The sequence below is a fragment of the Oreochromis aureus genome, linkage group 10 (genome assembly GCF_013358895.1).
Source record: "Oreochromis aureus strain Israel breed Guangdong linkage group 10, ZZ_aureus, whole genome shotgun sequence".
Classification (NCBI taxonomy): domain Eukaryota; kingdom Metazoa; phylum Chordata; class Actinopteri; order Cichliformes; family Cichlidae; genus Oreochromis; species Oreochromis aureus.
In genome coordinates, this window is record NC_052951.1 from 30518108 (window position 1) to 30590196 (window position 72089).

A 72089-nucleotide genomic window follows, 5' to 3' on the forward strand; every position below is an offset into this window, starting at 1 on the left:
AGGGGTCCTAGCTGACCCCTCCATGGCTGCCAGTTTCGAATTAATTTCTGCATCTCTGTTGTCTGACCCCTGTGTTATATATCCTTCACTCACTCCTCTCACTGTTCTCTTTCAAAAGTGTTGGACTGCAAAGTTGTGGTTAATTTTGCTGATTAGGGATTAGAGGCTTGGGTAGGAAGTTAAAACCATCCATGAATATTAGAAAACAATAATTTTCAAAATAAAAGCATGCCGATAACAAAAGTCATGCAAAACATAAAAACACCAAGAAATAAAACTCATGGATAATTCCAGTGGGTGACAGCCACGCTATAGATTTTGTCATCCCTCGTCTAGATTTTCTGTGTGTGTCAGATAAATAGTAACCTCTAAGGTTGCAGTTTATGGCACTTTAACAAACTGCAGAGCCAGTTGCGGCTGGCTCTCAAAAGCAAGTGAGTCACTATAGACTCAGTGATAAAATTTGTCCAACTTTACGGGTTAAACTGTACACCCTATGTGAGATTTGGGGATTTGATGTGAAGAAGGATATCGATCAGCTTCAAGAGTTCAGCTGAGCTTGACTTTGTTGCCTGCCTGAACTAATGCTATGCTCCGTTTGTCTGTGAAGGTTCTCAGTCATCCAGGTCATGGTACTCTAAGGAGCTTGGAAAGAAAAGCGACTGGACTTTTTTCAGTTTCTTGAAGATGTTTTAACTCTCATCCCAGAAGCTTCTTCAGTTCTAAGAGCAAATGGTGGAGAGTCACAGATTTATAAACCCTATTGGGAGTGTCTCTAACAGGGTCTTTGACCCACTATTGATCATCTGCCTAATCATGGGTGTGGGTCACAATAAGCCAACTGTTTATTTGAATCGCTCATCCAAATTTGAAAATGAAGAATCAAAAGAAATCAGTATATCTTATATAGTTTATTAAGGGATTTTACGCTGCTTCTTGTTAGACTGCAATGTACAGTTAGTATATTTTTGACATGATCACATTGTGAACATGTGGCTCATCATCATGCAGGATGCTGTAATAACTATCTCATTCCTTCAAATTAACCCTGTCTGAGTTGTGAACCTCTTGGCTTAGACCAGCAGTAATTTAATTTGTGGTCAGTTGAGAGACCTATTTAATTCAGTGCAATTTTATTTAAACAGTGCAAAAACACAAAAACAATCCTCAAAGTGCTTTATATTATCCAATAACACAACAGAGAAAAACACCAACAATGATATGACCCCCTATGAGCAAGCACTTTGGCATCGTGGGAAGGAAAAACTCCCTGTTAACAGGAAGAAACCTCCAGCAGAACCAGGCTCAGGGAGGGGCGGCCATCTGTCTCGACCTGTTGGGTGAGGGGAGGAAGATAGGACAAAAACATCCCGTGGGAGAGCCAGAGATTAAAAATAATAATAACTAATGATTAAATGCAGAGAGGTGTATACAGACACAGTGAGTGGAAACGGTGGCCTAGCAAACAAGTTGTGAACACAACAGTGACAATGACACTACTATCATGTTTAAAAGTGAAACGATGAACTGTTAGCCAGTAGTTACCCTGAGGGAACATCTGGTTCTTTAAATACTCCATTATACTCCAGTATGGAACAATATTTGTGTCAAAAGTGTCATGTGAGAGGAAATGTAATCATGAGCAAAAAATGTTATTTCACAGGCACAGTTTTATTATACTGCAGTAACATTCCTCCTGTGTAAACAAACCAGGTGTGTAAAAGAGAGTGTCTGCATGTGGAGATCTGCAGTGAATCTGCAACAGTCACACTGAAGGAGGCCAGAGTTCTAATGTGACTGGTCATTTTCAAAGTGGTGATGCCAAACATCTGTCACTGATGAGTTCAATTTACTGTGATTACAACTTGGAATATGAAGTTTGATGAATTAACAACAGTTCTTTGTTGCTGTGTATTAGAGGAAGTAGTGGCAACAATTTGTGGAATATTTTAATGTTGGAGAAATCTTAAAAACCAGAGGATTCAAAAGCAAATTCTGAAATTTCTGCATTTAAATTGTAAATAAATATGGTATAAAACATGTTGCTGATGTAGCCTGAACCCAACAATCACAGATGTTGTAGCGTCGCTGCATTGAAAGTGTCACATTAGGGGTCTTCTTCCTTTCGGCTTCTGCTTTCATAATATCAAAAGTCAGATTAATTTGAGCGAACAGAAATCGGCTTTGAGAGCAGACCTGCATGTGAGAGCTACTTGAATCTGCTGCAGCCTTCATCAAGTGGACGCTCTTGTCTGGGCGATGGCTTCTTTGTACTTTCTGCTTCTTTGGCTGATGAGTTCTACACATGCAGGTTGTTGAATTCATGCACAAAGATTTTAATTGCATGAATGGGAATGAATACCTGCACCTGTGAAGTGAAATTGTTCGCTCGTAATTATGTTTTAGCTTGCACGCTATTCATAACACAAATATAATTCCATACAACAGCTTCTTATGAAGAAAAGGGGGAAATGTTTCATTAATGCAGTCAAGACAAGAGTGTTTCTTATGCTAATGATAAAGCCTCGCACTTACTAATGCAACTTAATGCACATTTACTTACACACAGGTGACACTAATTAAGTGTAAACAAGCACTTCATGACAAGTGCATTCACCTGCAAAGGTCTGACTCACCAATAGTGGTGAAGCTCAAGATAGCATCACCGGATCAGGATGAGTAAAGGCGGAAGGTCTGGAAACAATAGCGCATGTAGCTGACTGTGTTTGTATCACACGCCACTGACTCAGATTTTCATTAAATGGTTACAACTATTGTTGATGAACATACATTTGGAGTGGACTCTGAAAAGCTCTCATAAGGCCAGGGCCGTTGCTAGCCATTTGGGTGCCCTAAGCACAAATGCTTTATGGTGCCCCCCGCCACTTAAAAAAAAAAAAAAAAAAATTAATACTTTTGAATTTCTCAGTGGAATTTGTTTAATTAAATAACAACAAACATGACAGTTAAACAAATAAATAAGGTTAAAGGAGGTTAAAAATACTGTTACAAATAAATACTCAGGCCCCTTTGGAAAATTAAAATCAGAGCTGACATTAAAAGGACCTCTCGCACAATTTCAACACGATCAGCATCTACAATGTGAGCTGGCCAAAGAGCAGGATCGGTTGAAGGGGGCACACATGTCTCCACAGTGTCACTTTCTGATAGTCTCTCAGTGACAGGACTCTCAGTGGTACTTGTGTATGGAACTGTACCTGAACTGGTGGTTGATGGTTCTTGTTCTTCTTGGCTAGGGATTGTTGCAGGGTCTACAATGGCTGGTGGTTGATGTCCAGGGATGGCACTACTACTGGATGGTTCATCCTGTCCTTGAGATCCTCCTTGAACATATTTAAGCATTGACCCTGCATACAAGAGAAAATATTCAGGATTTTACAGAAATACAATTTTGAATCTACAGTAGGCCTACGAAAAATTGCATTATAAGACTAATAAATTAAGTAAGTCACTGGTACATTTAAAAATTACTAACTATATTTTACATGTATAGATTTTCATAATGGCAAATGGCAATATAAACATGCTGTACATAATTTGATATAAATGCGCAAGTAGGAAATCTATATTACTGGAAGATATAGGTTTCATATTACACTGTAATATGAAACCTATATCTTATTTATGCCGCATAAATAAGATATGCGTCTTTATAGATATCCTGAAATGCAGCAACATACAAAGTAATCTTGTCTAATCTGATAATAATACTTGACTGCATCACTGACCTATCCCAAAGTTAAGGTTAATCAGTAGCATGCATGACGTTAGCCAGCTAGCAACCTGAGGAGGGAAATGCTAGTCTCACGATTGCTAACGTTATCTGAAAACCGTCAATTGAGTGACCATGATGAGTTGCTTTTAGTAGTCCATTCTATATTCATATCCACAACGTAAACAAACTACCCAACATCAATCATTTGCAACATTTGTTAACACAGTATGAACACTGCTAACAGGAGCTATCACAGAGTTGACGGACATGAGCGTGCAAGCAAGGGCTACAATAATGAACTTTTTCTTATTGTTATTATTTAAACATTGCCTTACCGGCAAGCGACGCCTGAGTTTCATCACGCTTCCTCTTCTTCTTTCTTTTCTCCGCTCCCGACTCCTGTTGCCGTTTCGAGGCCATGTTCAAACAGGTGTTTACCAATACCGAATTGAGGCATTATAGAACAGACCACTGGGAGTGGGGGGGGCACCAGGAGGAGACTGGAGACAGGGCACAAAGCAGATTCACCCTTTTCTCGGGAAAATTGTTTTATGTTGCTTTTGTATTGTTTAACCATATTAATGCATATGATATTTATAGTATTAATATGGTTACCTTTTTTTTTTTTTACGACCCTGATTTTTTTGGTGCCCTACCGGCCATTTGGTGCCCTACGCAGTGTGCGTTATGTGCGTTTGCGGAGCTACGGCGCTGCATAAGGCACAGAAAGAAAAATCACTCAGTGCGGCCAATTCACCTGTGACTCTGTGATATGTGGACACTGATACTGTCATTGTGTTCCTCTCTGTTTTTTATCACTGGACTTGGCTCAGGCCAGTCTGTCAGCCTTCTTGGAGAATCAGGTGAAATGTTAACCGTTCTGTGTTTTTCCACCATGGTTTTTAGTCTTTGTCCCTCACAGTCACTTGTCAGGTCAGAACACAGCAGGCTGGGTGAGCTCAATTCTCCATTATCCCTCATTATTGTCATACCACAGCAGTGGTTATTGTCAGAGGGGTCCTCTCCCTTTCATTGCTGTAATACTCATTTCATCATGTGTCAAATCTGACAATGGGACTTGAACACAATGGGTGCCGATGCTCGACTAGAAAGGACGCATCTACACAATTGTGCGTGGTGAGTAGTTCACAGTGAAAATGTGTGTATGAGCGAGAGCTATTAGAAATTCTAATAACCAAATTAAATGCCTCAAAGTGCTATCTGTGTCAAACCTGCAATTTTCCCTGTGAAATTAGTTCAATCATTTCCATCAATAACACTGTATTCTCTGTGAGCTTCATAAAAGAATGTTATTCCTGTGATTAAATGGGATTAATGTGCTTCTGTAGGTGTTTCGCTGTCTGTTTTCATATAGTCTAAAGACTGTTGTAAAATTTTCAGAATGCATTAGTGGAGTAATGCGTATATTCAGGCCAAGCAGTGTATCAATCACTCACCTACAGGTTGTTGAGTTTATTCGAGCTGTAGAAAATGTAATTAGAATGAGTCATTTTCTGGCTTGTCAGCCACATCATCTCCAGTACTCGCTTGTGCCTTTTTGGCAGTTTTACAATTCTGAGTAATACAAAATGAAACTGTCCTTATTTCTTTATAGTCAAATATGACTGTTGTCTGCCAGGAAGCTTATTTAAACTGTGACACTGTACTTGTGGGTTCGCGCTATCGCCTCACAGCAAGACGGTTCCTGGTTTGCTGATGCCTTTCTTTGTGGAGTTTGCAAGTTTGCCCTGTAGCTGTTTGGGTCTTCTCCCAGCCCAGGATGTGCAGGGTAGGACATGTAAGGCTATAAAAATAGGGCACTGGTGTTGTGACGGCTCCGGCCTTGTTATTGTTTGTGGGCCTGTTTTTGTTTCCTGTTGTCCAGGTCCTCATGAACACCTCCCCCCATCCTTCCTCACAGAAGACTGGCACCCACTTAGGTTGTCTTTCTGCTTTGGTTCTTGTAGTTATTTCTAATTTCAGTTGCATGTTGGTTATAGGTTGGCAGATAATTTTTTATTTATTTTTTTGTTATTCTCCTTTGTTTAGTAATTGATACTTTAGTATTTTAGAAAGTTCCATTAAGAGGGGATCCAAGTTCTTTTATATATTTAAACACAATAGTATATTTAAAGTAACACAATAGTTTCTTTTCCTGGTAATTACTTACTTTAGTAACATTGTAACTCAGTTACTAACTCAGTTACTTTGAAGAAGTAACTAGTAACTATAACTAACTTCTTCAAAGTAACCTGCCCAACACCGTTTATGTCCTGAATGAGCCAGATATAACAGTGTGAGGTAGATAAAAACATGTTGTTTAATGTAGACTGTAGTTCAAAGTGCTTTGAATGGTCAGTAAGACTGGAAACATCCAATTCTGTCAGGCTCTTTCTCCAAAAGTTGAATCTGTTCATCTGGACGTAGCGTTTCGTCACTCATCCAAGTGACTTCTTCAGTCTCAGCTGACTGCAGGTTTCCCCAAACCTTATAAACAGTACATTTGCATAATGACTGAAACCAGCCCACTGAAGGAACAATGGGCTGTGAGGTCAGTTCCTTAATCATAATTATGCAAATTCCCATGACCATTGATCAACAATCACTGACCAAAACCCACTGATCAAAGAACACTGATCAATGGCCATGAGTACCATTCACAGAGAGTTGGGGAATGGCTGCAATCACAGCGTTGTAAGATGGCGAAAGATGTACCCTTACGTCGTACGACGTTACATCTCTCTTCACTTGCATCCCAGTCACGGAAGCGTTGGAGGTAGTCCGTAAGAGATTACAGGATGACACCAACCTCAGCAACAGGACCACTCTCAGCATCGACCAAGTGTGTTTGCTTTTGGAACTGTGTCTTCATTCCACCTACTTCACATACAAGGGTCAGTTCTACAGGCAGAAACATGGGTGTGCCATGGGCTCCCCAGTTTCACCCATCGTGGCCAATTTGTACATGGAAGAAGTGGAAAACAGGGCTTTGCTATCCTACCCTGGAACACCACCAAGCCATTGGTTCAGATATGTGGATGACACCTGGGTGAAAATCAAATCTCAGGACGTACTACATTTCACGGATCACATTAACTCGGTGGACCGACACATCAAATTCACCAGGGAGGATATGAAAAGTGGCAGGTTAGCCTTCTTATTGGGGGACATCTAAAGGCTGACGTGTACCGTAAACCTACGCATACGGATCAGTATCTAAGGTTTGACTCTCATCATCCACTGGAGCACAAACTGGGTGTCATCAGGACGCTACAACACAGAGCGAACACCATCCCCACTGACACAGCGGCCAGGGAGGCAGAAGAACAGCACATCAAGAAGGCCCTGAGTAAATGTGGTTATCCCAGCTGGACTTTTGTCAAAGCTGGGAAGGCACCTAAAGAAAGCTCCAGCCGATCCAGGAGAGAAGGACAACCGCTGCCCAGGCGAAAACCTGTAGTGATCCCATATGTGTCAGGAGTATCGGAACAGTTGAGACGCATTTTTCTAAACACCGGGTCTCTGTGGCTTTTAAACCCCAAAACACGCTGCGCCAAAAACTGGTCCACCCCAAGGATCGGGTCCCCGACACAAACAGAGTAACATAGTGTACGCTGTTAAGTGCCAGGAGGATTGCCAGGATTTATACATCGGGAAACCAAACAACCTCTAGCGAAGCGGATGGCACAACACAGAAGAGCTACCTCATCAGGCCAGAACTCTGCAGTTTATTTACACCTACAGGCCAGTGGACACTCTTTCAATGATGAGGATGTACACATCCTGGACAGGGAGGAACGCTGGTTTGAGCGCGGAGTCAAGGAGGCCATTTACGTGAAAAGGGAAAGACCATCTCTGAATCGAGGAGGGGGCCTAAGAGTACATCTTTCGCCATCTTACAATGCTGTGATTGCAGCCATTCCCCAACTCTCTGTGAATGGTACTCATGGCCATTGATCAGTGTTCTTTGATCAGTGGGTTTTGGTCAGTGATTGTTGATCAATGGTCATGGGAATTTGCATAATTATGATTAAGGAACTGACCTCACAGCCCATTGTTCCTTCAGTGGGCTGGTTTCAGTCATTATGCAAATGTACTGTTTATAAGGTTTGGGGAAACCTGCAGTCAGCTGAGACTGAAGAAGTGACTTGGATGCGTGACGAAACGTTTCTCCCACAAAACGCTACGTCCAGATGAACAGATTCAACTTTTGGAGATTTACTTTCCTGGATGATTGAGAATGCATCAAGATGTCAGGCTCTTTGTTTATATAGTTTTTGTCCTTTCACAGATTTTTACAAAATGTCAACTTGCTCTAAATGTTCAACACAAAATTCTAACGAACATTTATATTTTCTAATAGCACCAGTCCAAATAACACATTATTTAAAAGTAGCCTACATGATTTTTTATTGTTTTTTTAGAGAACAGTCAATGACGTTAATTTAATTAAAGGTAAAAAAATTCAACAAGAACTAAACCTGCAAAAAAACCCTCAAAGTGGATCTGGTATATGTTTATATCCATTACCTATGTAAAAATAGGTGAGTTAGGTGAATGAAGAGGACTGGACTTAAGTTTTTTCTCTTTCGTTACATCAAACACTTGAACAGTTTTGTGTAAACAGATATTAACATGTCTCGCTGTTTGTTCACCCTCATGTTGATTTTTCAGTGGTGTGTAACCTGGCTGGGTTCTGTGCTGTGATAAAGGGCGAGCTGCCACCATTTGGAGCCAGACCAGGGCTGCTCCTGGACGCAGCGATTAGAACACAAATGACTGATAACTCGGGGGCAGAGGGGCGCAGGAGCCGAGATCTGCATCACAAAACTGCAGAGACACACGGAGAGAAAGGATGAAAAGTTGGGAAGAGATGTGAAGAGTACATTTAGAAGTCAGACTCAAATCTGATCTCCAGATCTCCAGGGATTCGTAGAGTAGGATTTGTTTTTGTTGCTTTTGGTCCGTAGTGAAAACGCACTCCATTACTGAACTAATCATAAACCTTGTAAAATCAACTCTTTGGAAATATGGGCTTCATCGAACGGCTCTCTTTCCCCTGTAAGTTAATTATGTTGTTGTGCAGGTGATTGTACTGCTGTGCCTAATTTCTTATAGAAACCCAGAGGGGGGGGGGGAAAGAGAAACAGGAACTTTATTTCTCTTAAATTGTCTTGCTATTGATTTTTGAAAGAAACTCTACTCCCTCTCGTTTAATCTCATACTTTCTGAGACTTAATAAAAACAAAAGCTTTACAGTGATGAAGCACACTGGCCACAGCCATATGATCTATCTAGATTTTTTTTTCAGGCAACTTCTTGACCTCTTTCTTGTAATGTTCAAGATATTGGATGGATCAGGAATTTCAGATTCCAACAAGGCGACAGAAGAAGTCATGTTATGAAACATGTATTTCGCGCTCTCCTCATTGCAATAAATGACTGCAAGAGAGAAGCAAGTCAAAATCACTCTCGTGATTCTTTTCCCCCTGTTTTCAGGTAAAAGTGTTTAAAAGTTGATATATTTGCAATCTGTACATTGCTAAGATATTTAATAGGTAGCCCTTATTGTTTTGTAGGCTTTAGAAACATTATATTACAGTTGTTTTGTGCATATAGACACGGTGGTTTTGAGCCTCAGTTTTATACTGTATAATGTCCATTAAGCTAACGGCAGGAGCTAGAAATGGTGCTATTGTCAACCATTTTGTCAGGAAACCTGTTCAGGTATATGCATAGTAAGCACTTTAGTATTTTGGTTTATTATTTAGCTTTTCCTTCCACCATGTGACATTAAGCAGTACAGAATGTGAAACATTTATGTTCATTTTGATGGCAATAAACGACTGTATGAGAGAAGCAAGTCAAAATCACTCTTGTGATTCTTTTCCCCGTTTTCAGGGGTGTAACAATAGCATGTCTCAGTTTTATTTTTATCTGAACAAAGATGCATAAAAAGATTCTCTTAGCTGATCAAGTCTGTAAAAACTGTTTACAGCACCCGGACTGCACTAAAGGTTTTGTTTTAAAGGTTTCCCTCATTTAACGATGTATGGATCAGTTCCCCTCCCAGTTAAAATAAAACGAACCTTTAAGTCACCAGAACTGACAGAGCACTATTTTTTGAGTGACGTTAACTGGTGTATAAAAATGTGCATTTAGGTGATGGACGCATAAAAAGGAAAGCGCAGCTGACCTTCATATCCCTGACAGCTACAACTCAACTGCTGTTTACTTGCTGTCCACAACTCCCGTAGGAGCTGCAGACACCTCGCCGCGGCATGCTGTGTTTCATTGTGAGACAGTGCCGGCTTTAAAAAGCAGTTCAATCTTCTCCCAGATTACATTTGTCACAATTCCCTCTCTTTGTGGAGCTTTCTGTTTAGAGGAGAAGAACTGCAGAGACACAACTTTAACTAAAGCAGGAGACGCTTCCTTTTCATTGTTCTGCCCTTTGTCCATCTGGAAAGCAGGTACTGGGAGTTTCACTGGGTGTGCGATCGCAGCTTCGAATCGCTTCATCACATCAGATGTTGTGAGGCTCTAAAAGTTTCAGTCTGTTACTTCTCAGCTCTCCCTCACCTTTTTGTCTTCACACCATGAAACTATCATCCCGATAACCCCCATTTGACCCACATCCATAAAGCACCACAATGAAACAAGTGGAACTAATTCATTAAAATTTCAATTTTCTCTCACCTTGAACGTCACCATAAAGCAGCAGTGCCACAGGTAAAATTATTTACACTGAGCTTGATAACCTTCTCTCCCGGTCCGAAGATAAACGTGTATTTTGGTAAGTAGAGCGGACAGACAGTGTAATGAGTGAGACTAATCCATTAAAGTTTGAGCGTGTATCAGTTTAAAACCACTGTACACACTGATAAACCTTGAGCCGCTTTTCTAAATAAAAATATCACTCTCATGAAGCCACGCGAGCACCTCTGCGGCCCAAGAGTCGCCGTGACTCTCCTAAATATGTAATTGCTTGCCTGTCCTCACTTTGATGGAGGGTTTCACATTTGATTCAAATTACTGATAACAGTCAGCCTGATCTGTTTGATTTGTTTCAGCATCCACATTTTTTATTTACGAGCCACATCTCACAGTCATGGCTTTGGCCCAGCAATAAAATCAAATAGAATAAGATAAAGTTTGTGTCAGACTGAGAGTTTATGGAGGCTGAGCCATCTGAGAGTCCAGCAGAATTTTGAGGTCAAGGGCCGTACTAACTATAAATAATATAAGTTCAGCTCAGACTGAACTCTGAAATTTTTAAAAAGAGGCCATCTATTAGTGTTGATCATTTTTCACCATTTTACTTTCTAACATGAAATGCATGATATTGTAAGAGTATAAAATATTTGACCTAAAAGTTTGCGTACACAGGTCAAATCTTCGGCTTCTTTCAGCTGATTTTAGTTCACAGTCAAACCAAACTTGCCCTCCTCCCTCCCACTTAACATTAAAACTCACTAGCTTAAACATATGTCAAGTCTTATAGTCTTGGTTAAGTTTAAGAAACGATACTAGTAATGACATAATAAACAAAAGTCTGCTATATATCTATTATTAGCCCCAGTGGCCTAATGGATAAGGCGTTTGCCTCCTAAGCCAGTGTTCAAGTCCCATCTGGGTGTCTCAGATGATGGCTTCGTGTGTGTCCATTCCTACAAAACTGCTCAAAGAAGTCCTGCCATTAATTAATTCTTCAATCTTAAATATGATCAACCTATCTCTAATAATCGGCTATGTACCACAGGCCTTCAAGCTGGCTGTAGTTAAACCTTTACTTAAAAAGCCATCTCTAGACCCAGCTGTCTTAGCTAATTATAGGCCAATCTCCAACCTTCCTTTCATATCAAAAATCCTTGAAAGAGTAGTTGTCAAACAGCTAACAGATCATCTGCAGAGGAATGGCTTATTTGAAGAGTTTCAGTCAGGTTTCAGAGCTCATCACAGCACAGAAACAGCTTTAGTGAAGGTTACAAATGATCTTCTTATGGCCTCTGACAGTGGACTCATCTCTGTGCTTGTCCTGCTAGACCTCAGTGCTGCGTTTGATACTGTTGACCATAATATCCTATTAGAGCGATTAGAACATGCTGTAGGTATTACAGGTACTGCACTGCAGTGGTTTGTATCATATCTATCTAATAGACTCCAATTTGTACATGTAAATGGAGAGTCCTCTTCACACACTAACATCAATTATGGAGTTCCACAGGGTTCAGTGCTAGGACCAATTCTATTTACATTATACACGCTTCCCTTAGGCAGCATCATTAGAAGACAGAGCATAAATTTTCACTGCTATGCAGATGACACGCAACTCTATCTAGCCATGAAGCCAGGTAACACACACCAATTAGTTAAACTGCAGGAATGTCTTAAAGACATAAAGACCTGGATGGCCGCTAACTTTCTGCTTCTTCATTCAGATAAAACTGAGGTTATTTTACTCGGCCCTGAAAATCTTAGAAATATGGTATCTAACCAGATTCTTACTCTGGATGGCATTACCTTGGCCTCCAGTAATGCTGTGAGGAACCTTGGAGTCATTTTTGACCAGGACATGTCCTTCAATGCACATATTAAACAAATATGTAAGACTGCTTTCTTCCATTTGCGCAACATCTCTAAAATTAGAAATATCCTGTCTCAGAGTGATGCTGAAAAACTAGTTCATGCATTCATTACTTCCAGGCTGGACTACTGTAATTCATTATTATCAGGATGTCCTAAAAACTCCCCGAAAAGCCTTCAGCTGATCCAAAATGCTGCAGCAAGAGTCCTGACAGGGACTAGAAAGAGAGAGCATATTTCTCCTGTTTTGGCTTCCCTTCATTGGCTTCCTGTTAAATCCAGAATTGAATTCAAAATCCTGCTCCTCACATACAAGGTCTTAAATAATCAGACCCCATCTTATCTTAATGACCTTGTAGTACCATATCACCCTATTAGAGCACTTCGCTCTCGCTCTGCAGGCCTACTTGTTGTCCCTAGAGTATTTAAAAGTAGAATGGGAGGGAGAGCCTTCAGTTTTCAGGCCCCTCTTCTGTGGAATCAGCTTCCAGTTTGGATTCGGGAGACAGACACTATCTCTACTTTTAAGATTAGGCTTCAAACTTTCCTTTTTGCTAAAGCATATAGGGCTGGATTTAACAGGAACCTGGACCCTGAATCCTCTCTTAGTTATGCTGCAATAGACGTAGGCTGCCGGGGATTCCCATGATGCATTGAGTTTTTCCTTTCCAGTCACCTTTCTCACTCACTATGTGTTAATAGACCTCTCTGCATTGAATCATATGTGTTATTAACCTCTGTCTCTCTTCCACAGCATGTCTTTCATCCTGTCTTCCTTCTCTCACCCCAACCGGTCACAGCAGATGGCCCCGCCCCTCCCTGAGCCTGGTTCTGCCGGAGGTTTCTTCCTGTTAAAAGGGAGTTTTTCCTTCCCACTGTCGCCAGAGTGCTTGATTGTTGGGTTTTTCTCTGTACCTATGAAGTGCCTTGAGGTGACTTTTGTTATGATTTGGCGCTATATAAATAAAATTGAATTGAATTGAATTGTCCTCACTGGCATCTGATTTTAAGACAGAAAAATCCAGTGAATTTTCAGGCCAGCTAAATCCAAAAAGCACTGGTCTACTCTGCAGTAAGAGACAAATGGAGCGTCTTTGACAGTTTCTCTGCTGTTTTTTTTAATGCTTCCAAATAGCTCATGTGGTGGGTGCAGAGGATAGTGCTGGGAAAGCAGTCGGTCTGTGGATTACACTGAAGATTAAGTTGGGCAGAGATGAGGTTTGCTGCATTCCAGCAGCACCAGGGCAGATTAAAGTCACCCAGAGCAGTGGACATTTTAACCTTAGAAGATGATCCACCAGCTGCAGTGACATTATGGCAGCCCCTCCCACCCACAGAGCCTTATCTAATACAAATGTGACTGTGTGGGCTATTTATGTTGGCCATGTCTGGCTGTGTATACTTGTACTGTGACTTTGAATGCTCTGTGCTGTTATATAACTGACAAACTTGGTTAATGCATAAAAATGATTGTTTTCATAACAAGTAACTTAAGAGGATTAAATATTAAGAAAAGTACATTTAAAAATTATATCAGTCATTATTCACTACTTTTGCAAAGAATATTTATTACCTGCTGACATGTTCTGAGATACACTGTCACATAATTACAAGTTCACAACAAACAAACCTTAGGCTACAATCCAACACATGGACACAATTCCTCATAGGGAAACACACAGGAACTGTGAAAAGCTGAAAATGAGAATGTGTAGGAATTGAGGCTATAATGCTACAAGCTGAGCTGCTCACCACTGTCTTCGTTACCTTAAGATGGAGCTTGGATAACTCAGGATGAACAGTACTTTGCACTTAAAGCTCTTAGCTTTGTATGGCTAAGGACACAGTGGAAAGATCCACTCTTATCGGGGTGGATCGAAACTCTTAAAGTCATTTTTTGTACTGAAAGAATGAATGCGCAGCATAATTAAAGACATTATGTAATGCATGTAATGACATAACTGGTTAGTAATGCTAATGTGATTATTTAGCATACAGATTTTGCATAGTGACGCATTACTTTGTTATAGAAAAATTTAATCACACAGCACTTTGGAGCATGATGCTTGGTCTCCAGATGGTTTTTCAAAATGTGAAGTACAGATCTCGTACAGCTGACAGACACTTATCATCACCTGACAAAATACTGGGAATACTTCCACAAAGTAATGACACGGCTGTGCAAGGAAGACTAAAAAACAATGTTTTTCCCACAATCAAAGGTGCACTGACATGGAGTGTTTTTTTTTAAAGTAATAATATGCTTATCAGAAAAAAGCAATTCTGATTATTACAGTTTTTTTCTTCATGTATAAATCAGTTGGAAAAAAAATGAAACAATAGCTGCAACAATTAATTTTAATAAACAGCTGGCTATTGTACAACTATAATAGGTTCCCATTAGCCATTCCACATTTTAACTATATTCTTCACCTAAGATTATATAAATCACTTGAGGTGCAACTGGCTGAAAGTCGTTTTGAGTTTTGAGAGACAAAGACGCAGGACCTTAAATGCTTTCCCTTCATTTCAAAGCAGCTTATTATCATTATGACATGTTTTTCTTTTCTTTTAAACGACTTCAAGCAAACAGCAGGATTCCTGGGAGCCTTGAGGCCCGGTGATGGGTGAAACACTCATTGTCACCTAATTTGCTAAACTATTCTGCTTCCAATTTGCCTATTCAGTCTTTGTTTATGCTCTCTGCCTCTCCTTTTCTCCCTTTATCTCTCTTTCCTTGCTGCATGAAGTGAATGCTAATGAGTATTACAAAAGACATTTTCAAATATTGCAGCTCCATGAGTGGGGAGTGTTGCTTCCATTAGTGGCATTTGCAGCGACTCTACCACAACAATGAGTTCTTTTCCATCCATCCATCCTCATCCGCTTTATCCGAAGTCGGGTCGCGGGGGCAGCAGCCTAAGCAGAGAAGCCCAGACCTCCCTCTCCCCAGCCACCTCCTCCAGCTCATCCGGGGAACACCAATGCGTTCCCAGGCCAGCCGAGATATAATCTCTCCAGCGCCCTGGGTCTGCCCTGGGCCTCCTCCCGGTGGGACATGCCCGAACACCTCACCCAGGAGGCGCCCAGGGGCATCCTTGTCAGATGCCCGAACCACCTCAACTGGCTCCTTTCGATGTGGAGGAGCAGCGGCTCTACTCTGAGCCCCTCCCGGATGGCCGAACTTCTCACCCTATCTCTAAGGGAGAGGCCAGCCACCCTTCGGAGGAAGCTCATTTCTGCCGCTTGTATCCGCGATCTCGTTTTTTCGGTCACTACCCACAGCTCGTGGCCATAGGTGAGGGTCGGGACGTAGATCGACCGGTAAATTGAGAGCTTCGCTTACACTCAGCTCCCTCTTCACCACGACGGACCGGTGCAGCGTCCGCATCACTGCAGCCGCAGCACCAATCCGCCTGTCGATCTCCGGCCCTTCTCCCATCACTCGCGAACAAGACCCCGAGATACTTAAACTCCTCCACTTGGGGCAGGAACTCATCCCGACCCGGAGTGGGCATTCCACCCTTTTCCGGCTGAGAACCATGGCCTCAGATTTGGAGGTGCTGATCCTCATTCCCGCTGCTTCACACTCGGCTGCGAACTGTTCCAGTGCGAGCTGGAGGCCCCCCACCGATGAAGCCATCAGAACCACATCATCCGCAAAAAGCAGAGATGAGATTCTGAGGCCACCAAGTGAAAGCCCTCCGCCACTTGGCTGCGCCTAGAAATCCTGTCCATAAAATTATGAACAGAATCGGTGATAAAGGGCAGCCCTGGCGGAGCCCATCACCCACCGGAAACGAGTCCGACTTATTGCCGGCAATGCGAACCAAACTCTTACAACGGTTGTATAGGGATCGAATGGCCCGTAGCAGTGGGCCAGACACCCCATACTCCCGCAACACCTCCCACAGGACACCCCGAGGGACACGGTCGAATGCCTTCTCCAAGTCCACAAAACACATGTAGACTGGTTGGGCAAACTCCCATGCACCCTCAAGTATCCTCGAGAGGATAAAGAGCTGGTCCAGTGTTCCGCGACCAGGACGAAAACCGCATTGTTCCTCCTGTATCCGAGGTTCGACTAACGGACGAACTCTCCTTTCCAGCACCCTGGCATAGACTTTCCCAGGGAGGCTGAGGAGTGTGATCCCCTGTAGTTGGAACACACCTCCGGTCTCCCTTCTTAAAGATGGGGACCACCACCCCGGTCTGCCAGTCCAAGGGTACTGCCCCTGATCTCCACGCAACATTGTAGAGGCGTGTCAACCAGGACAGCCCTACAACGTCCAGAGCCTTCAGGAACTCGGGGCGGACCTCATCAACACCAGGGGCTCTGCCACCGAGGAGTTGTTTAACTGCCTCAGTGACCTCGACCCCAGAAATTGGCGGGTCATTCCCTCATCCCCAGACTCTGCTTCCTCCTCGGAAGACGTGTCAGTGGGATTAAGGAGGTCCTCAAGTATTCCTTCCACCGTCTGACAATTTTCTCAGTCGACGTCAGCAGCGCTCCGCCAGCACTATACACAGTGCAGGTAGAGCACCGCTTTCCCCTCCTGAGACGCCTGACGGTTTGCCAGAATCTCTTCGAGGCAGTCCGAAAGTCTTTTTCCATGGCCTCCGAACTCCTCCCACACCCGAGTTTTTGCTTCAGCCACTGCCCGAGCCGCATTCCGCTTGGCCTGTCGATACCTGTCAGCTGCCTCTGGAGTCCCACAGGCTAACCAAGCCCGATAGGACTCCTTCTTCAGCCTGGTGGCTCCCTTCACCCTGGTGTCCACCATTTGGTTCGGGGATTACCACCACGGCAGGCACCAACCACCTTGCGGCCGCAGCTCAATGCAGCAGCCGGCAATGGAGACGCTGAACATGGTCCATTCGGACTCAATGTCCCCAGTCTCCCTCGGAATGTTGTTGAAGCTCTGCCGGAGGTGTGCGTTGAAGATCTCGCGGACTGGGGCCTCTGCTAGACGTTCCCAGCACACCCTCACCACGCGTTTAGGTGCACCGGGTCTGTCCAGCGCCCTCCCCGCCACCTGATCCAACTCACCACCAGGTGGTGATCAGTTGACAGCTCAGCCTCTCTCTTTACCCGAGTGTCCAGAACATATGGTCGCAGGTCTGGTGATACGATTACAAAATCGATCATCGACCTGCGGCCTAGAGCATCCTGGTGCCACGTGCACTTATGGACACTCTTATGTTCGAACAAGGTGTTCGTTATGGCCAAACTGTGATTTGCACAGAAGTCCAATAACAAAACACCACTCGGGTTCAGATCAGGGAGGCCGTTCCTCCCAATCACGCCCCTCCAGGTCTCGCTGTCGTTACCACGTGAGCATTGAAGTCTCCCAGTAGGACAACAGAGTCTCCAGGTGGGGCACCTTCCAGCACCCCCAGGGACTCTAAGAAGGCTGGGTACTCTGAACTGCCACACCGCGCATAAGCGCAGATGACAGTCAGGACCCGTTCCCGATCCTGAGGCGCAGGGAACAAACCCTCTCATCCACCGGGAAAAACCCCAATGTACCGGCAGCAAGCCGGGGATATTAGAATACCCACCCCAGCCCGCCGCCTCTCACCAGGGGCAACTCCAGACTGAGACAGAGTCCAGCCCTCTCCAGGAGACTAGTTCCAGAGCCCAAGCCATGCGAGAGGTGAGCCCGACTATATCTAGCCGGTACTTCTCAACCTCACGCACTAACTCAGGCTCCTTCCCCACCAGAGAGGTGACATTCCATGTCCCTATTGCCAGTCTTGGCAGCCGGGATCGGTCCGCCAGGGCCTCCGCTCCTGGCCGCCGCCCGACACACATTGCACCCGACCCCTATGGCGCCTCCTGCGGGTGGTGGGCCTGCGGGAGGATGGGCCCATGTCTCCTCTTCGGGCTGTGCCCGGCCGGGCCCCATGGACTAAGGCCCGGCCACCAGACGCTCGCCCTCGGGCACCCTCCCCGGGCCTGGCTCCAGGGCGGGGCCCCGTAACCCTATCCCGGCAGGGTAAACTGTTCCCTCGATGTTCTTTTCATACGGGTCTTCTGAATCGCTCTTTGTCTGGTCCCTCACCCAGGACCAATTTGCCATGGGAGACCCTACCAGGGGGCAAAAGCCCCCAGACAACATAGCCCCTGGGATCCCTGTGACACACAAACCCCTCCACCACGATAAGGTAGCGATTCACGGAGTTTTGCTAAATAATTGTATGTATCTTTAAAATGTATTTCATCATCCACAAAATGCCATGTAATACCACATGTACTTGTTTTTCCAAGGTTTTTTTTGCTATTCTGATGCACAACACAGAGGATTATAAAAACGAGGTATGTTTTTTTCTTTCTTTTTTTTTTTTTTTTTTGACATTTTACAGCTATAACTGCCAGGTTCAGTATCTGTCACGCACACCTGCAAATTAACACAATTTCCATCACTCCCCTGGAAATAAACACCCCGTAGTAATAGAAGAGCTGAACTTCCTCTTTGACTGCTGGAATAAAGGCTGTTTTTGTTTGCTGCTCCCTGGTGTCCCTGCTCATGCTAAGCATAACAATTTAGCTGTCATTAGAATAGCTAGAGGGGTGCCACTCCCAAATCTTCCCATAAGAACACTCACAAATGACCCACATGAGTCATATTTAAATGCATCAGTTATGCTGTATTTTACTGTGATGTGGCAAACTATCCAAGTATTATTTTCGTATCTAAACTGATCTAAGAAGTAAAAGCAAAAGAAAAAATGTGAGTAAAAACAAAACAAACAAACAAAAAACAGCTAACTAATAAATGAGACACTAACCGCAGTCTGACAAAGTTGTTTCGTACTCTCCCGCCATCCTTCCAACCCCCAAATGAGCTCAAGAGAAAAAAACCTCATCCAGTGGCTCAGTGGGACTGCCAGCAGTGCTGTCTGTGTGTACAGCTATGGTTGGTCAGGTCGGTTTATTATATATGCGATTAAACATGTCCAAAGTTCATGTAAGTATTCATGTAACTGCAAAACAAAGATTGATTAAAACTAGGCAAAACAGTCTGTGGCATAGTTAAATTTTTATTGTTTGTATTTATTTGTGTAGTTGTTTTTTATCATGCTAATTCTTGGTTTTCTTTAAACAACTTCTATTGATTTTACCTAAATCATGTTTTACGTGACTGTAAACCAGCGGGTCTGATTTTATTGTTGGCTTTTCCTGGCCTAGTGGGAACCCTAAGCAAACACTGAGGCTGAACTAATAGGAGTGCATGGTTCTTGGTCCCAAGGTGCCCTTGTTGACATTCTAGCTCTTATTATTTTGAGCTGGATCCTTTTCTGGCCCAGTTAGACAAACATTTATCAGGCTTGGTGATACAAAAAGTATCTAACATTCATAAAACCAAAGAAACAGAGGGTGCATCCTGCCTAATGTTCAGTAATAAATTCACAATATACTGCTTCTCATGCATGGCTGCTAACAACTTCATTATCATCAAAATCATATTGGATGGAAGCCTCACGTCTGTATCTGCAAAAAGAATTAATGTGAGGATTTTGGGCATGCACTGTGCTGCTTTAGTGTATTTATGTAAACAAAGTTAACCTACCTACAAGTATCTTTGAGACAGGATTGAATTTATAAAATTATAGCCTGTCATGTTTTTACTACTACTGTGTTTGTCTTTGCACAGTTTTGCAAAAATAACATTATTCGAAACCTTGTATGCGAGGGGAAGGATTTTAAATTCGATTCTGGATTAAACAGGGAGCCGATGAAGAGAAGCCAATAAAAACAACCACAAAGCCAGTGAAGGGTCGAAATTTAACAAACTCTTCTCAGTGTTGCAAAAGTAGATAAAGCAACTGCTGGGTTGATTTATATGCAATCACACCCAAGTTTCCTCTTTGATTTTCGATCTCATATGTTGAGGTTAGGGAGACATCAGTGAAAGGCCACATGTTAGAATAACAGTTTAATTTAAGCAGTCATGTGGACGACCAACTCTGGCTTCCAGATTTCTTGTTTTTACAATTTCCAATACAAAATGATAATGTTACCTTCTAAAAGAGCGGGTGGTACGAAATTTGTTTTCCCACTGTCCAACGAACAGCCTTGAATTGCATTTTCTCGGCCCAAGTCTGAGAATTGTTTTACTCGACCGAAATGTGCCAGAATTCTCACCTCCAGGCTCGATCGGAGGGGTGTCTGAGGTGCAGCAGAGCATGATGTTCACCGCCTCTGAAGACTGTAGCGACTTTGTTGTTGCAGTGGATTGATGAGGTTTATTTAGAGTGGAGCAGAGTGAATGCTGGGAGACAGAGAGAGGAACACTGACAGAGAAGGAGAGGGAGAAGGAGTAAAGAGTGCTAATGGAATTTCCAATTTGAGGGGAATTAGTTACTTCGTACAAGGTGTTCTTGGTGCGAGAAGAACGTGATGGAAGCCAAGAGGAAAGATGTACAGATGAGCACGACTCTCACAGTATTCTCACAACCTTGCACAGGCAAAAGCACCAGCAGCGTCCTTTTGTTGTTGCTAAGAAACAAATCTAATCACATAAGCTATTGTCAATCACAGGCTAAAAGCAAACAGCCAACAACTGTTTCAAATGAAACAGTCCAAACCACACATTATTGATTTTCTTTTTTGGTAGAATAAACAGCACAGGGAAAAATCATCATTAAATGTACAATTGTCCTTGTTCCACAGCAAGTCAGTGAAATAAAAACATCTTATAAGTCTTATATACGGTTTTACAGAGGTCGTTGTTGTCAAGGACTTCTCAAAATTTCCAGAAGTTCTCAAACTGTGATTCTTCTATGTAGCCCTCAGACACTGTAGCATGTTTTATGTGTCTTTTTAGATGTCATATAAAAGTGGATAATATTGTTAATATTGAGATGATTACATTCCTCCTTACCAGATATACCGTTATTTAAAAGGTTTAGTCCTTGTAGTCCTTTAGTCCCTCTCCCCAATGAAAAAAAAAGGCTGACAGATGCTGACCTTGAGTGTAAATGAACCTGACATTCTAAGATTTTATTTATGGGTTGCCGTTTTTTTTTTTTTGAGCATGATTCTGCACAACCTGAGGACAGCAGAGGGACCATCAACCCTATTTCTGGAAAAAAAATGACTTGGGGTGCATCTGAAATTAGCAGAGGTGCACTAGTGTGTACAGAAGGAAAAATGGATTTCCTTGATCTGTATGTGCATTTTAAGATGTTTGGAGAGTAAAAATGACTTCTGTGGTCTCTGACTCTTTTTGATTCTTTTTCTGTCTCCTGAGCTCCTTTACTGTGTCTCTCTGCTCCCTCTCTCTGTTCTCCTTTTATCTCTCTCTGCCTTCAACTTTACATTGTTTCATGCATTTCCGTCTCAGTGTTCTCGTACTCGGTGTCCTCGTTGTCCTTTCCATCCATCTGTATTCGTTCTCGATGACTTCTCACTTGACTTTTCTGCCAAAGCATAAAAAGAATTGTGAAATCCATTTTTATTTAGACTTTGTGTTTGAGACTGAATGGGTTTGAATTCAGTTAGATAAAAATTAAATGTGCTATCCCACTGATACCACATTTAAATTCTAATTAGGTTAGGTGTTTATGGAGCCTGTGGTTTACGCTGTAATTACTGAAATACACGTGCATTATCTTTGCGGTAACTATCTCAGACTGAATGTAATCAGGCCAGCTATTATACCAGAATATAATGGTCCTCCTGTCCTGCAGACACTGGGCAGTAATGGCTCTTCCTCTTTCACCTCCACATTCATTTGCTTTCTCTTTCAGTCCCTTCATCTTGTCCCACACACATGTTTATCCATCTGACACTGGATGGATAAAATCGATATTGGCTGGCTAGCTAGCTACTTTTTCGGCTAACTTTGAGCCACTCATTTCTTTACTGTCAGTGCCCCCTGACTGTCCTTTGTCCACTTGCTGTTTTCTGTTTCCCCTCCTTTATTTTCTCTTTATTTCTTAGAGATGGTGGTGTCTCTCAAAATGGAGCCAATTAGAATCAATAAGTGATATCGATAAACAAGATCCCTGACACCGCTGGCTGAAATGCAGTGCCAAACCATGACAGAGTGGCCATAATGTTTTAGAGATGGCTACTTGCTGTTGTACTACTCTTATTATATAACCTGTTGCCATTGATTTTCAGTCCAGTTCTTGTATAATATGCAGCGGTGCAGGGGACCATAAGTGGTCCGCAGGTGCGCATGCGCTGTCAAAATAAAAGATCCGCACCAGATATGAAGTTGCAACGCGCGTTTGCGTACATATAAAAGGCACTGTTTTTGTCCGCTAGAGTGGGATTTTCACGGCATATTCTGCACCACATCTCTGTGCGTTCATCATTTGTTTGAAGCCAGCTCACCTCCTGCAACCACTTTTCCGAGAATACGCGCTTCTTTTGCGGTTCGGACTCCTTCTGACATTTCTTTGGAGGTGGAGGAACACCAAAGTAATTGCTTAAAGGAGCTTGCTTCTTCGACATCTTTAAGAGTTCCAAACAAATGTCCGTCCTCCTCCAGAAAATCTTATGTACGCAAACGCGCCTTGCAACTTCTTATCTGGTGCGCGTCTTTTATTTTGACAGCGCATGCGCACTTGCGGACCAATTATGTGCACCCCTGGAAATATGGCAAGTTCCTAGCAACTTGGGGGTCTCTGACAGGTTGTTAGCAACAACACTTAACTGTTATGTGGAGACACAACATTGGTTAATCTCTTAAATTAGGTGTCTTTTTTATGCATACATTATTCAAAGATTCAGCGATTATATCTCTCGGCCTGCTTGGGAACACCTTGGTGTTCTCCGAGATAAGCTGGAGAAGATGGCTGGTGTGGGATTCTCTGCTTAGGCTTCTGCCCCTGTGACTTGGCCCAGGATAAGCAGAAAAAGATGGATGGATGGAATTATTTATAGGTCTGTGTTAACAAACCCCACATTCCTCTGAAAATGATCAAGAACAATGACTAGACGGAAAATGAGTCTAAAAGGAACTTATGTCCAAAGAAACATTTTGAAACACCTTAAGAAAACCTGGAGAACTACTGTTTAAGACCACTTTGAAACAAAAATATAAGCAAGTCTGACTCCTTGGAAGCAAAAATCTAAAGAAACGAGCAGTGGCTCAAGACTTTTGCACAGTACTATTACTTCTTGACAGCCCTTTTATTTTGGGGCCTGTTTTATTAGTTTTATTTTACTTCATCTTGAGCAAACGTGATTTTTTTCTTCCCCAGTCATTATGTTTTATCCTTCCCACCCTCAGCAGTTTATCACAGCACAAGTTCTGTTGACTTGAACAACATTTGCATAAAGGCCATTTGGCTGCTCATATAGTGCTTGAGGTCAGTTCAGCTGAGTGGATAACCAGGTAATGAATCTCCTTCTTTTCTTGTTAATATTGCGTCCCTTACCCCATTATTCTCATTGGACCAGAGGATAAGGGAATAGAATAGGAGCGAGAGAGAGAGCAAGGGGGGAGTCATTGGAGTACATGCATTATGTATCATATCCTACAGTGAAGAAGACAGCACTGTGAGTGGGAGTGTGAGCGGCCAGCAGTGCACTGAGGTGAACACAGTGAATGCTAATGAGGGAGCTGCATTTGCTGGGAGGTACATCTGATTAAAAGCACAAGTCATGGTGAACACAGCCCAGCAGTGTTATCAGAGAAAACACACACAAAGTAACGGATGTCGGAAAGAGATGAGTTTTGTGAGTTATTTTTGGCTTCAACGAAGATAAAAGATCAGATCACTGATAAAAGATCTGCGTCACTGATATGCTGGAAGTAAGGGGAACACTTGAAAGTTTAACTTCAAATGTTTTCTTTTAAGTCATCGGTTGACAGTTTTCCTAACTAAATTAGGCTTCTACATTATAATTGGTCGTTTGTGTCACAGCTCCATACAGCCACTAGCATACACAAGGTTAAGTGAATATTTATCAGCTGCTTGGTGATTTGTCTGCTGCACACAGCCTATCACATTTATTTGACGCAAAGGAGATCTCTGCAGGGATAACGAAGTTAAGTATGAATTACGTCAAACATGTCTTTTATGATTTCTCAGGCACTTGAGTCCATGCAAAATGTTGTTTAATGCAGATTATCAGAACAGGCGTTTTTTATTTTGTTTTGGTTTGTTTTGTGTTCTTTCATCTGCCATCCATATGCCTCATGCTTCTGTTTCGATTTTCTTTGTCCAGATTCTAATTTAAATGTCCACAAAGTTGCATAACACTCGAGCTATCAGATGCTGCTAAAAGCACTGAAATGATTGTATATTTCACCAGCAATTTAAGCTGAACTCTGGCAAAAATAGAAACTACGAGGGCTATATAATGATACCTCTATGTAGTACAACATCTTTGGCATGCCTGGACACTTCTTCCATTGCTTCTTGGAAATTCAGTGCTAACTATTTGCACTCCTGACCCAGTATGAACCTTCCAGATCCCTCAGGTCATCTGGATCCGGTCTGTTATCAGTCCCCAGAGTCAGAACCAGACACGGAGAAGCTGCATTCAGCTTTTATGCTCCTTATATCTGGAACAAACTCCCAGAAAGCCTCAGATCAGCTGAAACACTCAGTTTATTTAAATCCAGGTTGAAGACTCACCTGTTCTCAGCTGCATTTGAATAAAGCACCAAATCCACACTTAAGTTTAAATTTCAAAACCTACTTTTTATCTACTGGTTTGATTTTGGTTGGTTGGTTGGTTGGTTGGTTGGTTGGTTGGTTGGTTGGTTGGTTGGTATCAAATTTAAATCATGCTTTTTATTTGTTTGTGTTTTTAATGTCTCTGTAAAGCACTTTGAATCACCTTGTTGTTGAATTGTGCTATATAAATAAACTTGCCTTGCCTTAAGAAGCATCTTGATTTGTAAGGATGAGTCCAGCCAGCTTATGGAGGAAACTCATATAGATTTTGGAGGTGCTGATTCTAGTGTGTGTTGTCAGTTTTATTCTGATGAACCCAACATCTTCCAAAAGAAAGGCTGCCAAACTGCAGTTCCACAAATGACCATCGTTTCTGTACTGGCTAAAATTGGAGATCCTGTCTCTGAATATCACAAACAAGATCAGTGACAAGGAACAACCTTAGTGTATTCCAACACTAAACTAAGGTCTTGGGCTGAACATACGTACTTCTCTTAGTACTCCCCCACAGGATCTAATGTGGTATCTGTAGGACTTTTTCAAGCCTCAAAACAAATGTAGACTTGATGACCCTTCCTGAAGACATGCAATGGTAAAAGTTTTAAAAAGGATCTCACAATACACAAATAATACTTTAATTAAGATGGACTCATTAATATACTGTAGAAACACACAAAACTTCGAGGAATGAGTCCTAAGAAGCTAAGTGTAAATGGAATATCCATGGTAAATGTACCAGCATGTATAGATTTTGTTTTTTCTAGTCTTTACTGACCACTTATGTACTAATCACTTAGTGGATAAAGTGCAATACCTCCCGGGCCACAGCTTATCCCAGTTTATGCAGCACTAATTTGTGTTGTGTTGATAAATCTGAAAACAAATGATAGGCAATAGTACATTGACAGAATCTCTTTAATGTAGATGGTGATAAATTACAACAGAAACTCCTGTACCTGGAGCCACTGCATGAATAAGACCACACTGCTTTATCTACAGCAGCTCCTGCTGAGTTGTTAACGTTAATCCTTGGATATGGGAGAGACTCTGAACAAGGAGATCTGAGAGTGTGATTACTGATCAGCTGAACTTCCCGGTTGCTGTGGTTCCTGGTGAAAATGAGATGATGGGGACGTCGAGCAGAATGGTCACTACTGTCATCTGGCTGGATTTATTTGAAATTAAATAAAGAATTAAAAAAATATTAATGGTTTTAGATCAGTTAATGGTAACATTTATAGTGTTTTTGAGAAGAAAACTGTTCCTTTATAAACCCTGTTAAACAAATATTAATGCATTATGGATCTGTTTTCTATTCATTTTAAATGCATTTTTATTGTCAATTGTTATTTTGGTTCATTCACTCATATTTTTAATTTCTTTACTATGAACATGATTAGAGTGGACACATTCCTTTCAGTGCAAACACCTTTAAAATCTGCTTGTGCAATAACAATAAAGGAACCTGTGGAAGGTGGAATAAGATAAAAAAAATGACCTGGCCTGCTCTCTAAATTAAGTTAGGTAAGCACACTTGTGCAGGCAAATAGAAAAGCTGTGGTTCTTTAAAGCCACTTTAGTGATGAATAGGTGGTGAAGCTGAAAGAGACATGACAGCCTAAAGAGGGTTTTCAGTCTATTCACCCGCACAGATGTAAAGACATGACCTTTGCACAAAAGAGTGAAATGCAGCAGCAGTTTTGTCCTCCTGGTATTTATTTCACAGTGGGGTTACCTTTTAAAGGCGCATGCATTGTAATGGATTTGTAACGTGTTGTACAAATCCAGTGTCTCTTTTTTAACACTGTTTTTACAGTTTGTAATGCCTGAGTTTTAAAGGTGCTTATTATGAAAAAACCCAACAAAGCTATTTATAAAAATTCCCAGTTTGCCCTGCTTTTTATAAAGTATTAGTATTTGTTTGCCCACTTTAGTATTAACCCTCCACGCTGCATTGACTGCAAATGTTTGGTCAAACATGATATCCCTTAAGATTAGTTTTTGTTAAATAGGCTTGAAGTCTAAAGGCGTTTTCACACCTCCAGTTCGTTCACTCTGGTCCGAATGAGTTGATGAGCATGTAAACTTGTAGCTATTTCCAGTGGTTTGATTTGTTTTCACACAGAGAAAAATCCAAGTGAACTCCAAGCCAACCAAAATGTGTCAGTACAAACCAGTGGCCAGATGTTTCTGGGGCAGGAACAGCAAAAGTAAATACAGGAAGATGGTGCTTATGTCTGGACTGCTGGAGAACACAGAGAATTTACGTTCATTTAAAAGCTAGTTGCTAGCTTGTACAGACCTTTGCACATCTGTGGTACCTTCCAGTACTGAGAATGCAAAGCTGTAATGTACACCTGGTAGGTGGTTCGGATAGGGGTCGCATCATGTTCACACCATAAACAAACCGCTCTGGAGTTTGTTTGGAACTGTAAGGAGGCCAGTTCTTCCAATGGTGCACTCGGTGCGGTTATTTTGGGTCTGCACACAAGTCCAATTACTCTGTTCATACGTGCACAAATGAACCATTCAAAGTGAGGAAACGAATGAGAGTTTGATTTAAGCGGAATAAATACAGCAATAAAGTTATATAGTTAGGACTTGATCAGGTGACCTCGAATAATTGTTTATTTCTTGTTCACTCACCTTTCTCACTCACTATGTGTGCATACACCAGTCTCAAAGGGGGTAGTAGTCTAATTCTTGGGGTTTTCTCACTGTTATTACCTTAAAATATTAAACGCCTTATTGCAAATGCTATTGTGATTTGGTGCTACATACATAAAATTGAATTGAAATCAGATGACATCAACCACATTTCCTAATCATTGTCTCCCTTCTGCTGCTCAGTCTATCTCAAAGTTGAAGTATGTTTTGGTCTATTAAGTCCCTTTTCATTCCTGGGGCATTATGCACAATATCAATTTTGCTGGGTTAATGTTAACCTGAAAAAAACCCCAGTCTTTTCAGTCTTTTCATTAATGGAATGCTTTTATTGTGTAAAACTATTAAAATATTTTAGTGCCTGAACTTGAACCAGTGAAATGCGGTGAAAATAAATCGGAAACTGGAAACAAAGCAAAACAAAGGGCAAATCTTGTGACACCACTTCACCCTACAAATGTAGCCTTAAATGTCTTTAAAACAGACCTTTAACTGTCAGCATACTATATTCCCGAGGCCAGTGCATGAAGGCACAGATGGAAAGGACACTTCATGTGTACCATGTAGAAGCCAGCAGCATCTAACATGAATAATTTGACCACCATGGCATGAGAATGTGTTGGCTTGTTTCTTCCCTTGAGAACTGGTTTAGGGATTGCTTTTTCCATTTGTGGCCATTACCTGTTTTTGACAGGACCTTTGCTGATATGATTCATTCCGATGTGCTTCTTTTTTTCCTCCAGAGTCCACAAAGAATTTTAAGGGCCTTCTTAGAAGGTTTCACCCTAGTCATTATTTGAAGCCAAAAGTCCCTCATTGATTTGTGTAGTTTGACTTTAGATCGAATCAACTGACGACAGTGCTTAAGTGAAAGAATACATGGGTGGAAGTCTTACGTTTTTCTTACAAAAAAAATCCCATAACTGTCACATAAATTAAAGAGACCCAGAAGCAGAACACAGATATTGATGTTCCAGCAAACTGGAAATGTTTAATGCAAGTACTGAGTCATACATTGAATCTTGGACTTGAGGTCAGGGCATAGTTGAGGGAAGTCAGGAAGTCTGGCTGGCTGTTATGAGTGGAGAGTGACAGGCTGAGTGTGGAACTGGCAGCAGAGGGCCTGGGTCACCAAGTAGTCAGGCTGAATTGGAGTGTGCTGACGGGCAAGGCTGAGTAGTAATCATGAGACAAAGACCACAGGAAAATTTGAACTGAAGCAAATTTACACAAAGGGAAAACTAGAATTATACAGTTTACACCCCAATAATTAAACTAACAAACTGGCAGGGTGTGGACTGGAAGCAATGGTACATGCAACACACCTGAATAAAATTAGTAGGTCATAAGCAAGACTCTAAAGAAGTTGGCTGCATGCAGCAGGGACACATTTAAAAAGGTGGAAAAAACAGAGTCAAGGTAAATTAACATAAAACAAGATTGCATTACAAGGTTTAAATTAAAGAGATGGCTTTGTGATGTCTTTCAAGACAAAAACAAACCCCCAAATGCTGGGCAATACAAAAGACAGTGATTTAAGAATCACTTATAAAAAAACAAACAAACAAACAAACGACTTCTCTGCAGCCTGAAGACACAACTACTCACTAGTAGCTCAGCACATTAGCTGGCCAGCTGGGGCCAGCCTGCTAATCTCCCTAGCTTTTATACTCTAGTGCTCATTGATAAGTGGAGTCAGCTGTGTACTTGCCATTGGAGAAAGGCAGTGGCACCCAAGTCATAACAGGAGACCCACACAATAAAACACAGTAGGACTAGTATAGGGTTTAACATAGTGGAGAGATCCCCTTCAGTGAATCCAGTTAGTGGACAGGATGCCTAACCGACAGGTACCAGCTACAGCTGTCTGTTACCTGTCTGCCCACCTGTCAAGAAAAACTTGCCCCTAACATTAGTATCCAGATACTAGGCGTAAAAAATGATATCCCACTCACCAAGTATCCTCAGAGGCCCAACCCGTCTTTTTTTGTACCAGCCTGTAAACATGACTGGGGATTTTACACATAGAGAGTTAACACCCCAAGGAATGAGGAAGCCGTAACTACCAATTTGTTTCATATTTTTTTTGTTTCTTAGGTCAAAAATAAATTTGCTCCTTTGTAATGTGAAGATTGTGGAGTGCTGCCTGGATCTGTTACTGTTTTAGAAGGCAGCATGTTTTGAGATTCCTGCAGGAAGCAAAACTGGAAGCTTTGCCTAAAGATGGAGTCATCATGGGAGCAAAAGTGTGTAACATGAGTGAAAATCTTGAGACGACTGGGAAATTCAATTCAAGATTCAAGAAATCCCTGAGCAGATCAATTTTATGTTTCCTGTGCCACCTTTACTTTCATGTCAGTGTCATGTTTGCCCAGTTTAAAAAGAACAAAACAGGTAAAATCAAAAACACATTGGTCTTTGCTTCTAACCACTTGTTCTCCTCCTTCTCTTCAGGGTACCACAGGAGTTTGTTGTCTGGACTAATTTTCATGCCTTATTTTCATGTTTTTTCTTATATATATGTATTTTTTTTTGTTTTCTGGGTGACATTTTTTTTTAAGATGTTTTCTACTGTCAACATAGTGCTTGCTTTGCCTCTTGCTTTCTGCAGTCGTTTGTTTCTCTGTTTCCCCAGCAGTCAGAACAGAAAAAAGCGTGAAGGGTTAGTACTTGTTGTGTCTCTGTAGAATAGCTAAAAACATTTTTTTTTTTTTGTCAGTAGGGTTGGGTGAAAATTTGCCTTTAAGCTAAAGCCAAGGCACTTTGTTAAGGATGAGCTCTGTGCTCAATGAAAGTGAGAATCGCTCTGCTAGTACATGAAAACATTATCTGGTAATCTTTGCCCGTTGGCGCAGGCAGTTATTCATGAGCACTTAATACTTTTCGATCACCCTCCTGCTGATTATTTCTTTCTTCCTAAGAGAACAAATGGGAATTGACTGCTGGTGTGACTAGTTTTCCAGGGAGAGAGCCCAGATGCAGAGCATTTGAGGCCAGATGTGTAATTTGAATAAAACTTAACAAACAAAACCATGATATTGTTTGGCTGTTATTAAAAAGATAAACACATTGGAGCTCATGATGGTTCCATATGAAACAAACAAGCCAACAAAAACTACACATTTCTTTATAATTAACTATAAAAAATTTAACTGTCAGCTTGGGGTTGGACGCCCATTAATTTGAAAAGTTTTACATTACAATAAGGAAATGTTAGGTTACAGTGTTCGTATAGAGAGCTGATACTGGTGACATTTCCTTGAAACATGTTTGGCAATTTTCCTGGGAAACACTGAAACTCTACCCGTTGCAGTTTCTGGACTGTAGCACCAGCCTCATTACCTTAACTTTACTGACATGCATGTGATTGCTCAAAGTGTGAAGTAGAGCTTCTCAGCAGTTACCAAACATTTATTAGTGCATCTAAATATCTTAGAATATAATACTTTTTTCAAAATTTTATTAAAAACTTTCATGTTATTTATATTCATTATATGCAAAATGAAATATTTCTGAAGGCGTCTGACCTCAGGATCTCATCTCTGCTTTTTGCACATGATGTCGTTTTGTTGGGTTCAGTGTGCAATCACCTCCAGGTTGCACTTGGGTCATTTGCGGATGAGTGTGAAGAAACAGCTACCACACCCACTCCGGGTCAGGGGCAAGTTGATGCCTCAAGTGGAAATATGTACATTTCTCAGGGTCTTATTAACAAATGAGGCTAGAAGGATTGATAGATCAGATCAGAACAGATGGATTAGTGGTGTTTGCAGTGATGCGAATGCTTCCTGTTGTAGTGAAGACTGAGGTGAGGGTGAAAACGCAAGACTGTCGATTGATCGACTGGGTATGAATGAGACTGCACATACAAATGATCAAAATGAGTTTCCTTAGAAGGGTGGCTGGACTCAGCCTTAGGATGAGGAGCTTGGTCATTCGAAGGTCCTTGGAGTAGAGTTACTACTCTTCCACATTGAAGAGCCAGTTGATGTGTTCTGGGCATGTGACACCAGGCTGGCGTATGACTGCTTTGGTGTTCATTCACAAGTGAGGGCAGTGACCTTGTAGAGTGGAAGTCTGGCATGTCTGCTTAGACTGCTGACTTCAAGATGCAGTGATATAATTGCACGTGTCCTTTTCAAAGTCACTCCACGTGACAAGAGATCCGACCTGAAGCACTATCAGAAAAATCTAAGTAATAAATATACATTAATTAGTGTGTAATTACATTCCAATAAATGAATCCATCCTCATAAGAATTAATCTAATAAACATCTGTTTGAACATTTTATTTTTGGTTATTTAATTTGTCCAAATACTTTTGAGCCCCTGAAATGAAGGGATTGTGTTAATAAATGCTTTATTTCTTCACATTTATATGGAATCTTTTTGCTCAGCTCAATGAATTAAAGAATAAAGTCTGCACTGCAACTAAATCTCAGTTGTTTTATTTATTTATTTATTTTTATAACTGTAAACAGTGTGCCAGAGACCTAATGTCGTGCTTGAATGTCCTAAAACATTTTCCATCTGATAAGCAGTTTACTTACATTCTCATGTTATATGAGTATTTATTTGCTAAGTGTCCAAGTCCAACAACCCTAGATCAACCTCAAAGAAAGTTTTACTAACACCAGCTAACAGTGAGAAAAACAGCAGTGCTTTCCAACAGAAAAGTTCAAGATCTTTCTCAACAACTCACCACAGTATTGCTGTCATTAGCCATAAGTGAGCTTCACTGTCTCATCAACCTGTATCAGACTGCTTTCATAAAATTTACAGCCTCCTGCATTTAGATGTGACAATTAGACATGAACAGAAGCTGAGGTAAACAGTGGATTGACAGCCTAGACCCGAGTACCTTCACTTTTTTAATTTATTTATTTTTGCATTGTTGAGGCGACTCTGGTAAAAGTGTTAAATACGGCCGAACAATAATTGCAGCATTTCTGATTCATTGCTAAGTGTTGATGTCATTTAAATATCTTAAAATATAGTGAAAAAGTGTTTTTTTCACAAACAGTAGAAGAAACATGCCAGCCAGCCATGACCGTTATACGGTACCGTTGAAATGTAATATTTTGAGCTCTCTTGGCTGACTAATCATGTTTGTCCTACAGCGGCCACAGTAGTCGGGATTATGCACTTGAATAACATAAAACGAAGTTGAGAAAGAAAGTAAGTATCCCCATAAAGAATCCCCATAAAGATGATCTCTTTGTAATCCCTAATATTTTGATTTAATTGTAAGAAGCTGATGACATTTAGATGATGAAAAGCCAACAGCAGGGCTATGCCTCAAAAAATGCTCTGCATTTGCCCATGTTGAATATAGGCACATTGCTTACCCAGTCATCCTCAATGACCTTATCTCTAATGCTTTCTAAGGCCATATGAGAATCTTGCAGTGCTTCATTGCAAGTGAGAAAGGCCTCTAATTATTTGCATGACATGGTCTCTTGGCATTAAAACAAAGCTGTTTTAGGCAAACTGTACTGGATGCCCTTTTTCAAGCCAGAGTGCTGTGGCAGATTGATACAGAGAAATACACCTGCCTCTTTGCTTCAAGATTGTTTGCACAGAACACATTATCTTCTGGTGCTGGAGCAAGGTTCTGTTGCTATTCACCTGTCTGTCTGTTAGAGGATTGGCTCAACTAAACTGGCTGGAATGAAAGCAATCAGGAATCCCAGCAGGTAGTCTGCTGACTGAGTCTCTGTGGGCAGTTTCTGGGTGCATTTGTTTTACACACACAGTTTACCTGAATTCAACCAAAGCAACCTCAACAATGACTGTCTAATAGAACTTGAACCACAAGCAGGCTCCAAACAGAAATGTTTGGATTCTTGACATGTCAGGATAAAGACTGGGTGAAAGTCTTTATCCTGACTTGACACATGTCAACAGCTATATATATGTATATATATATGTGTGTGTGTGTGTGTGTGTGTGTGTGTGTGTGTGTGTGTGTGTGTGTGTTTGTTTTAACCGTGAATCATAACAACATTATGCTGGCCTAAGTAAATCCTTGTACAATAAATTACTTCCATGAGATGCATTTGCAATGCTAAGATGCCGCAGTAATGGATTCCCTCATTTGAGATAAATGAACTTTGATGGGAGGACAGCACATTTGACTCATTACTTTTGGTGGGTGGTAGGCAGTTTCTTTACATCAGAGTAATTATGCTGAGCTATTAGGCTTTGGGGGGACAGTGCAAGCCAGCCGAGCCATCTCTTTATGTTTGCAGATTCTAGCAGGGTGTGCAGTTGCTTTCCTCCAACAGACAGGGCTCCACTGTTCGCTTTTCTTTCAAGATATGGCACTTAAACAAGGAGGGGAGCTGAACCATTGCTTTCATTATGGTGACATTTCCAACCAGCCTTCTTCACTGTTATCTGTCCTGTCATATGTTTACTTCTGCATGTGATTTACATTCTCTCTCCATTGTTCCGGAACAGCGCAGGCTGTACGGGCTCTCGAAGGGCCCTGATTCAACAAGAATCTTCCCACCATTTCTCCATCCACGGTGATTCATTTACTGTCTAATATTTACTCCATCACAGGCAGGTGCTGCCACAGAGGAAGACTTCATCTAGATTTAAAGTCCCTCTCTGCAAGCATTTCTCAGGCCAGCTCACTCTAATGACAGACACGCAGCCTTCCACAAATCAGCTTATTTATAGGCTAACACAGAGGCCTATCCCTCCTAAGTTATGGCCCCCTGTTGTCCCTCCCTCTCTGCTAGCTAGCTTCTTTTCCTCTAGCTACTGTAACTCATGTATCCTAATTTAATGGAAATTGAAAATATGTTTGCCATATTTGCTTTCCATATTTTAAGAATAATGACTGCTATGGTAACAAAATATTCACTGAAAAACATTCTTGAAGGAAAGCATTTGATCAACAAATGGATCAAACATTTCTTAAAATGTTGCGCTGGATTATTTTGTAAACATTCAGCCAATAAGAAAGCAGCCCTAAGATCTCGTGCGTGCTAAATGTTGGGAGAGCTGCGTATACAGTATAATTTAAGCTTTGCCCATGTGGCAACCTCTGGTTATGAAAAATAAAGTGTGGCACAAAAAAAAATTACAGTGCCTAAAGTGAGTCAACTCCCACAGAATTATATTTTAAAATGTGCATCCTTTAATTGTATCCTTGTGTATGGCTATAATGACAATATTACATTCACTTTGTTATGTTCTAATACAACTACTAATAATAATCATAATAACAACAATAACAATAGTCTAAGGAGTCACCTGCTCATTTTTTTGGTAAATGTATTTTTTTGGTAAATGAATTTTTTTAAGTTCGTTTTTGCTAGCTAAAGTTAGCATTTTTTTTAACACATCTCTTATTTTAATTATCCTACTAGTATCTAGATCGGGACATTCTGTTTGAATTCCCCTTGGCCCAGAGAATATCCTTATAACCATTATCAAGTGTGATGTGTAAGCATGCTGCAAAACCCTCTGCGCTACTACATCAACTCTTCAATATTCAGCCCAGTCATACTGCTGGACGAAGCTTTTCACCCTCAAACACGGAGCGTTAACTCATGTATGAGCACACTGCATTGCGTATATACAGCTTTATTTAATCATTTCCAACCCTAACACATAGCAGCTAGTAAGTGTCCAGTGTGACCCTGTTATAGAATCAGAATCAGAATCAGAAGACTTTATTTATCCCCAAGGGGTAATTAACAAATAGGGACATGACTAGTTAAAAAAAAAAGAGAAAAGAACCCGATAACAGCCAAAATGCCAACTTTCAGGCAACAAAATGCTTTACATAAGCTAATGTCTAATATTTTAGTTTTGGTAGCTGTCTTTTATATGGATTCTCTTCATTTGCCTCCTCAGAGAGTTTAAACACAACAGTTATCAGTGACTGTATGCTGTAGGAAGGTAAATGATGTACGTTTTAAAAAAATGCTAAAAATGCTTTAACGTTTTTATTAAATGAAATAAACAAATGTTCGCAACATGGTTGATACATTTAAAGAGAAAATCCAAATGGTTGCTTAATTTGAATGAAGGCAGGCCTTTGGATTTCTGGGTGAAGTTACAGATATAATAATAACCCAGTTTTTTTTATTAATGTATTCCCTGGTGCATATTAATATGAAAAAATGTTTTATTATGATTTAACTGTAAAGTTTTTTTTAAAAGTAAATGACACTGAACAAAAGGTGAAGCCCTAAAATCATCCATCCATTTTCCTCTGCTTATCCAATTCAGGATCCATATATTCATTTAAAACAAAATCTCAAAATCTGACCTTTGCTATTCATCACAGTTCCCTGCTTAGTCTCTTTGTCTTTGAGCCAGCATGCTGCTAATCACTTCATCAGAGCCTTAATAGCATTAAATAGCTGCCTGAAGCGAGGGCAGCAAAAATATCTCATTCAGATGCTGAAAAGCAGACACAGAAACAGTCCTGTAATGGCTCAAGTACAACCTCTCATTAGGAAATCAAGACAACACAATTGCATTAAGTGTAGTAAAAAGGTTTACTTTCTAATGAATGCAGGTATATAAGTACAGCTCCTGCACTCACTTTTTCCCCCCTTATATTTAATTGATGCCATTTCTTCCTGCGGAGCATGCAGCTGGCCTAAATTTTCGACTAATTTTCCAAACATCTACCTCCTTTTTTTCGCTAATGAAAAAAACACCATATGCCTTGTGACTCCTGCTACCCCCGAATAAGCACAGGACTCACAAAATTATTTGCAATTTGTGACCCCTGTCTTCAATCTTTCAGCCGGGCTTCCTAATATTCATTCCTTCTCTCCTTGATGCCAGTCAATTAGAGGTAACAGCATGGTGCTAATCACTTCATCAAAGCCGGAGATGCATACAAAGATGCCTGAAGTGTGGGCAGGAAAAAAATTCCATTTATTCAGTAAACAAAAAAGGTGAAGGCACAAGCTGTGGATGCTGGAGGCAGTAGAGATGTAAGAATTCATTTATTTCCCTCCAGTCCCTCTTCATATTACTGCAAATGTGTACTTTCTTACTGCTCATTTTAGAATTTCATATTTTTTTAAATAAATTGTAAAGGTAGAATTTATTTCATGGTTTCCATGCCCATAATGATTATCTTTAATAAGAAAAATCTACATTTTCTCTTCTCAAGATTTTCTTGACTTTGGGAATGAATCGAATCAATTAAGTAACACAACAGAGCCATATACTCTTCTATATTGTTCTTTTGCTTTATGTTATTTTACTGGGTCAAAAAAGCCAGAGCAAAGCCTCAAGAAACACAACAAACTGTTCAAACCTATATGATTTACCTTGGAATTCATGTGATGGCACCATGATCAGCACTGTTGCAAAAACCCATTTAGTGCTAACATGCTACATGACCTCATGTAGGTGAAAGGTTGGCATTTAACATCATTTAAAGAGGTAATTTCTCTGTCACCAGACTGTATTCACACCAGTTTAACACCAATATTCTGTTGGATCACAAGTGTGTTTTTTGGTTCCTGAAATGTTAAAAATGTATACATCCACCGTTTTGGTAAAAGTCCACAATTTACTGATGTGCCTCGTCCCCTTCAGCATCTCTTTGTGTCGACAGAGCCATGCATTTGGCAGGCAAATGGAAGCACCTGAGGTCATGATCTAGACAACTCACAGCCACCATCTCCCACGTCACAGCCACACACATACCATCTTCCCTGCTAAAAGGTCACTTCTGTTATTAAAGGTTGTTTTTCACTTCGGTTCTACTTTATTAGATAAGAAAGCAGCCCGCGACCAGAGAGATGGAGAGAAGTGTGGCAACAAAGTTCACGTCTATCTGCCTGCTGGAGGTTCTTGGTGGGAGACCAAGTCTCAGTGCTCTGACATCTCCATAATAGATGCTCACTAAATGGCAAACAGAAAACAGCAGGTCAACCTTTCCCTCATCTTGGGTATAGAAAAAAGGGAGCAAAGAGAGAGAGAGATGTGGGGTTAGGGAGAAGTGAATGCAATATGGCCTATTGTTTCGTTATTCTGTCTGCACAGAATGATTATGGACACTGGTGGCATATTTTCATGATGGATGGCACAGCCAGGGCCAGCAGGTGCCTATCCTGCTGGTATTGTGCGAGCTAATGAAATGACAAATTGTTATGTCGGAAAAATTTGTGTATTTGTCCCTGTTTTGCTTTTCCTTTTTTCCTTTTTTTCCTCTGAGAGCGTTATGCAGACGCGGATGTGCTTTCTCTCCTTTCCAATGAATCCCATTCATTAAAATTCCATCACAAAGGTGCATCAAGCATAATCAGATGCAGTCATCTCTGTGATTAGGGATATCTGTGCATGTTCATACAAAAACAAACTCCACGGTCTCATTAGTGTGTGTGAAAAATGTGTATGTCAAAGTCAATGAAAAGTCAGTGAAACTGTGCCTTAATATCAGACAAACCCATCAACGTACACAGCCACTGATTGCTTTCTCCAGCTACTGTAGTGAATTGCAATTGGAAAGGCTGGGTTATTATTGTCCCATCACTTGCTTGTATCCGCTGTCCAATTCAAAGAGAAAAATATGATCTAACATCACTTTGAGAGAAGTTTATAATGCTTAAAGCCTCCATTACACTGAGATTTATTTGAGTGCAAAAGGAATCACGCCACTATACATCATTAATATGTACCTGCGCAGCATAAAATGCTCCAGTGTATGGTCTCCAAAAAACAAACAAAGGAAAGCATTGGGCCATACATGGGTCTGAAGTGCCATATGCAGACAATGGTTTTCTTAATCTTGCTAAGGCATTTTGATTGGTAGCATCTCTGTCCAAGGTGCTGAAACTTACCCATTGTTCTTTGCTGGAGCTTCTCTCCTTATGCTTGTCAACCTTTCCCTCATGTCACAGCCCCTTATGTCCCCATTAACACTAACACTGTATTCACACCAGTTTAACCCATTATTATATAGTGGATGAAACTATTTTGGTTTTTTGGTTTTTTTTTTCATTTTTTTAATAGAAAAACATACAATACAAAATTGTCTAGATGCAATAATCAAGGATAAGTCTTATGATGCTTTTACTTTTTTATCAAGTGATTAAAACTAACTAAAATGATGCAGAGGATGACTCTGCAAGACCTTTAAATAAGTCTGGAAACAGGTCAAAAAGAGGAAGGTGTCTTATGGAGTCAAGGAAACCGCCCAAATTCGGTAGAAAAGTGAAAGGACTCTTGCCCTCGTCGACACTTCCACAAACTCCTCAGATCACCTGCAGGATCTTTCTCCCTTGGTGCAGCAGAGTTAACCACTCCAGAGGCTCAGGCAATAAGACACGACACCCTGAGAAACATACATGAAGATATGGATATAACAGGCAAAAAAAACATTGTAATACTGGTTTGTGTTCGACTTAAGATGTTTAGCTGATAACAGTGAAATAAAATATCAATCAAATTTAAAAAAAAAAACATGTCTTTGCAATTTTGAAAAAATAGCTAGGTGTCATCTACACCTCTATTAAGAACTCTTGCCAGTTATGTTAACCTCAGCTGAGCATGAATTGATGAATTTGAGACTTTGTGATAGAATTATAAAATTTGCTATCTTTTCACTTTTTCTTTCAATTTTTTAATGTTTCATTTAAAAACGTTAAAACCTTAATCAACTTCCTTTTTTCTGCAATACATGGAGTTTAAGAATTTTGTATCTATCCTCTCTTTGCCCAAAATAAAAAGCTTTGTGGAGCAAATCAATCTCGCTGATGAAGGAGGTCAAGTGAAAGAAGCTCTTCTATGGTTGTTCGTAATTGTGTTTTTTTTAGTTGGATTTTTACAACAACTGTCCTCAAGCCAGGTTCTCTGAACAGCAGCAAGTCTAAGAAAGAAGGTGATTTCTTTAATCTGATAAAATGCTGTGAATTGACTGTGCAAATATGAAGATGACATAGGAACAATGCAACTAGAGTCTATAGTGTTGTCAAGGTCTCCGAAGCATTTAGAGAAGTATAATTTATGTGACCTGAGCCGATGTCCTTTGCATATTATTCTAGTGTTTATTGCGTTTTACATTGGATGGGTGAAGAACAGTATAAACATATCAGGTCTTCTTCAGCTCATTTTGTATACATTTGCACATAGCTACATAGACTACATACTGTTTGAATTCCATCATCTCAATCTGGGACACAACATCCTGAAATGACAACGAAAAAAACCATCGATATGAGGAAACATTCTGCAAAGGAACCTCAAGGCAGATAAAAATTTCATTACCAACTGAGAAACCCCTTTGCACTTTCTTGTAGATGTTATGTTGTCCAAATGGTGTGTGTGTGTGGAACATTTACCTCTGAATGTATTGATCTTGCCTTATTTCATAGTGGGTTGAACCTTGTAGAATATCCTCCGCAACAAAAAACACACATATAAGCTCAGCTCATTTCCCTCAGCGTGAGACCTTCAGCGAAGCAAAGATCTGGACACTGCTGTTTGGCAGCATCATCATCATGTTGTGGAGATGCTGTGGTAAGTTTGCAGGTGTCTCATTAAAAAGTCAGACTTAAGGGTTTGGGGAAAGCATTTTTACCAAATTCCAATTTCAGATTTGTGGGAGTTTTTCCATCCTTCACACCACAGCCCAGGTTGAGTTGGTCATTTTCACACTTGTGATACTACTTTTACGCTGAGATGCTTTTTCGTTTGCTCTTTACTTTGTTTTGTGATTAGGTTTATCAGATGTGCACCCAAAGTACTTGGTTAAGATTAGCCAATAAAAAAAACATGTTTTTTGCTAAGAAAAATTGTTACTAAAAATAATGGTTGCCACTTTTTTTAAAGTTCCATTTTCTGGGTTGCCTGGATGACATGCCCACTTGGAGACTTTGCAAGCACAAAACCAGAGGCCTTGAGTAAGTTCAGTCCTGTCCTGTTCAGAGTCTAAAGGATAAATGACCCACACGATGACCCTGAATTCTGAACCAAATAGTTCCCTCAAGTGCTTAATGAGCAGCTGGAATATGTGCTGATAAGATACAGACTTGTTTTTTAATTTCTTACCTTTTAAAAATGCGTGACACAAACTTCTTTACTGCTACATCTCTATGGTTTAGCTAGCATACATTGCTAACTTTCAGAACTCTTGATCCACCATTGCTGTAAAAAAATAGTTCATTGGAGGGGAGGGAGATGATGCGACGCTTGCATTCAACGGCTGTACAAGAAACATACTTCCAAGTGAACTTCATAAGTTTCAAAGTTATGCTGACTGTAAAAAAAAAAAGAAAAAAGAAAAAAAAGAATTCAATTTCTGTCAGATTTGTGTGTAAACTTATGTTAGGCTGGTAGGGCATTACCTTTCTTTATCGTGGCCTGTGTGCCTATAACTACTCTTATTCAGGTAGTTTGTTCCCTGGTGTGGACTGTTGTCCAATCAAGCTAGCTACCAGCACACTGAAACTTAAAATCAGCAACTCGCAAAGTAGTAGGTGAGAGAAACAAATGGAACTGTAGATTTACAAAAATAAGCAACTAAATACTGCAAAACCAACATATTACTCATTAGAACAACAGCAAAAGCAAGGTGAGGGCTTTAACAAGTATCTTACCAGTGTATTACTCCCAACTGTAGACATAAACTGTCTACAATCATACATTATGTCTTTACACAACCTGACACTTGAATAGCAGATGAGAGTCTTTATACTCAGTGTTGGAAGGATGTTGACATGTTAAAGACAATCTATGACATTTTTTCACCCTTTAGAAATTACACAGTACATATTTAATGTACAACAAAACAATGTCTGATTTTACTCACAAATACACTGCTTAGTTTCTATGATCAATGCCTGTGTTTGTTACAAATTACAGAAAAGAAAGAAAGCCCAACTCCTGCAGTATGATAACAATATTGATTTGTGTTGGAAATAAATCTGACCTTTTACACCATTTAGTGCTGTATGAAAGTCTTTTATTTATATGTTTTGTCCCCCAAGAGTTAAACTCTAGTGGAACTTCACAGTCTGCTGCTGGGCAAATGGCATTGAAGCACTTCATCACAGCAGGTTAACTAGCATCTCCCGTCTCACTGTGACACCAACTTCACACGGCTCAATACTTTACTGCGGCACCAAATACAGCTCTCCACTAAATCAGACAGCAGCTTTAAGTCTCGGCTGTCTGGCGTGGCTGTTTATAGGATGAGACTGTCAGGCAAACCCAGAAAATATAAGAGGAATACCCTGGAACACTCCTAAATACTTTAAAAAAAATGTTGAAGGGAAAAATTGTGGCGCTAATTAAAAACAAATAACAAAAATGTCTTTAAACAGGAAAGAATGTACTAGACTGAACAAATGACAGGTTGATTGTTTGTTATTCCAGACGTGTTGTAATCTCACTTTTCCAGGCTGGCGCGACTGCTGTGAAATACTTTTGCAGAACAACAGCCTCATTTAGTACAAAAATCAGACTTTATACTGAAAATGCATTAATTTCTTTTTGCAGTACAGAACACTTTAATGACATGTCGACAACTGGAAAGTTAAGGTGTAAAAAAAGATCTTCATTCAGTGTTAGAGAACATGTCCAGGTAAAAAACACTAATTTCATGGACGTGACAAATAACAGCTGGTCTTGTTTTTCCGTTTTTTTCATTCCCTAATAAAATTAGGGATATATTATTTCTTTATTTATTATCACTATTTATTTATCATCATCATTTATAATCCAAGAAATTGTATGCTTTTGGTTTGGAATACATGTATTTGTATAACAACTAGCACTGAAACATGATTTACTGTATGTAAAATAAAAAATAAAGCATATTATCATCAAAAGACACACAGGCTATGCAGCCGTAAGCAACATTTACACTATGCTGGAAGCAGCAGAAGAGAAAAATGACTTTCTCAAGACATGCACAATAAATAAATAAAATATAATAAAAAGCAGCATAGAGCAGCTGAATAGAATAGAAGTAAGCAGAGGTTTAGCTACAAAGAAAAACACTTTGTGGTGGTTCCTGCTGAGAGGTTCCAGGAGTGGAAAAGGCGTCAAACCAATGTTTGTGGTACAGGTTGTTCATGCAGTGCAAGTGTAATTGAGTCCATAAAAAGTGCCAGTTGAAAAAGGTGAAAAAACAAACAGCACAGGGGGTAAACAACATTTTTACAAATGCTTAGTAGTGCAGCTGATAACTTGAAGTTATGGAGAAATATTTCACAAGTTAATGCAATTATCAAAAAACCCCAAAACAAACAAAAACAAAACTCTGTTATGGTCACTCTGAAGAGCCATTCAAAATGTTCAAGCTGTCTTGAAATGTTTTGAGATCTTTTGATCTTTTTGGGAATTCTTTGTGTTGGTATGTTTTATTTTTTTCTATCATTTAGTATTACATTATTTCTTGCACTGACTGTATGTTTAATTAAGTTTGTTTCTATGTTGTCTGGTCCAGGTCTCTACGTCTTTCCATGTTTCCTGTTTTATTTTGAAAGGCTTGTGTTCCATGTTCAGTGTGTTTAGTTTTGCTTACCCTGTGGCGTCATGTCATTTGTGTCAGCTGTGTTCCCCACTTCCCTCTTTACCTTCTTGTGTATTTAAACCATGTGTCTCCATTGTTTATTGGCAGATCTCTCTTTGCTTATCTCTTTTCCATGGATTTCACGTGTCTCAAGTCTGGGATTTTCATGTTCATTTGTGGTTTTCATGCCTAGTTTCAGTTTTCCCAGTTTTGGTTAGTTCAGTTTTTGCCTCTGATCGCCTGTGCCTTTTGCTTTTGTGTTTAGTTATCAGCCTGAGTAAATGGCTCACTTTTTCTTAAACTTCATCATGTCTCTCGCTAGTCTGCTTTTGGGTCCACTCCTCAAACACATCTGGCCATTGACAGAAGCTAGCCATGAACTGTGGAAAAAATGTGCCCCTTTTTTTAAAAAAAAAAAAAAAAAAAAGACAGGTGTGGATAATAGTGGTTCTGCTGGAGGTTTCTTCCTGTTAAAAACAAGTTTTTCCTTCCCACTGTTGCCAAGTGCTTGCCATTTGATTGTTGGTGTTTTCTCTCTATTCCTGTAATGTCTTTACCTTGCAATATAAGGCACCTTGAGGAAGCTATTGTTGTGATTTGTCTGTTGGGGGTATAGCTCACTTCTTGACCAATTTCAACTGACCCCTCAAATGGATGATAGTTAGATAACTGATGCCAAAATAACAGAGGGCTTCATGTGTGTAAATCTGATTTAATAACCACTGGATGTATACTATTCATTTATTTTGACCAGGACATTTCTAATTTGGACTTCCCTATAGTCAGTAACACATGCTATGAAGTAAAATCCTTGAAACATTTAGAAAACTGGCAAATGGAATTTTTCAGTTTAATGCCACCCGAGGGAAACTCAAACACACAAATACATCACAGTGACTACAGTTGGTTGTGGTTTGTTTTGTTCACGGTAAAATGGATATGATGAAAAATAGTTCTACTGACATTGCTTATGGAGCACTTATTTGCTTTTTATCTATGTGTGACAGATGCTGGGATGATTTTTCAAGCTGCTGCCTTTCACATAATTATTTATTTATTTATTTATAGACCGGTGCACCTGCAGAACAGACACAGATCATTAGGCTTCCTTACAGCTCTGTTAGCTACTTTGAGAAATTCTATATGAAACATCTTTTACATTAGTAATATGCTGCTAATTGCTATTCAAAGCCACAAGTTGATCGTGTATATAGAAGTGGAATGTGCATTTTGCTCAGTGATAACTGCGAAATCTCTCAGGTATAAACTTTTGCAGATTTTTCTCCACACTGGATGGTTCTGCAGGCTGGCACTGACAGACAGGTGATATGCTGCATACTGAGATAAGCATCAGTCAAACACACAAACACTTTCAGCCAAACCCCAGAAAAATCAATATCATCACCTTTTTGGAAATGATAAGAATAATCCGCAGATGGATCGACAGAAGCGTCAGTGGACCATTTGGCCATCTGTTTGTGTTCGTGTGTGTGTGTGTGTGTGTGTGTGTGTGTGTGTGTGTGTGTGTGTGTGTGTGTGTATCTTCCAAGAGTTATGCCAGCTTGTCCAGTCCTGCAGGTGACCTTGCCTAGAGCTCTAGCTGACCTCTGCTTGCCTCCCTCCTGCTGACTCATGGTTCTCATCCAGACAATGGCCTGTGGGCAGTTATGGTAGCCAGATGGTGGCTGCTGCTCCAGGGCTTCATTTATTTAAAAAAAACAAAAAAAAAACCCACTTTCATCTAACCTTTTTTACTTCTAGCTTTAAAATAAAAGACTCATTTTATCATTCAAATCAAAATGCCTATATAATGCTAATTTCCTGGCTCATAATTTCTTTTTAGGGAGTCTACTAGGATTGGTTTATTTATGTTCTATTATGTTCTATTCTTTCAGCCACAGTTTTTTGCCTACCTAAAACAAGCTTCCTCACTGTTTAAATGAAAGCGCACAGCTGTCAAAGATAAATTTGTGGAACACATTTCATTTATTCACTAAAAAGGGTTTTCCAAGTCTTGGGTAAAATCCTTAATTTTTAACTTTCACAAACATTGCATACCAAGTGCTGAGCACATGAGATCATAATTTGAGCTTGTTTTGCAGCCACAGGACTTGTTTATCAACATATTCTACAGTCAAATATTAGTCAAATATTAAATCATTGGGTGGAGATTTTTCAGTAGATGGCTGTAGCACCAATAAGGTAGTGGTGTTTGTATGTGCCAAACCTCCAGTCAGGTTTCTATATTTGTGTGTGTTTTATAGTAATCAGCAAATTTGGTATGTTAATAATAATAATAAAAAAAGGTCAGATACTCTGACCGTTTTAACTAAGATCAATTTTTTTAATCAAGATTAAACAAATTGACCAATCAGATGGCTTCATTCGGCAACAAGTGCGCTAATAGTTCAAACGTTTACCAGTACTGAATACACAATGACATGTCAATAGTAAAAAAACTCTTAAAAACTATCTTGCCTCAGACACTGCTCACTCAGGTATATGAAACTATTCCTCTGGCTCCTCATATGTGGTCCCAACCGTGCCAACAAGAATGAAAAACTGCCCCACTGAGATCCAGAAATATGTACAAAAGTGGCCGTGATAGAGCTCTAACTCCTGGATCAAACTATGAAACTCTCCCAGCTGCTGCCTTCGTGTGAGAATTGGATGAACCCAAAGTTTGCATTTCCTTCTTTTTCTTGTTTAGAAACATCAGGACTAGCTAATCACTGCCCATGGTTGCTTTCGACCACATTGTGTGTGTGTGTGTGTGTGTGTGTGTGTGTGTGTGTGTGTGTGTGTGTGTATATATATATATATATATATATATATATATATATATATATATATATATATATATATATATATATATATATATATACACACACACACACAACAAGTTCAAATCCAAAAATTGGTTTTGATATGAGATTCTAAACCAAAATCCTGTGACCTTCATTTGACCATCAGAGCTCAGATTTAGACCAGAGTAAATGAGAGAAATTGACACCTGTCAACATTTTTCTGAAATTTTACGGAAGTGCTACTGTTTATCTCTGGATACTCAACACTGAAACCAAAATGTGCTTCCAGGAGATAGACATGAATTATAGTTGTCACTCTCAAACGCTGTGACTGATCAGACTTTGGTGAGTTATTGTGGCAATAAAAATGTCATGCCACCTCGGCATTTGTTACTTAGAGGCCAAAAAGAGGTTTTGCTTGTCAGGAACACAGACATTTATGTTGGTTAAGGATTTTCAGCTTAGAGCTTTTTCATACCACATCCTTGTCTCATGAATGCTGCAATGAACACAGCGCAGTCTATGAGCTACAGCTTGAAAAAAAAAATCCATTAAAGCACCATCAGACTTGCGTGGTTTCTTTGATGTCACTGGGACAAAAAGGACATGAATTATTTTGCTATTTTAAACCTCGGCTCTTTCAGATAGGAGCCTTCAAATCCATCAGCAGTTGTTTCAAAGATGTGCCAGCGAGTTAATAAATTATACAATATATGTAATTAAAGAACAATTGTTTATGTGCTGATGAATATGTGTAATCTACAAGCTGTAATAGAAGAGGTAGTTAGTGCAGGCTTTGAATCTGTTATTTAGAGTAATAATTCAGTCTTAGTAGTGACAGGCACACAGATCCTCCCCTAACTTTCCACTTCCACCCTTTTCACTTCCCAAAGAACTAATCAAAGTTTTACCTGCTCTCTGGAGAGAACAGCTGTAAATTGTGCCTGTTTTTTTATTTTTTATCTTTATTCAAAGCCATCAGAATGAGCGAGCTGCTCAGTTCACCATCCACCAAATCAAACTGTGTAGGCAAACAGATTTGACAGACTGTCTGTGTCACCTGACAGAAAGCAGCACCCCACATTGTTTCTTATAATAATTCAAATAAATGACATCATTACCTTCAGAACACCACAGCCAAAGTAATTTAAGTATTATCCAGAGAGTAGAAAGCCGCATCATGTGACAGCAGCCGAACAATGATATATTGCAGCCTTATAGCCTCTCAGCTCTGGGTGATTTAATACAAAGTTTCTGCATAAATAATATGAAACTAGATAAAATTTACATGTGCATGTATAAATATTGCAGGAAGGCTTTTACCAAGCCAGACACTAAATATAATCCTTTCTTATTAAAAAATATGAGTTTTATGATTCAATATATGAATCGTTAAAATCTCCTCTGTGCAGCGGTGCTAAACAGAATCATTAAAAAACTGCTGGTCATCCACAAACTGCCTTTAAATATTTAACTGGACTGTGAATGACTAGTAATATTAGAACTTGTGTTAAAGAAACGGGCACATGTATTTTGATTGTATTGTTGAGACGGCAGAAATATCACAATAATTCAGTAATAAGTAGAAGTGTAAAGGAAAACTGGTTATTTAGCCACATCCAGCTTCTAAAAAGCTTTAATAACAGACAGCATACAGGAAGTATAACTTAACATCACCTGCTGGTTTGTGATGTCCAGTTGTGAAGCCTCTAGAGTTGCGTTTTTGCCTATGAAAGCTTGGTGTTTAGAACCTCACAAACCAAATAATGGTTCGGGCTATAAACTCACAAGCTCATTGGCTAGCAACTTGTCAATCACATGTTTTTGACCAATGAGCTTATTCTGGATAATCTTCTTTTCTGAATCCTAAAATTGTTAAAATGTAAAAAAAAAAAAAAAAGAAAAGAAAAGAAAAAAGACTTAATATGTTATTGAATATGACCCAAAAAAGTGACTGAGCTAATAAACTTACCATTAAAGTGTTTACAGAGGTAAGGTCTGATGGCTGTTTTTCAATTTACTTCTATAAGCCCATTTGTCTTTATGCAGCCACAGATGTTGCCCTCTGTTGGACATTAAAAAGAATGCAGGTTTTAGGCACTTCCGTGTTGGATTGCATTTTCAAACCCAGAAGCTCCTTCTACCAATGCTATAGCTCAAATATGGAATAACAAATCACATGACAAATTTTACACAGTTTATTCAGTTGTACAGGAAAGTCAATATTATAGACACAATCTCCTGCAAACAGGAACATGGCGATGGTAAAATGACTGGCAGAATCATGGTCATGAAGGTACATTGGTCCGCTGTGACCATTTAGAGCAGCGGTCCCCAACCACCGGGCCTCGGACCAGTACCGGTCCGTGAGTCGTTTGGTTGAGGCTCAGGTGTGAAATGTATGGTTTTCAGGGTTTTTATCGGTTTTCAGCGTTATTCTGTTATCGTTTTTATTGTTAACTCGGTTTTCCTGGGTCTTTTCACGTGTGCTATGAATAAATCTTTTTTTCGGTACCGGTACTAGTTTTATTTTGTTGTATTTATCCGCGACACCTTAAAGGCCGGTCCGTGAAAATATTGTCGGGCATAAACCGGTCCGTGGCGCAAAAAAGGTTGGGGACCGCTGATTTAGAGGGTGAGGTGAATGAGACTGTACTTCAAAAAAAAGATGTCCACAGATAGTATCTAGAAAGAGAGAGACATACTTACAGGGTGAAACTACATAGTAATAACATTTCTAAAAATCTTAACTATGGAAAGCATGATTAAAGGGCTATGGAAAAAAAACATAGAGGTTCTCTGTGGCAAGCGGAAAAGATCAGTTGTCCCCGAGTGAAACCCCCGAGTACTCAGTTATTATTAAAATCTTTACATCCACCAAATAGATTATGTGACTGCTTTTGTTGTTTGTCTGTTGGTTAACAGGATAACCCCAAACTCTGCATATTTCATATAAAAATGAGAAGGAAAGATAGACATTATCTTGATGTTATGTGTAGACAAAAAAAAGAAAGAAAAAAAACAGTCGAGATGTAAATGAGCAGAAGTGATGGATGGAGTGAAGAATGGATATTCTTATGGATCCAGGAACTCCCAAGTTCAGACTTAGCAAAAGTCCAATAGTTATTGCAGCTTTATAACATAACCCGTGGGCTGGACTGCATCAGTTTTCACTGTGAAAAAAACAGGCATCATAAGACACTTGTAGTTAGGTATGTTCACACCCTGCTTTGCGTAGTTCTCAGTATTGTAAATCCTTTCAGGGCTGCATTTACATAACAACAAACAGTACCAGCTATATTCTGTTGTGTGTGATAAAAACAAAACAAAACAATAAATAAACCTTGAATAAAGGGTTTACCTGCAAAAGAAACAACGTACAGAATAAAAGAAGAAACCTAACTGCATAAAACCTAAACACGACACAAACCCACCAAAGCCAGCTGTAGAAGAACTGAAAGAAATACAGAAACACTTTTCCATGTCATAGGAAACAGCATGATACACATTAATACATTTATTCATCCACGTGTGAGAGAATGTAGCACTATATTTATGAAGCAGATACATGAAGTATATAGTTTTGCTTGAGCGATACATTTCCAGCTCACTGCACTTTTGCCTCAGTGTCTACCTCCTGTAGTGAATTTTATTTCTGCCTCTTGAGTCTTTTCATTGACACTGTATGGAACAGAACCATCTCTGCAGTGTACTTTGCAGCGAGCAGAAGATGAAAATCATTTCCACAACGTGTTTAACCAGTGTAGTCCAAAGAGTGGAAGCAGGGGGAAAGGAAAACATTTGAGCTACTGCAAAGATTTGTTTACATTTTCTATCTTCAGTAACATCTGTGTAGTATGGGGACAGTCAGCATTTTAGGAACTGCTACTTACTGCAAAAATCTTGCAGCCCAACTTTTTTTCCTTTTAAGTGAAACTTGTACCCAAGATATTTTATAGCAGAGAACAGACAAGAGAATAAATTACTGTCAGTTCTATCCTTAGCTCTATCAATTTGACAAGCTAACTGACAGATAAATGTCATATTTGTGCATTAGTCTCTTGACAGATTGCCTGATGAGCTGACTGATCACCATACGGGATTTGTTTCTTTGATTTATTGATGTGGCCCACATATTCTATGAACTGTTTAGAATATCATTTTATTGCAATTTTCTGTTCCTACCAAATAAATTCAGTCATTCCTTCTGTCATGTTCTTCAACATGTCAGGTTGCTATATTACTACATCCAAAATACTTGATTCTTTGTCATCTCACTATATATATGCAAACTGGTGAGGTTTTTACTTCATTACTTATAATTAACTGTTTTCTCTGACAGCTTTTCATATTCTATCTGAAACGTTTCATCAGACTTCCATATCTGTACCTTACTGTGCTCTGTATACATGTACAGCCTAACTGTTTATATGTATGCAGGGAAACAAGAAAAGGGAAGCTACAGCAGTGGGTGGGAATCCATTATCATCTGAAGCATTAATCCTCATTTCAGGTTACTTGCATTTTTGAACTCGGGAGTGACATCACTCTTGAGTTGGAGCGTTCAAGGAAAAACAGGATTTGTTGTGGTTCTTAGTAGGTAGAGCCATTCAGATATCACTAGCAATTCAACATATTACTTATTTTTTTATGCCAAACAAACACATTCATTCATAAAGCCTAATCAGTGGCTTACTTAGTGAGTCAAAAATACACAACAGTGGCAGTACAGATTAAACACTCCCAGTTTTACTACCGCTTACGTTCAGTGCTGCCATTATGGATTTTGGGGTATGTTGAGCCACTCCAACTTTCCAAGTGGGAAATCTGAGTTCAGATGTTCCAGAAAAAAATTTCAACTGTGAAGTCAGAATTGCTCACTTTTTCACGAATGGACAATAACTCTGTTAGCTACAGCATTACCAGACAGTCAATGCAACTCTCTATATCCAAAACTCTTATTATTGTAGGCTGCAGGAACCCTACATGGTTGAACTCACATTGTACCTGTACAACACAAAGGAGAAGAAGAAGGGTAACGTCAAAAACATCAGAGAAGCAACTAAAATATGTGTTGCTAGCAAAACTGTGCCTTGGTCAAATCAACAAATCAATCACGTTTGAAAAATGGGGGAAAACAAAGCACAATGAATCACTGTGCACAGTTCTCACCTGATTGGAGAAAAACCAACTCCTTTGATGAGTCTCAGCAGACAACACCACTGGTTTTGCTCTTAGTTTCATATGATCGTCATAACATTGGTCAATGTTAAAACTGCCAGAAGAACCAAGGATGTGTGCTGTCACATACCAGGTTTATGTAGAAGGTCTCACATATCCATCATCACAACTCATTACTACACAGAAATTGTGATCTTCTCCAAGTAGTTTTTGATGCCTAAATGTATCCAGTGAGTAAAAACGATGATTCCCCACTTCAGTGCATCAACAGAACAACCAAGGGTACCTTTGTTAAATAAAATGCTTCCTTGTTCAGTATTAGCTATTCCCTCCCCAGTGTAAAACCTTTTGAGATTAAATCCAAATCTCTTTTTTTTTTTTAAAATGTAAAAAAACAAACAAAAAGATGAAACCCTCACTTCTCTGGAAATCCCTTAAAGAAGTTTCTAAAACTGGGGTATTAAAATATATTTGTATGTGCAGTTTAAACACAATAAACATAGTAACTAGGTCACGTAAAACTGTAGCAACATTTTAATTAGGTTCACTTAGACAACTTAACAAATAACTTGGGTTCCCTGTACCTGCCTTTAGCATTTATTTGGACAGATACTACTGAGTTTAATTGGAAAATAATGAGCGCTTTACCTTAGCTTGGGGCCAGCTGCTTCTCTGCGATAGCGTGGCTACGCTTGCCAGATACATATCAAAATTAATTTTGTTAGAGAGAAGTTCTTATCATTTAAATTACCGTGCCTGTCGGCAAAGTGATTTGTCACATCAAAAGAGGTTCTGAGAAGAAGAAATTCTGCACCATCCAGTGAAACTCTAAATGACTTGTTGGCATCTCTTTGATGGGAAGTGACCAGTCGAAGAGATAAAAAGGAATAAGTAGCTGTGATTGTGATTAATGATGTGCCTGAACATGGTCAAAATGCAGCATACATGGGAAAATCTTTGATAATAAAACATTAATAACACCTGAATCATATCATTGTTTTATAATATTATTATGAGTAATATTGTGATTTTATGTATCTCTAGCTGACAGAAAAGAATTGCTTGGTAGAATAATGGTAAATAGTTTTTGTTGGAGACTTTTCACATTTGACTTTTCAAATAAATTCAGACAAAATAGTGAGATATTTTTAAAGGTCATGTCTCACCATTTGGCTTTAGCCTAGAAAATAACATCTGTGGACGTCTGAATTGAGGAACACAATGCCATTTACTGTTAGAGCAAGACTGATTCTATCTCAGTACTGGGGGCATATTAATATTTGTTCAAGTCCCATTCATGTTTTTATACAATACCAACAGGAAAGGCATATCTGCAAGTTGTAAATGGCCTGTATTTATATAGCGCTTTACTAGTCCCTAAGGACTCCAAAGTGCTTTACATATCCAGTCATCCACCCATTCACACACACTGGTGATGGCAAGCTACATTGTAGCCACAGCCACCCTGGGGCGCACTGACAGAGGCGAGGCTGCCGGACACTGGCGCCACCGGGCCCTCTGACCACCACCAGGCAACGGGTGAAGTGTCTTGCCCAAGGACACAATGACTGAGACTGTCCGAGCCGGGGCTCGAACCGGCAACCTTCTGATTACAAGGCGAACTCCAAACTCTTGAGCCACGATCGCCCCAGTTTTGCCACAAATAAAAATAATTTGTGGCAAAACTGCTGGTAAAGTAATGGTCATCACAAGGTTAATTATATCAACCTCTGGCTCTTGGCTTAATTTAAACTCTTAATTTCTAAGGCTTTTTCAGATTTATAGACCGACCTTTATGATGTCAGGTTTGTTGACCTTTAGAGAAGGCAAGATGCCAAATGTGTCTTTTGGTTTCTTCAAACAGAATAATGCATGTTTGTTTTCAGATATAATCCCATGAAGTAAATGTGTCCCTGCTTAAATGCTGCCAGACAGAAGATAAATGGGAAGTCTGTCTTGGACGAATAAAGACCAAGTCTGATATCAATTTGAATTGCAGTACTTTGGTAAACCAATATTATCTCTAACCTTCGTCAAATAGATTATTCCAAAAAGTGCCACAGAGTTGACAAGCTGCCCCTTTCAACCTTGGAGCGCATTTGTTCCTTTGAGCGCACACAATATTGTTCCCAAATTCACCCTCCTCTGAGTGACAATATGTTGGATACATTCCAGTACGAGTGATTTTCACAATATGTCCAGACCCTCCTGGGAAATTTTGCTTTCAGCACCCACCAATTCCCTACACTCCCTGAGTAAAATGGGTTTCCGGCTATTGCAAGAGAGAAAATTGCCCGCTCTGTGCAGAAAGACATTTGCTGTAAACGCAGTTATCGACTTGATAGCCCCCCTGTGATTATTGTGAAGTGGAATTACCCTGTTTTATCACAGAATGCACCTTCTGCCATTAGGTCTGACAACGCCTCCCATTAGGTTTTGATGCAGTGATTAGTGACAAATGGTCAGGCTCCATTTTCACCACCTGTGAGACAGAACACCCACACAAATATCAAATTAATTTGTAATTCCCCCATCACACTGATTCTGAATACATTTACATGCATCTTGAGTGCTCTCAGGAAGTAGATTTGCACAAGTCAGGGTTACTTTTGATCCTCTCCACAGGCCCTAATGGTGCTTGGGAAATGATCAAATAAAAACTCTTTCTTAAGTGAGAGCTCATTCATTTTAAGTGACGGAAATTACTCCTAATTTGATTTGGGGATTATGCATCTGACACTTCACTGTATTTACTCATAATCACTGAAGTGCCAGGCTGGATATTTTGTCTTAAAATATACACCATCTTTAACATGTTGTCTTATTGTCTGTCACTGTCCTATTTGTAGATTTTACCAATTAAAAATCCTTCCTTTGGTAATAGAGCACTAAAAGGCGCCTGTCGTTTTTCCCAGCAACAGATTTGCCACACTGAGCTCGAGCAATGTACACAGAGCCATCATGAAGGAGATATCCAGGCTGCGTCACAGATATTGTTCTCATCCATTCAGCTGTATTGTGAAGCTGAGCACTGAGTGTTTTGTGAGCCCTTAATACGTTTTGTTTGTGCTAAACAAACAGATCAACTCTGCCATTCCTTAAAGCCTGGCCAATGAGGATTTTATCTCTGCTAATGCTAGAAATAATTAAATCAATAATCCTCCGTCTGTGATCTCGATATGCTCTTGTACATAGTTTATAGAGAGGATCAACACTGGATATGTTCTGATGTGCTGTCGTTTCCTATTGTTCTGACAAATAATTTGCAAACAGCAAACAGACTGAAACTTGCATAGTAAGGCTGAGTACAAACCCCCAATGCATTAAAATGATCTGAGGAGCAGAATAAAAAAAAGAGAGAGAGCATTAGTGTAGCTCTGTTGTGAATCATTATTTGTTAATATAGATTCCTTCTTGGGTCAAATACATATTCCATCAGGATGCTAAGGTGCAATTTTTTTTTTTTTTTTTTTTTTTGACTGTGACATTTGTTGTTGATTTGTTGTTCTGGGGTGCAATTAGATTTCCAGAGGTTCACCTGATATTACGAATTTTGTTCACAAGGGGGCAGCATGCTGAAAGATGGCAGTTTAAGTTTGTTTTGTGTTGGGTTTCGATTTGCTTTGGACCAGGCTGGACATTCATGGCAGACAGTGACGAGAAACTACTGTGTGAAGTAGTTTAGAAATATGCAGAGAATATTTTTTTTACCAAAATGTTCAGTTTAACTCAGTTTTATTTATATAGCACCAAATTACGACAACAGCCACTTCAAGGCTCTTTATATTGTAGGGTAAATACAGAAATGCAGTAATAGAAAGAAAACCCAAACAACCAAACGAGCCCTTGTGCTAATATATGTGGTTGTGCAATTAATTTTAAGATGTTACCAGTACATATTTTATCAACAATGTGTACTTTATTGAAGCTGTATTTGCCAAATAAAGTAGAGACCACCGCAAACAAATGGCGAAACAGGAATTGAGAGCCTCCTTAACTCAGGTCACTATTTCAAGGCTGCCACTGTGTTAATTTTGCTGGTTTGAGAGAGGAATAAAGAGGCCATCTATGTCCACTATGAATGACCATCTTTAAACGCAAGTGGTAGTTTACACCAGCTATCAGTTTAAATACCTTGTTATACCACTGAAGAAACTTTTAAATAAAAGGTGAAACATCTTCACAAACCAATTCCTTCTTGTCAAACACTTGATACCAGTCTAAATATTTTTTGTGGATTTTGAGAAGGCATCTGATCACATCCCTTGGGGTATTCTTGCAGGGCACAGACATTCTAGGCTATAGCCAGGGGGTGGAGGGTCTTCCCTTTCCTGGCCTCTAGATTTCTCCTCTTTGCAGATGATGTGGTTTTGCTGGCTATGGAAATTGGCTTTCTCTGAATGGCTAAGCCATAGAAATAAGAAACTTAGTTATTCTGGAGAAGCACAGAGTAGAGCTACTGGAACTACTAGTTTGTATTACACAAAAAGGGCCAGTTGAGGTGGTTCAGCACCTGACCAGAATGCCTCCAAGAAACCTCCTATGTGAGGTCTGTTGTGAATGACATAAGGACCCCTGAGGCAGACCCAGAATATGCTGGAGAGATTATATTTTTCATCTGGCCTGAAACACCTCAGCATCTTCCCTGGATAGAAGAAGTGGCTGGGCAGAGTGAGGTCTGGGCTTCTCTGCTTGGGCTGCTGCCTGTGTAACATGAACCGGGATGCGTGTCAGAAAATGGATGGAAGGATGAATAAACTCTCTATCTGAAATTTCATTCGAAAATAATTTTAATGTTCTAAAAAAAAAAAAAAAACAAGATGCTGAGAGCTCTGCATGTATCCAAAAGTATGGACAGTGCATACCTCAGAATTATACCTGGTGCAGCTGCATTGTGTTCTGGCTCCGTCACAGCTGTTGGAACTGATCACACCCACTCCAAACAATTTTTGCTAATCCATCACCACAGCATATTTCTCTGTGCCACTAAAAATGGTGGAGAGACTACATTTTTAGCTAAGCCACATCTAGCTGCCCAGAGGAGAGCAGGGAGTCACACACAGGAAAGGGTAAAGAGATTTGTATTACAGTATTTTCAAAATAAAAGACCCATGCAGAGCTAAACACTCTGGGTATGAGAATATGAAGGAACAAAACAGTATCAATTTTAACAACTGACACTTGAATAATCACATGTCTGTTAAAAAGTGACGTGTTACGTATAGTAAAGGAAACATACTGCCAAAATGTACACAAATGTAGCTGTGACTGTCAGTTCACATATGAAAAGCATAGTATGGGATTTCAGATGCAATGTTAGATAAAATGTTTACATAAAATGAACCTGTAACAAAAATCAGTGTCTTTGGCATTTAGAGGGAACAATACATTATCCAGAGCTCTGACAATATTTTTCTTATTATCAAAAGATTTGATTAAAAATTTTAAAAAAAAACATCAATGAACTGATTCTAGACAACAAGGTCTGTCTTTGCAGATTTGGTTTGGGTTATTTCTTTGTGCCATGAGGTTGTACTTTGTTTTAAAAAAATAAACAAAATGCTGTCTCTGTGATGTTTGTTAAAGGGAAACCAGAAAGCACCCCTGAAAGACAGTCCAATAAAAATGTTTTTATTTTCATTTACAATACATCCATAATATAAAAATATTATTACGCATTACTTTTTGTCTTAGTATGTGGTATTATTTGAAAAAATATATAAGGTGCAAGTGCTGTTGCCTAGCAACAAGTGCTGAAAATCTTAGAAAGTTGTAAAAGAGTGACAGAAGAATCTCGGCGCCTTTCAATTTATTAAAGTTTTACAGGGAAAAAAATTGTGTCAAGTTTCACATGAAATTAATTCACTCTACTTCTGGTACACTTCATGAGCAGCATCAGTAATTTCTGATATACTGTAGTCCTCTCATAATTTTTAGCTCTGATTTTATAATAGCCCTTTTCCACTTAGTAAATCACTATCTGCCAGTTTATTTACTTTTCTATTTGGATGAGAAAACCTAAGTTGTTTTTTGTGATTTGTTTTCTCTGAACGTGCCGCCACTGGCTTCCACTCAGCAGGATCATTCAAATGAATACGAGAAACTGTTGTTGCCATTCAATCAATACCCTGTTAGCTCGTCTACATCTATCAGCAAACATCAGGGGCATGATTGTTATTCTGTGAAAGTGTATATTTGAATACAAAATCACGGAAGCCAACTGAGAAGAAAAGTATTTTAGAACAAGCTTCCACATATTTCCACTTCTGTGGCATTTATTTGATTCTGATTTGCTATTAGAATTATGGTTTGATGGGAAATTGAATTGTCTGTTTCATGTTAATGGTCAGGCTTTAGTTTTTGTTTCTTTTCAAGTAAAATAGGTACTAACTTTTGAAGGGTATGTAACTCTAAAGAAATGGTCAGGGTAGATAATGAATCTGAAAAACTAACAGTAGAGACAGTGTCCTGTTTTCTTTACTTACTTCCTTTTTTAAAACATATTTTTGAACAATATTAACATATTTTTAAGAATGAATGGCCTGTTATGGTGATGTCAAAGCGGCTCAATCTTATTAAGTCTGGACTTTGACTAGACCACTGCAAAAACTTCATTTCATTGTAGGGCCAAGTAAGTTTCAATAGCTATTTGTTTCCCTTGTCAAATGAAATCATTGTTTAGAAATAGCATTTTTACTTGGTTTATCTTTGTCTGATATTAAATGTTGTTTGATCTGAAACATGTGTTATTTGTCAGCTAGTTTGATATTAACAAAAACTTTCAGCCTTGGTGATTTTTGGAGTTTGGGAGTTAAAAGAATCAGATTTTATCTGTTATTTCTAAGCAGTTTTATGGATGTGTATTTCTGAGAAAATTATATCATCCTGAAATTTGAGGCATACTTGAAAAAAAGAAACTGACAATGAAATCATTTAGACATTTTTAATTAATGACCAGACTGAATTTTGGATTAGTTAATTCTGATCAATTACATTGTCTAAAAGAGAGGTGACTGTCCTAATTAGTCATAATTAAAATTGTTCACCTGGATGATACTCATTTCAACTTTGTGCTAAAAATATAACAAGTCATCAATATAAACTAAACTACAGCTTAAGTGAAACCTGCTGAGATGATATACAGCCTAGTCTTCCTCATATTTCAGCTGAGGCGGGAGCTGTGGTGCAGAGGGGCACATGTAGTCACCGAGGACAATCAGGAGAGGAAAGACAAAACTCAAAGCTACGTGAAGGCAAAGGAGGGAAGAAGATGACCAGAGAGGATGAGAGGGACACAAGAAAGAAAATAGGAAAAATCTAAGAGAAATGTAGAATGGTGGGGAAAAAAGGGAGAACTGGAGGGAGAAGAAGTAAAGGAAAGAGAAAAGACATTCAGGAAATACAAAGCTTTATTTTCTGTTTTTGGGTATATTTATTGCTGTGTGTATCCTTGGAACTGAACAAATTTGCCATTAAAATTAGGTTTTACTTCAATGCAACTGTAAAAAAAATCAGATTCAAAATGCTTCTGGAGGTTTTAGTGCCCTTGTGTATGCACATCCATTCCACAATGTCCGAGAGACCTTGGTCAGAAGGCAATCATCCATAATATTTCATGAGAGCGGTGTCCTGCTAACACAAAAAATAAAATATTTTTTATGTATGACCAGCACTTGTTTCAGGTGTTGTTACAGCTTGAAGTCACTTGATCTGATAACCAATGACCTATGAAGTCATAGAGCTTTTTATTTAGCTCTTATCTGCCAAGGAAAAGATATCACTCGGTGAAACACTTTCAATGGTCGGAACAGATGTGTTCAATATCAAAGTAATAAATTCTACATGCACACCTACTCCATATTCTGTCAACACAACTTACATTTAACATAACTTGTTTGCATTAATACCTCTGGGTCATGTGATCTGTGTTGAAATACATTGTACAAGTTGTACTTTCTGATGACCCGATGAAGGTCAATGCAAGCATCAGAATTGGGGGAGAAATGTGATTTAGGGTGACTCTGAATGTTGCATAGTTGTTAGTACGTTAATCCAAGTCTTCCAGAAACTGCTGGATTTCATCCTTAGAGACAGCATAGAGCTCGCTGTTCTCAAACGACACCCCACGCCACAGTGACCAGATGTCAATCCAACAGAGGACTTCGGAGATGTGGTGGAATGGGAGGTTTGAAGGAACGTGCAGTTGAAAAATGGGCAGCAGTTGTTTAATGCTATCATGTCAGTATGGATTAAAACCTCTGGAGAATGTTTCCAGCACCTTACTGGATCTCTGCCAACCCAGCACTGGGTTCGATCCAGCAGAAGCAAGGTGTAACTAAGGAGTGGGTGGTAAGTGTATATCTGAATGTAAATTAGACATGTGTGATCGTAATTTGTATGAAAACACAGTGCCATGATATTATAGTTTATTTAGCTTAGTTTTACCACAGGGGTAAACTTTTCATTTCATCTTTGTTTTCAAATCACCTCAGAGCATTTAGTCTGCATAGTGTTTTTATTTTATTTTAGCGTTCATGTGTCTGATTTCCTACCGTTCTCATCTTCAGTGGTGGGGCACTTCTAAAGCATGCTGCGGCATGTCTGGTGGAAGCATCATCTTCAATAGATAAGATCAGCTCCAGCAGCTGTGCGGAGCCAGAATGCAGTACAGTCGTGTCTGTATTCCCAGGGTGACATTCACATCCTGCTCATTTTTTTGGCTCACAGCATTAGATCTGTATTCATTCAACCCATTTTTTTTTCCTTTAAAGGAATCAGAAAGCAGCTTATTAACTAATGGACCAACTAACTTGTTTTTTGTTTGTTTGTTTGTTTGTTTTTGCCATTATAGAAATATATATTTTAACTTTATATTATATTTCAGTTTTAGTTTCAGGATGATCATGTAAACTGCAAACATGAAGTTTGAATAAATCCTTGTGGACATGTGTGTGAGTGGGTTTAAAAGTCTTATAAAGAAACATGATGATAATCTTGTTCATTCGAATTGCCATCTCAGTAACATATAACACATATAATGAAACTCTGATCAAATCCCCAAGTGGTCATTTATAGCAGCAAAAATATGAATCAACCAGAACTGGCGCTGCCTTCTTTACTGAAGCTAATTAACTGTTAATGAAGTGTTTAAATCTTCCACCACTCACTGAGAAAAACAGAATAAAGCGGCCCCCCGTCCGGGGGGTCTCCTGCCTCTCGACAGCAGGTAAATTGTCCTAGAGCCCTGCGACCTTGGATTAGATAAATGAAAGGCAACAGATGGAAAATGTTCTCAGCAGTGCTGCAGCTTTGAATGCAGATACCTGTTCCTCATGTTGGCAGAGCACCTTAAATATGAACAAACTGGAAAAGAGAGATAATTATGCTTTATAAAACCGAGTGAAACACAAGTTAGTAGCAGCAACAAAATACAGCATCTCTCTCTCCCAGCTTCCTGTGGCTTAAGCATACATGTATGGGTCAAAGCTAGGTACAGAAAGCAAAGTGATGGCGACTCTGGGGAAGACAACAAAGACGTTTATGTTTGAAAGAAGTCAGATATTAAAGAAATGGCTTTTGCATACACAGATGCAGTAAATGGAAGTCATTTAATCCGTTATTGCCTTGTATGACATTTACTTGTATAACTGGAATGAGTTTTAGACCTGATGAGTGTTTGTCTTCAACTGACAAACATATTGATTGAACAAAGCATTTGTGACAGATGCAGTGATTACTGTGTCCTTCCCGAAATCCGTTTGAACTTCTCAGGGTGATTTTTTTCCTCCCTCACCTGCCTCTGTTGTTATAATTCAGCCCAGAACTCTCTGTGAAATGAGAGCTAAGTCTGGAATGCAAATTATCTGATGGAGACATTACCTTCAGCCTCAACAAAGACCTTTTCTGCCAATGAAGAAGAAATGTGAACTGGAAAGGGTTTGCTATGTTTAAAAGATTGTACCAGAGATAAAACCTAAAAATTGCCAAATGCAGTTGTAAGAACTTTTTTTTGTAGATGGCCGAATTTCTTAAAAATAAGTCTCAAAAATTCCCTAAGTGTTTGTAGTGGTAATCATTTGTACTTAAAGCAATGCCACTGCTTTGGCACATGCTTCATTACTGCTACAGCAGCCAAGTTTCATTGTTCAGAGTAAAATAAACATGTATGCTGCCAAAATATTAATAGTTTTGCAGCCCCCATCCCCATGTTAAAAAACAAAATTAATATTTTAATGGGCTGAACAATTTTTAATAAACACCCTTATATGATGACACAGCAGGGTGTGGTTTAGCTCAGCTGGTGGGAAGAGTTGGAAGTTAAGGGTTCGGTGTCAAGAAGAAGCTAAGTGGTGTACAGAGAGCTGCTTGTGTAGGTAGAGGCTACGACGATTCAGCAGGCCTATCCTTAGTGTGCAAGGTAACACCGAGCTGTGCCAAGGCACACAAGGGTATAAAACACTGACCTGTAGTGTGAACTGATTGCTCACTATTATTTTATTTAAACAAATAGGAAAACTGAGTCAATTTGTGACTGTTGGAGAACTTATGGCAGATAGAGCTGTCCAAGCAGTGCCAACAACTTTATAACCCAGCACTTCATACAAAGTGGCCAGTGAGCTGGGCAAGTAGCCAAGGTAGTGAAGGTTGTGTTATGTGAAGCTGAAGGACTGTGTGCTCCATGTGCTAACATTTGGACTGGAAACACTAAACACAAGACTAACTGAACTTGGCCAAATGAGAAGGTAAAAGCAATATCATGTAAACCTTTATTTGTGCATTGGTTTTAAAAGCATATTTTTGAGTGTCAAACAACTTACAAGTTAATAAAGAAAAATAAAATCACATTTCTGCAATTCAGGATAGCTATTTTCTAACCGATAACACATTTTTGTACAACAAGCATTACCATCATGTGGCTTCAGAGATGTCACCCAGAGAATAAGGCATTCTCCCAGCACCAGACTTCTACATTTATTTAAACTATGACATTTAAACACAGAAAATTGACTTCACTGCTCTAACATGCACTTAAACACAGAAATTTAGATTTTAGATGTTATATTCAATGTTAATATTTACGTAACATTTTCAACTTCACATTTCACACCATCAGATGCTTTCTTTATATAAATTAGACTCCAGTGGAAAATACAATGAGAGATGGGACACATTGCTCACATTAAACCCTCAGCTGAGGATTGTATAATTTCTACATAGTTATATCTCTTCTTACTTGGATGAAAACCATTTATTTGCCTGAGTGTATATGACAGTCTACAAATCTAATTTATTAAGTCTATTATACAAGGGTACTCTAATGAATACACATTTAACTAAAACCATTAATCAAGTGCACCCTTACAGACTTGATTAATGGTGGCCTTAGACAGCTGTAGTGACCATAGACTTAACGTGTCTTTGGCCTTTAGAGCCTCTTAATCTGGTCGTTTAGATTAAGACAATCTCTGAGGGTCTGTCTCAGGTGAGGACGAGCAACACAAGCAACCAAACATTTCCTCAGTGAGAAACTAATATAATTACTGTTTAATTGTTCATTAGGCACATTATAGCTTTGACCTGTTGCTTATGCCGTAGTTGTGCACACCCACAGTTTTTCTGTAAGATTATGAGCTTGGAGAAAATTGGACTTGCGTAACATCCAAATATAGCAGCTTTGGAAAGCTGCTATATTTGCTTGGTCGGATTTGATGTAACAAACGTTGGTGAGACATACGGACCACAGTGAAAGAACATTAGGGAAGTTTCTACTGCAAAGATATACATTTAAGTTTAACACACCCTCCATTTTCAATTAAAAATAAAAATCCAAAAACTCCATAGCTACTTTTCAAGCCTTGGAGGAATACTTATTCATATGAAAAAAAAAAAGTACAAAACTGTGTCACACCTTACAGATAAAGCAGAAATGAGAGCAATGCTGCCAGCTCACTGTCTCCCTGAGTAAGGATTAGAGAGCTGTGGCCACAAGCGAAACAAACACAAAGGCAAAATCTTGTTAGATTATCTACTGTAGTGTGAAATTTGTCTGTGAGAACATCAGAAGATACTGGGTACAACAGATAACAGCCACAGCATATCAGCACATTAACTTTGTAAATTATCCTTTGATGGATTTTACACAGTTAAAGAACTGTGAGGGCTCCAACTTTCTCAGAAATATAGTGAGTATAATCTGAAATATAACCAAAAGAACTTCTGTAAAAAAGTACATCAAACTCAGTTTTTAAAGCCCAGATGTAATGAGAGGAAAAGTGAAAGATGGAAAAAAAAGCTTTATAAATTAAAAATAAATTGTAAATAAACATAAGAAAGTAACAACATGAGGTTTTCTTAACATGGGAGGGTGGAAGGCATTTAGTAATGAACAAAGAAAGCATGAGAGGTTTAACAAACAGTAAGTAAAGAATCAGTGATTGTGATTTGGTGTCAATCAACAGCCACAGATTGGTTTTTAAAAGCACTTTTCTACTCTTCTCAAGCACTCAAAGTGCTTTATATAACATGCCTCATTCACCCAAAGCCTTTTTCTGTTCATAAATGCTTTCTATCGAACATTCACAAACATTCACACTGAACACATGAGAGAACAACTGTTACCCAAGGATTCTTTGGCATGTAGACTGGAGTAGCTGAGGATCAAACCAACAACTTTCCTATTAGTAGATGCACTACTGTGGATTTAAAGTGTACTCATTCCAGTTACAGAACCTTGAAAGAATCCTGCATTATTTTTTTCACTACCTCCAAGAAGTCGCGGTTGGGGAATGTGTGCATGTGATACTTTCCTTGGATGTAGGATGTCTGTATTATTATAGGATCTTTAATATATAAAGGAATATAAAGTGCCTTGAGGCAACTGTCACTGTGATTTAGCGCTGAATAAATTTAATTGAATTTGATGTGGTAGACATTTCTCAGACACCCTCTTTGGAGTCTAACCCTTATTCCCTGTTACTCCTGGTCACTATGGTAGGCAAGTAAGTGAATAGATTAAAATCTGTATACATTGGAGTAAACGCTGATTTGGTGTAAACACAAGTGTGTAACAACGGTGTAAATTGTCACAAGGCTTGATTTTCTGCTCCCAAGTATATCAACTGGTAAATCTTGAACTTTTGGAAAAGTAGATGGCTGGATTAACAGCATCAGCACCAAACTGACTGGGATCAGCCAACAGCTGAATGCAGGGCTGCAACTCGTCGTGCTCCTGGCAAATAAAGGGAAGCCTTAAAAGTCGGAGAGAGAACCCAGGCAGGGACAGAGAGAACATACAAACGCCACACAGAAAAACCCCAGCTGGCCAGAATTTTGCTGTAACTACTATTATGTACTAGGTACTAGGTCAGGGGTCGGCAACCCGCGGCTCCGGAGCCGCATCCGGCTCTTTTGTCCTTATAGTGCGGCTCCGGGTGGTTTGGGAAAATAAATTAGAAGTATTTAGCTGAAGTGTATTTTATTTATGTTAGTGCTTTTTTAACTTGTAGTTCTAAATTGGAAGATTATTGTGATTTTGAAATATAAAAATACAATTATATTTTATTATTTCATCGCTCACAATAAGCGTCACACTCGCGGAAGCCGGTGTACCCGCTGAAACGCCGTGCATTTATCGAGACTTTCGACCCCAGGTAGGCCAATTATGGATCTTCGGATCCACATTATGTCGGCAGCTGTTCTCAACCGTGAACTATGTTAAAAACAAACACCGCTCACGCCTCACAGATGACAGCTTACAGTCCTGCTTAAAGATGAAAGCCCCGATTTGCAGACGCTGTGCGCCGAGGTTTGGGACCAGAAGTCCCATTGTAAACATATCACGGCAGACCCGACGATGTTTGCATGAACATGCTTTTCAGCATCTCTTTATTGACCACTTTTCACACACGGTTGCTGTACGCATACAGCCGGCTGTAGCTTTTCAGCTCACAGCCCGACAACACAACAGCAGAGAGAGCACAGACTTTAAGGCGGTGAGGCGCGATTGCGGGTGCCGCTCAGGTGCGTCCGACTCCCATTCAGCGGCACTGCAGACCACGCCCCGCCACACACATTAACCAGGTAAAATACATATTTAGGCAGAATTTTGCAAATATCTATTTTTTTTTTTTTAGCGGCATAGTGCTTTTTTTTCCAATTACTTTTTAATTGAAAAAAAAAAAACTGTTGTGAGGGTGGCGGCTCACAACAGTTTTTGTTTGCTACATGGAACATTTTAGTTCAGCTGGGTGTCTTTCCTTTTGTTATATTTCATTAAGAGTTCAAAATGCGTTAATTGCAGAAATAAAATGTAATTTTCTCTGTAGCACTTCATGGATTTCATAAGCAACACACCTTAGTTTCTCTGTGGATTCTTTTAAAAAGCAGTTAAAAACTTTTCTGTTCAAACAAGCCTTTTGTTGATCTACGTATTTTATATTCTTTACATTATTTACATTTGATCTTTTACATTGTGTATAATGTCTATTGATTGTATTGTTTATTTTAATCTTTGTGTACAGCGCTTTGTGACTGCCTGTCTGTGAAAAGCGCTTAATAAATTAACTTTACTTACTTACTTTAGTTGTTTACACAAAGCACAAAGGTAAAAAACAATATATACAGTGTTATCTTCATTTTAGATTTCAAAACGTATTTGCGGCTCCCAGTGTTTTCTTTTGCGTGGAAACCGGGTCCAAGTGGCTCTTTCGGTGTTAAAGGTTGCAGACCCCTGTACTAGGTGATACTCACAGCTACAAGGGGAAGAATCAGTGCCAACAAAGTACATACCTCCTCCTTTAATCTACCAAATACTAAATGGTTATGATTGCATGAAACCATTACACACTGAAACAGTATTAAAAATTTACTTCATTTGTGTGGGCCCAAGATTTACTTGCTCAGTGCAGATGGTTACTCATAAACATTTCCTCTCAGGTCTTCTTGGTGCTGCAAAAACTTTGTATGCATGTTGATGAGATTGTGCAGAACAACAAATCTGTATCGTTGACTCAACAGGACTCAGCCCAACTGCTCCTGCACATGCAAAACATATCTATAGGCCTAAGAATACAAAAAAAAAAAAAAAATCAACTACCATTTGAAATGACATGTAAGTGTTGCTGAAACAACACATTGTATCCATCCCACCACTTGACCATCTTCATTTAAACTGGAAACACTACACTTTCAGCCATATCTTTTTGTCATATCTCACAAGTCTCTTTTTTCTTTCTTTTTTAACATTACTCTGTCAGTGATTTTTAAGAAACTCCAAAGCCACTGCTACATTCATCATCTAGATGAGGAACTTGGAAATTATCAGAATGTCGGTAGCATAGCTGGTAGGAGAGCAAATACTGCAACACAGCAAGCCCAAATCTGAAGTGCAATGAACCTCCTGTGAGTGAGGAAAATCCCACCTGCTAATATGACTGTCCTGTGCTTGGCTGGAAAATCCACTTGAAAAAGGTGTGACCTCTGCTCCTGAAACAAAAAACAGCAAGGTACAGTTTACTTCCCATGCAGCATGCCCTAAGCAAAGCATGAGACAAACTGTGCATTATAACAGTCTGTAGTATCTGTGCACCATAACTTAATAATCTGGCTGTGGTGTTGTAGTCTAAATGGTACATGAAGCTTAAGCAAAAAAAGTAAAAATTCAAATTAGCTCTCTCTTCCTTGTATTACACACAAATTTAACAATGACTCATCAACAGAGTATGATGCTACAAAGGCAGCTTAGCCCTATACATTACCCTTAGGGTGAAGCATTGCAAAAAAACACCAGTCTTTTTTTTTTTTTTTTTTTTTTTTTTTTTTTTAAATTACTGCGGACTTTTATGTACGAATCATTAGAATCTTCCCCCAGGTATGTGTCTGAGCCTGTTATTAGTCATATTAATGCTGTCTGCATATTTCTTTTGCCAAGCTTTCCTGCTTTTTTCTTTTCATATGGAAACTGAAACACACTTAATTGAACTTTAGTGAGCATCAGTGTGGCAATTTATTCCTCATTGAAGTTTTTAGCGTTTTATTATGTCTCACATTAGCAGCAGGAGAGTTCAGCAATTGGCCTATTAGCGAATGTGTACAGTGGTAATGGAAGGCTGCATCTTCTTGGATTGACTTAAAAACAAATCTTAAGTGTAAACAGGACAATCCTGATAAACAGGACATTGCAAGAACAAGTGGAGAAATCTCATTTTGTTTATTCTCATGGTTTTTTCCTTGAGGGCCTCACTTTTCTTCTTCAGATCGTAACTGACCCGAATACGTCCACGTAGGTCCCCTGGGACCCGAGTCTGCTGCTGCGACACCACTGCAGCCGTAATTTTCCATTAGTGTGAGACAGAGGGGCCGTTTATAGCAGCAAAGCCCTGTGGAGAAGCATGTTAGTGGTAATTATTCAGCTGATAGGTTATGAGCAAAGCAAGCCTGTCACACCTCTCCAGGCTCCTTGAACTGGACAAATCACAAGACAGGAGGAGCGTTTGCCACCACGGATGTTAGTCACACCAACAACAAGCATCTCATCAGGGACAGAGAGAGGTTTTGGTTCACTTCCATTAGACTGTGATATCCTTGAGTTTGTTTGAAAGAAACTGAGCAAGAAAAAAAAGAAGCTTAACAATGCCCATCTCAGCCTTTTAAATACACTTTTTATGGGAATCATACTGGATTTAACAGGTCGATATGGACCTGCAGTCACCTCATCCAGAGAGCAATGATATTAAAAACAGTAGCAAAAGCTGTAGTGTCATTCCAACTCATATCAGGCAAATCCTTTCACATAAATGCCCAATAATATTTCATCAGCAAGTTACAGAACTTCCATTTTGCTTTTAAAAGCAAAATACAAATTTGTTTCTCCAAGATTTTTATGCAACGATGTCCCTAGATATCAGTGTTGCTGCTTTAAAACAGAAGCAAAAATGAGAAAACTTTGTACCAAATGAGTGCAAAGGTTTTTGTTCATACTGTGACCATTTAGGGATTTAGATTTTGAGTTCAGTTACAAAATAATTCATTTAGAATTTGTCACCTGGAGGCTACATGTGGCTTCCGGTCTGAAGGTTAACATAAAACAGAATATTTTATGGACACAGAGTCAAACTAAGTGTCTTCTTTTTCTTTTGTCTCTAGCTGGTGGAGAGCAGGGAAGGTTGTCCATGAAGCCAATACGTCGCTGTGGATGCCGTAGGGTTTCCATCTTGGTCAACGATGTACTTCTAGGTCTTCTAATCTCTGGCTTTGACCTTTGCTTGCTCGAGGGTTAGATGTCTTTGTTTAAGATAGCTTTCAATTTGCTTGTTCCAAGTCTTCTTGGGCACATCACTTGATTCTCCAGTGGGCGGGCCACTGCTGCAGCAGAAGCAATATGGCAGGTGATGATTGCTCATGTGGCAGATGTAGCTAAACCCTTGCAGTCATCACTTCTGGATCAGCTCTTCCATTGTGCTGGTGACACTGACTACATATCGCGCTGTTGCTGAGACAGTCACAGAGGGACACTCGGAGAATCTGACGCAAACAGCGCAAAGCTTAGTGTACTTAAGCTTGTGTATTGATTAAAGAGTTACTGAAGCCTGCTCTTCTCCCACATTCGAGAGTGGCTGGACATCACTGCCCACCAAAAAACCAGGATTGCAATTCTTACCTTTATATCAGCCTGTGACGAATGCTGAATGAATGAAGACTATGTATTTTTAGAGTATTTTATACTTTCATGAGATACGGACCAACCATATTAAGATTAGACTTTGATTTCAATTCAGATTCAGGTTAAGACTCTTGAGTGTCACTTTCAGTGAAATTACTGAATGGTAACAGGAGAAACTGTGAATGAGTATTAGTATGTGTGTTATCTTTTATGGCAATGTTTCCCTCATTTATCAAAGTTAAGTTATCCCAAAGGAGACAATCTAATGAGATACAGAAAGTAAATGTTTCTTCTCTCTCTCTAACATATACAAGCTTCATTTCCAGAAGCTAGTTTCATTCATAATTTTCAAAGAGGAATTCTGTTGTCAACATCTGTCAGGACTGTCACTTTTCCAAATACGATGTGTCAGTGTGACACTCTTCAGCATGAATGACAGTGCAGAGAGGAGAGTCTGGAGAGCTGCCATAAGTTAAACTTTCTCACAGATGACCTGCTATAGAAAACCTGACTGACTGTGACTGGATGCTGCCCAACCATGTCGCAGAGATCCAGAGAAAATCAGTGCATAGGATGTGATTGTTATTGATTTTTTGCACACAGCTGGCTATAGAGAGCAGAGATTGCTTGTCGATAGCAGTGTTTTAGAGATTATTCTGCTGTACAATTACACATGGGGTAAGGGAAAGTTACTAGCTTAGTATCACAGACTAATAGCTGCTCCAACTCATTGTCATCCCACAGTGTTGAAGCTGGAGTACTGTAATACAGTGATGGAAACAGGGATCTGTTTGGGAGTGACTGACCCAACAGTTATTTAGCCATTTTTGAACAACCACGGTGAAGCAGAGACACTTGAGCTTCCGAGAAAGCTAACCTGCCACAATCAGAGAACACTGCAACTTCCAATCAACCAAAGAAGTATAAGAGATGATTATATGAAGGCAGCGGGTCAAATAAGAGCCCAATTGCTAACAATAGTTGGATATTATAGAAAGTAACAAAGGATCACATCTAGCAATTTAACAGCTTGTTCCAGAGACTGAAGTTAGTTCATAGAGAAAAGAACAGATTTTAACTGTGACTTTTCTTAGACATCATAATGATGTGTGTCAAGAGGAGAAATATTTTACTGCTATTATTTGCTGCTATTTCTATAATCATCATTACCATTTCATTATTAATAGTGATGTTGCATCCAGATGCATTCAGATGTTCAAATATATTGGTATTATATTAGTCTTTATTACACGTCCAAGAAGAACCACTTTAAACTGGAGTTGAATCTATAATTTTAAATGTTTTTCAATGCTCCTATATAATAATCTTAAATGTTTCTGTGTAGACTGCAGGGACAGGAAATACACTCTGTGCCAAAATGAGACAGGAAACACTTCTGCAAGGCATGCTTCTGCAGAAGTGAAACTGAAAGCCGAGTCTGAGTGTAAGCCAAGAGCAGGGTGTTTTATTATGCATTTATCGCTGATTAAGCTTTGATTATGCTTCAAGTAGTCGTATTAGATTGAAACATTTGTTTTATACATTTTACATATAAGTCAAGATAGGCACACACAGGATGGCCTTAGCCTGGTTGCTTAAGCTGAGGTCAAATTAAGGTGCAGCGTGTATGTACAGACATACACACATACACACACATAGTTTCAGTTGTGCTGGCCTTCTGTCTGGTGGAAAGGTTACGAGGTTTAGCCGATGAAGTGAAGGGTGAAACAAAGGGCAGCAGAAGCTGACACATACATACACACATATTAGATGGACTCATTTATATAGGTAAGAGTTTAATTATGTTTTGCTTGCGACTGCAAAGTTGGGGTGCGTACGTGTTAGTCTGTTCCAGGAAGTACACCAGATGTCCCAGAGATAAGCGACAGCGAAGGCGAGCTGAGGGGAAGCACCTGGGGTCGAGCCGAAGACGATGTTCTTTAAAACTATGTCAAAGTTAACTGAACGTTTGTGGTTGTGAAGTGACGTATGCTGTACTGGATCTGCCTGCCAACAGAAGAAGGGGCTGTACTAGGCTCACCCCTATAAAGTCTTTGTTTGACTATTGTAAGGCAGTTCGATGCTGAAATCTGCACAGCGTTCGGACTCCGCACGTGTGTACATTAAAATGTCGTCTAATTGCACCCGGCTGGATCTGTGGTTATTTTTGGATTCCTCCTCAATATTTTGAACCTTAACATGTGCCTCTGAGATTTTCTCAAAATGTTTGGTATCAGAATGTGGCGATTTGCTTAGCAAAACTCAACCAGTTTCCCAGACAATAACCAACCAGGTATGGAGACTATTTGAGATCATGTGTAAATTTTAGTTTACTAGACTACTTCTTTTTTATTTCCAAATATTACTTCTGTGTTCACTCATGTCCACATATGTCGACATATATTGCCCTAATTTTTACCTTCTCTCCACTGTTTCCCCCAAATTAGCATTACTTTGCTTTTAAAAGCAATTCCAGTCTTACATTTCTGGACACTAAATATCTAAATATTAAGATACATTAGTATTTTACAATGTCTAGAGGATCTGAATATTCACTGCTCAAAATACAATTTGAGGATGAGGTATGTTTTCACTTTTTTTGTCTTTATTACGCCAAATACATCAAGTCAAATCTGCTGAAATTCTGCAGAAATGGAGGATGAGCTTAACATAAAAATATGTCACCTTTAGTTTGAAAGTGAAATGCAGTAAAGTTAATTCAGTAAATGAAAAGAGTAAAATCTGTAAAATGCTATTTCATTTGTTGATAGTTAGTTCTAGTTGATTTCGCCTAAACACTTTGCTACTATTGGTTTTGTATCTCACTTTGTAGCAGCCTGAAGAAAAACAATTAAATGGACATTTCCTCTGCAGACTGCATCATTACACGATGGTGAGTGAGGTTAATGCAATGAATTAGCAAGGGCAACAAGTGATGGAGGCCGCCTCTAATCTGTATGATCATAGCAGTTCTTGTTTCATTTGATGCTCATCGGTTTTCAGCCTTCTTTAAATCGATAGAACTTCTCAGATTCAGAAACAGAATATAAATAAATCCATGTCTTCAAGCTAAACCACATACAATGCAGACCTCAGCATATTACATCAAAAGAAAATGGCTCTGTGGATGGTTTTGTATAATTGCATATTACAAAGCCACCCATGCAAAAAGTGGAAACACATTGTTGTGATTAATCAAAAGATTACATAATTTCAAGAAGGTAAAGTTGTTAGAGGGATTGCTGCTTGAGCAAAGAGTACTTTGGGAACAACACACTTTATTAGGGAAACGTAGCTAGGACCAGG